The following is a 72089-nucleotide window of genomic DNA, read 5'->3' as shown; positions in this document are numbered from 1 at the left end:
AATTTTTTGCACAATCACCACTTTAAAAGTGCTCTACAGTCATGTACAGAAGTTAAGTCATGACTGTAGAGTGCTTTCAGTGGTGTGATTGTATGAAAAATGTCACTAGTGAACAACAATGGGATCAAATTCCATTGACATCAATGGGACCTTCATCTGTGACTTTGTAGGATCTGGCTTCTGATTTTAGTGCTGTAAAGACCTGGAGTAAAATGCTGACCCCACTGAGGTAACTGAAAAAACTTCCATTAATTTGAATGGGGTCAGGATTTCACCCCTGGTCTATACAAATATTACTCATGAAATAATAATTGGAATTAAAACTTCAGACTTCTCAGTGAAGGTCAGAAAACAAACAAGGGGAATTTGAACTTATACACTGTCATGTAAAAAAGAAATGCACAACTAAATACATCTCAAAAACACTGAAGATGATGATTTTTAGCAAAATTAGGGTGTAGAATAAACTAAAATGTGTTTCATCTGCTTGGACAGAAACGCAGAGAATTCTGGAAGAAGACATTTGTATAACTCTGTGATTAGTTGCATCAGGAGTATTGCAGTCTTTTTTTTACTATGGAGAAGTTTCTCCTTTCTAAAAACAAAAGCCAGGCATCCTTAATTCTATTTTTCCTAACTTTTTGAGTGGTTTCCTTGGCACACTTAAAAATGTTATACTAATGTAGTTATTTTGTGTGTAATTTCCTGGGGTTTTCAAAAAGCAAACTGAAAAGAAATGTAATTCCATCATATAGTATCATATTGATACCTGCATGGGTCACTAGAAAGATCAGAACCCATAGATCCAACAGAGAACCTGGATGCTTGAGGAAATTGAATAACTCTATGAGGACAAGTGCAGGAGAGGGATGTTGCATGCACTTTCCCAGTAAAGAATGGGGCACATACATGTTAGGTCCCATTCCAGGTTCTAAAGGAATACTTTAGGAATTCTGAAGGAATACGTTCTAATGATTGCAGGACACTGCAATGGTCACGCAAATGATTTTATGCCCTCCAAAGGGGAATATTTGCCCTGTCCTTTCCAAGCTGTTCCAGCTCCAGTCCTGCCCCTTCCTCTTTGTCCCATTCCTATTTATCTTTTAAACTTCACCCTGTTACCAGGCTCTCTGTTCTGATGCCTAGACCTACCCAGGCATATTATGGCTAGAAGCAATAAATATAGTGCAATTTAGCAATGTCTACATAGCACTCATTTGGGAACTTTGCAGTCAAACTATGCAGATGATGCATGCATCTTCCTGTCATATGGAGCTTTGAGGAAATGGAACAGGTGTTGCTTTGAGAGGATGTTGCATTCACAGTTTGGACAACATGAGGCTCTGTGAAGATCTTGAGCATGCTCAGTGAAAATGGAATCTTTGGAGACTGGCCTGCTAAAATAGAAGCCATCTCTGCAAAGTATGCATACACTTTGATTTTTCAGAGTTATATAACTTGGCCAAATTTGGGTTGGTTTCTGTGGGGATGGTAAAAGGCATGTTACTGACACAAAGACAATCACTTCGCCACATTTAAAGTTCCCAGCCTGGTTGCCAGGCCTTTTAAAAAAAAAGCATGAACAAACTTTTTTAAAATGGCAAAATAATGTATTTCCCCCTATCCTCCTTATCAGAAATACCTGAATAATTTTGGCTGTTTGAATCCAGAAATTAAAAACAAAAATAAACAAAAAAGTCAGCCTGAGGCAGACTCCCAGAATAGAAAATTTCAGCCCAAATGTTTAAAAGTTAAGTAAAGTTATAAGCAAGTAATAAGAAGGCAATATCATGGGAAGTGATGCAAAGCCTTAATAACAGAGCAACCAATCTTATCTATAGTACCAAATACCAGTAATATTTTTACCTACTACAGGCTGTGTTCATCCCACACAATTTGATGAAATAGCTACTACTTAGATACTGCACATATTACTCTCCTTGACTATCTGTAGGTGTTTCCTGACATTAGTATACTTTAGTTGTCACTTTTCATGCTTCTGTTATTGAGGAACCCACACATATAAAAGTAGTGGAGTTATAGCCTCCACCCACCTTCTACTTAATATCAGCTCTTTACCTTTATTTTTCCTTATGCACTTCCTCAGAGCCTTTCTTTTGCTTTGGAGTATATCAAAGCAATAGAACTATATGAAATGTTTAACTTACACCATGAAGAAGTAGTAAAGAGTCTTAATTTAACTTCATATTAGAGACATACCCCAATTACACGTTCATTGGTGACACTTAGGGGGTCACTGAGATCAGCCATGCACCCCATGGAAGCAACAGCCACGAAACCAGAAGTGCTGGAAGTGCCAGCGGAAGTGCACTTCCGGTTTCACTGGTTTTGCCGTTGGCTCGGCAATCGGCCGCTGGGGGACCCCCCCTCCCCCCCATCAGTGAGCTGGTGCCCCCCCAGACTCGGGAGGCACCAGTTGTCCAAGTACACATTTATATCCAAATCTGGTCTTTCCTAAAATGTAGCTCTGTTTGAATCCAGAAAACAACATTTATTTTTAATAACATTTTTACTTTATCTAGATATCCATGAAGGTCATGAGGCTGTAGCTAAGTGGAGAGTTTTAAAGTGTGGTCATATGCAAATGGGGGAAAAATCACATCAGGGAAGTAACAAGCATTTTTCAAAGTGGCTACAATCCCACTGCTGGTGACCAACAAATCTCACATGACTAATGCAAATATACATGGAGATACAAGCTAATATCAAAACCAAATCTTGCCAGTGGGCTTACAACATGATCCAGTTATAGGAAATGTATACTTGTTAAAGCCAAAATTTCAGACAAGAAAACTAACACAAATGCTTCAGTTCTCTCCACAAAAAAAAATCAGGAACCTGCTTTGAACAAGACTTCAAAGGGTTCATTCAACTCTATACTGAAATTATATTCAACCACCACATTATACTACCTTTTTCTATATTACTCAATGACATCATGATATTTGTTAGAAAAAATAAGATGGTGAGGCTGATAGTTTAGTACCTGTGTATTTTTCTGGGAAATGTAAATGCAAATATAAATTACCATAAAATTAGAATTAGAATTTGGCTTATTGTAACAATTGTTAAGTGTAGAAGGCAACAGTAGAAGGGAGATATTATTCATGAATCCAAGTTGGCAGATATTTTTTGTAGATGAAATATAGCCTGTTATGTTTTAAAGCTGCAGTAGATGATAATGAAGTAAATTGTATTGTGCCAGACATGCTTAGCAGTTGTATCACTATAAGGGACTGTTTCAACTACATAAAATGAATCCTGAGCCTACTTTAATATAGAAAAAATACAACCAAAGAATATTAGACACTAGACTGTCAGCAAAAAAGGGAAGCCCAATAAAGATAGGATTATTACTTTACTCTTAAAAAAATCAACCTAACTTCCCCTTCTTCCACTTTCTTGCAAATTTAGCATTCTAAAAAAGTCATTTTAATAATATTGCTTAGTATGCTTATAGCCTCTCCCAGCCGATAGTCTCAACTTATATAACTAACATTAGTAAAATAAGCGGCACAATAACCCTTAGAGACAAGTTAGTTTTATTCCAATGTTATCTCAGTCTCACATCTGTTTCTAAAGTGTCTGTAGTATCTAACTGTCCACTGCATCTAAGTTTTGTTAGCAAACTAGGATTCTAATACACAGGAAGTTTAAGTTACTTGAATAAGATCACACAGGAAGACTGTGGCAGAGAATAGAACCCAGATCTCCTGATTCTATCTTGTGTTTTAATCATAAAAGGATCCTGACTCTCCATTTATGAAAGTCACTAATAGTGGTGTGGAAGAGCACATAAAGGGGGCCTGACAGAAATATGGAGTCTTTCATCTTTACATCATTGGTTCCATCCTAATATGAAGTAACTGGGTGTCTCTGTACTGTTGATGTTTGTGGTGAGAGACAGAACTGCCATCAAAATAGTGCCTGTGGTACCTGCCCGGCACTGCATAAATGCAACTACACTACCAGCCACTTGAGCAGCAGTCCATGTGGAGCCAAGTGGCATGGCTGAGATACCACTTACTGGTATAGTATGTCTGCAGTAGGGATGTATCATTTGAAAGCTATATAGCTGCATATACGAAATGAACAGTTTCAGTTCATTCCTTTCCTGGGGGGAAAAAGTCCTGCAAAAAGCAGCCCCACTTGCTGGCAGCCTCATCAGGTGGCTCAGGCATATAGTTACACTGTTGACAGACTCAAGATGTGAGTGGGTCTTCAAAAATATATACCACGGTACTCTCTTCAAGTTTTATCCACTTCACTTGTTTATAGCATACCTCCCCTCCATTTCAATGACTTCATTGTGTCAGATTTTTACTTGACAAAAATACATGAGCAGCTGGTGTTTTAAGTGAAAACTCAAAGCATTAAGGACACCTGGTGGCTTGCTTGCAATGAGATGCCTCCAGGACCTTTTACTACTTCCTTCTTCTAAGCTTCCAAAATCCAGTAAGTTCTGCAGGACAGCACTGGGAGGTCCCAGGGTTCTCCAGAAGAGCCTGGCCCACTAACTAATTTGCAGCTATTCTAATGCCTGTTGGCCTTTTTATTATAGTTTTGACTATGTCTAGGTCTCAAGTAGACCTCCACTTGATAGTTCAAGCCCACTGGTCCGCGTTAGGCTATATGGTTCAGTACAACTTAAATTTGTAGAGGGGATTGAAGAAACAGACAGGTGAACTGCTTTCTCCTGTCTAAGGTTGACTTTTCACAGTCACAAAGAAGGCACAGTATTTTTTGAGTGGTATGAAGTAACTTGACATGCTGTATGTGTAGTATGACTACTTGTTTCTTGGACTGTCTGTCTCTCTTCATAAGCAACAACATTGTCACTTGACACAAGCATAGAATAAAAGAAAGACCAGTAAATTTCATATAAGAAAGATGTGAATCCTCATATATAGATCTTTACATACTGGCTAGACAATGCCCCGGTAGCTTCAATCAGACAATCCTCAGACATGGAGACTAGAGGGTTCAAAAATCCTTTCCCGAGGCTAGTTAAAATGCTAGCTAACCAGAGAAAATCTTTTGGGGCAGTTTCCCTTTCTTCCTCTTTCTAGTTCCACTGGTGTGTAGAAATACGCTATTCTGATTGAGGGACTTGATTTAAAAAAAAAAAGCAGAATACATTGTGCTTTGAAAAGGAAGTCAATGAGTTCCCACGGTCAAAAGTTCGTCTGTTCATCTTTTTGCACTGAGAAACTCTGAAAACTCCAAATGGATTTAGTACATTTATTTTTCTTTACATCGCTCCATGTGTGTGATAGAGCAGTGGGGCAGATTGTGTCTGCTGCTAAGAGTGACATAAAGTGGCCTTACTGGAAAAAGAAATATCTGCCCTAGAGAATTTCCTCAGCTGTGGATAGTGCAAGGGCAACAATTCCCACACTTTGGCATCTCCCGGTATAGGACAATGGCAGGGGAGTAGATAAAGATGGGTGGAGGCATTTTGGAATGGGAGAAAAAATGGTTGGAACACACTGTACCCTGGCTTTTCTAGACTGTTAAGCAGTATATTGATAGCCATGGAGAAGCTGCTGTATATTAGAGCAGACCTAGAGGAGCAGCCATTATCGAGTACACATCCATCCTTCATGCAGCACAGAATCCAGGTGGTGCAGGGTTAAACGTCTATCTTTTCTGAGTTGCTTATTCTTGGCTATGTTCTTGAGAGTCACAACGCAGAATCTGGCCCTGTGAGCACAAAGGCTTCCAACATCTTTATATTTTATTATTTGGCAGGAAAGTGTTTTGCCTGGATAATAGTGATAACCTGTAGGGAGTTCTTGCTGAAGGAGTAATTCGGGTTATTGAAGAATAAACCTAATCTCTGCCTTCTGATTTCTACCAGAGATGATTTGTCCCTTGGGCTAATAAAATATTTCTGAAACTCTTCTCCCCCTTTAACCTTTTCCATATTTTTTCTCATTTTTCTTTATACATGTGTTATGCTTTATCTTGGAATACATCAGATCACACTGTATAACAGATATTTTTCAAAAAAGCCTTCCGAACAAAGACGAACCTAGCATATCAGCCACCTACACAAGTATATGTACCACATAAACATGCTCCCCCTTGATAATTTCATATTGCACAAACTGACTACCCAGCTGCTAATATTTCTAGTAAAGCAATCTAAGCAATCTTAATGTGTTTGCCAAATGGATTGCCAACTTCTTTAGGTTTCAAGAATGCTTTCTACTTAAGTGGAAAGAACCCTACAAGTATATTTCTTCTCTCTGTGGACACATATCCCCTTGGTTATCATTATGGGGTTTACTCTGGGCAAAGAGGAAATATTTTGAAGGATCCCCTTATTAAAATATTGTCAGTCCAAAAGCAACAGAGTATTCTCAAATCATTTTCTCAGTTCTGTAATCTTTTCTTTGTAGCCCTTAAAAACCAGACACTCCTGAGAGTTGTAGGGGTTTTAATTTAATCATTTGGAACTGCTGCATGATGTAATTCTTTTGAGCTGAGTAATAATTCCTTATTTTCTTGCAACAATAAGAAAGGTACCCTTTACTTTGGAGGAGAACTGGGCTTCCTCATTCCTGTGGGATTTCCTTATTGTCAAACAAGGATTGCAGTAAATCCTCCATGTCACTGTAACAAGGCCAGCTGTACCCCAGAGACCCTGATCCTAGCATTTCTGCATGTGATCCCACAGGTGTTAGATCTCATGCTTCAATTTATCTCAGAGTAGAATCCCATAATTCCTCCAGTTTTATACCAGGTCCTGGACTGCAGTACTCTGGATATCCGTTACAGATCTGACTTTAGTCCAGATAGCTGTGATTCTTCCCTTTGGAAGAAGTTGATCATTCAATTGCAATGAGTAGAAATAGTATCTCTAAAACAAGAGTATATTGGGAGTTTTTAACCATAAGAACAAATCATAGCAGCAGAAAAGGATCTTTAATAAAAGTTTACACATATCTGTGTTACACGGAGTCTCACTTGAGCCCCTTAATCTTTGGTGGTCTGGATCTCAATCTGGTCCTCTTAAGTATTTCCTACTGCATTAGTAAGGTCCTGCCTTCCAATCCAGCCAGAGTTCTTTGTTCTCAGTGTCTTAGTCTGGACCCTGCCCTAAAACAATTTTATAAGCTCTTCAGGGCAATGAGCTAACACTTCAAAGCAAAAAGCTGATCCTATCTTGCAAGTATTTTGTAACAACTTCCTAAGTGTTGAGGTATGTCTTAGGTCTTCGTGCTATTTTCGAAACAGACTTTTTGATTAGGTCCAAAAGAGTCACATACCAAATAACCAGGACAAGATTCAAACAACAGTCTTTTGGAATGAATCTATATCCATGTCATGTGATATCTATGTTTCTGTGTCTAAGAGAAAAAAATTATAATCACTCGTACAGGTTCTTTTTGCTCAGTCAAAGAAGCAATGTCTTGTTTCATTGGAAAACTCTAGCATTTCAGTGACCTTTAGATTCACTGTTAGTATAAAAGGAGCTAATGTTATCCATCTGGCCATTTTATAGTGAGCTTATATTTTCCTGGGACTATTAATATCTAACAAGATCCTACAGATATACTACCTAAATCAGTAAAGTAGGAGTTCTTTCCTTTGAGAAGATTGCAATAACACTAAGTTTTTTAAGGGTACTAAGTTTAGAATATATTGGATCTCTGCCTTAGCCTCTAGGGTCTATAGTTCTATTGTCCAGAGGCTATAAAGCTTTCAGATCAACAAGATCCATCTTTTCCATGTGTGTTGATTCACAAAGATTCTTGTGCCTTTTCTACACACAAAGTAATACAACTGGATACTTGGCACTAGGTATTCCCCCTAATGTGGATGCTGTTATGCTGATATAAATGGTCCTGTTGTAACTATTCCTATATAGGAAAGGGAAGAAAATATAGTAGAACAGGGCATCTTTATACTGGTATAACTAAATCCACAATAAAAATTGTACTGACACAAGTATTTTGGGGGAAAATACAACTCTAATTGAAATAGTTATAGTTCCAACTGAAATAGTTACACCGCATGTGGATCTGGCCTTAGTATCATCTAGAATAATGATTCTCAACCAGGACACCTCAAGATTTTTTGAAGGGTGCTGCAAAGTATGAGGAGACAAGAGGATATGAAGAGAGAAATACAGGCTCTAGCTCATTCCTGCCTGGCCACTGCCCTGCCTCTATTTCCCAGCCCCTCTGCAAGGAGGTTAGCAATGAATAAATACATTAGTTTTTGAAAGGGGGTGCTGCTCAGTCACAGAAGTTATGGAAGTGTGCCTTGAGTCAAGAGGTGCATGGAGTCAAAGGAGAGGTGCCTCAGGTCCAGAAAGATTGAGAAGCACGTGGTCTAGAAGAACGTTGTTCAAATTTTTATTGTTCAAAGCTTCCAAGTACTGTTCCCAGTAGATAGGAACTTTAACTGTATTGGCTTAAGGAAGTTGTGAACTTTCCCCAAAAATGTAGTTAATTATGGGAATGTTGATGTCACATTGCCATAATGTGATGTCACCTACATTTAAAAAATACCCTCATAGGTTCACTTGAAAATACTTTACATTCTCTTTAATCAAATCAAATGGCATAATCAGGAAGGAAATTTCCAGGAGGAGACAAAACTAGACAACCTGAGACTGAGTAATAGGCTTGCCGGAGCTGAAAGATGAATCTGAAGGACAAAATTTCCATGAAGATTTTGAACTACTTAGTTTTGGGGGCTCCCTGGATACAAAGGTATAGCTTGGCCTTCTTGCAATTCTTATTTTTGGTTCATTCTGAAAGAATGAAAGATTTAGGGCACAGACAGAAGTGACAATTCTGTCATTGGTCTGGACCCAGAAAGCAAACTACAGCTGTGACCAAACAGAAGTTCACAGCTGTAGACTGCTTTAAAAGGACCAACCCTGATGGGGGGAGGGGGCTCCAATCCACCCACACACCGTCCAGCATCAGGTGGGGAACCCCATGAATGAGCTGCCTCTGCTCCCTTTCCCCCCCCTCATTCTGAAAATAGCATCTAGGCTGGGAGGAGGGAATGGCATTGCTATGGAGACCAGGCTGCACGCTCTCAGCAAGCAGCTGGAATCCCTAACACCCAGACCCAACAGCGAACTTCTGTTTGGTCCAGGGGCTTGTTTCAACTCAGAGCACTTCCTACAACGCTATGAGTTGCAACAGGGAGCTGTTCTTCTGTCTGTGCCCTTAGTTTATAGCTGCTGACCTCTGACCTGAATCCTTTGAACTATGGCTACCAGAAAGCCCTTGACTGCAGACAGGAGTAATGTTGATAAATAATGCTTGCTTTGAACTCTTAAATGATGACTCATAAACTGTCAAGATTTTCTTTTTTTCTTGCTAGAAACACATGGTTCCAGCGTGGTACAATGTGCTGAGATCAGGAAGGAAGCACATTGACTAGAAGCTAACAAATCTTGGCAAGGAACAGCTGGCCAAATTTTACCCTTTTTAAGGGCTTCTGCAGAAGCTACAGTGGATTTTTTAGATGTACAGATGAGAAGATAATTTGATCAGGCATTTATTACAAGGACAAGGTAACAGAATAGGTCATTGTAGAATTGAAGGTTATACCCAGCCTTGTACAGTATTTCCAGTTGTCCTTAGTTATGGAAATAATGTCAAGAAAATTACACTGCATCTTAGCATTGAGAACCAAGCACTGAGGTGTCATGGTGGATTCTGTAAATTTCATGGGGAAAATCATGGAGAAAAATAATATTGTTTTAGATAAAGTTGAAGTGTCCTATGGAACATACAAGAAATAAATGTTTATTGTTATCTACTGTGCGAATTGAAGGAATACTGTTAACTGAAATGTCCCCCATAGCTAGAGTTTTTACAAAGGGAGGAGGGGTTAAATTGTACAAAACCCAAGACATTTTAAACAATGCAATGGAAACAAGAGTTTTAAATAATTTATACTTCCTTGCTATACCTGCAATTCTTATGTTATAGGACAAGAATGTGAAAAGGAGCAATAAGCAAGAATGAACCTGGCTTCACTGACTTCCATCATGCAAATGTATAGAAATGCAAAAAAAAGAAATCGGGAGCTGTGGTTGTATAAAAATAAAAATAAAATTAAGGTAACATATTTGAATTAAAGATGTTTATTGCTTTGTGATATAAAAGCTCACTTCTCCAGTGATGAAGTAGGGTTATAAACTAGATGGTTAAAATAGATTTAAAACAGTTTTGAACCACAGGGTGATACAAGGTAGCCAGGGAGTATTAATGAGTGTGACACATACTATCTTGTAATTTTGAGTAGTTCTATGACTTAGGCCAGGGGTGGGCAAAACATGGCCCATGGGCCGGATCCGGCCCACAAGGCTATTCTATCCGGCCCATGGGGCCCCTAAAAAAAATGTAGAAAATTAACATTTCTCTGCCCTTGGTTCCTGTCAAAAATGACAGGAACCAAGGGCAGTAGGACCCAGGGGAAGCCTGGTGGGCTCCCACAACAACGGGGCCTGCCTGGCCCCGCCCAGCAGCTGGAAGCGCCAGCTGCAGTTCTGGGCTGGGAGCACGTGGCTGCCCTGGAGCAGGAAGCTTATGTAAGTGGGGGTGGGGGGGAAGCGGCCCCTCCCCACCCCACGCCCAGTGCCCCGCACTGCAGATGCTTGCAGCCCACATGGGGCTGCCTGTGCCCACTCCAGACAGCCCCACACCGGCTGTGAGCAGCTGCAGCGTGGGGTACCCAGCATGGGGCGGGGGAGGGGCTGCTCCCCCCCTTGCTCAGCTTTTCCCTGGGCTCCTTCCCTGCATGGAGAAAAGCAGCCCCTCACCTACCCCATGACCAGGGCATGGGGCTGTCCGGAGCAGGCACAGGCAGCCCCAGGCCAGCTGCGAGTGGCTGCAGCGTGGGGTGCCGGCCATGGGCTGGGAGGGGCTGCTTTCTCCTCCTGCCCCCACACTCAGCACCAGCTTGTAACCCGGCCCCACTGACAGCCTGGCAGTAGGGAGGGTCACAAGCTGGTGCTGAGTGTGGGGGCAGGAGGAGAAAGCAGCCCCTCCCAGCCCATGGCCGGCACCCCACGCTGCAGCCAATCGCAGCTGGCCTGGGGCTGCCTGTGCCTGCTCCACACAGCCCTGTGTGGGCTGCGAGCGCCTGCAGCAGGGAGCACCAGTCATGGTGCAGGTGAGGGGCCACTTTTCTCCACACACAGCACCAGCTTTCCTGCTGGCGAGCAGGGGGTCAGGGCTGAGTGCTGCCCCCTGCCTGTACTGTCTGGGGGGCACTGAGTGTGAGTGGGCGGGGAGCCAGCGGGAGCATGGGGCCCACACCAGTGTCCCAGGGCCAGTGCTGATTGACTGTGAGAACTGTCTGTCATACAGCCCTGCTCCCTCCAATGGCAGTGAGGGGTGGGGCCATATGACAGGCAACGCTTGCAGCCAGTCAGTGGTGTGGGGTGGAAGCAGCAGCCATCTTGCCTTGCCAGCAGCCCCCCTCTCCTCTTGCCCCCTGGTGGACTATGCAGCTGGGCTGCAGCTGCCATGAGGCTTGCTGGCTCCCCAGAAAGATCCAGGATTTTATTTTTTGTAAGTTTTCTTTTTTTCAGGGAGCCGCCAAAAGAGCAGAGCCCATACTTTTTTTTGTGGTGCCTACCTGAAATCATGGTTTCCACAAAAATCACACAGTTGTGAATTTGGTAAGTCCCTAATCATAACGTGTCCTGGGAGAGTTTAAGAGAAGTTGGTCTTATGCTTATGGATGGAACATATTATACACGCTGGTGAAAATAATGTAGCATGAGAAGAATATAACCACTAATTATTCATCTACCGACAGACCAAAGGTGGAATCCAATAAGACAGAGAACAAAGAGCTTAAAATAAAATTTTTTAAACATAAACTCTGTACGTTATGTTATTTCATATGTACTTGCCAGCAAAATCTTGCCAGAAAGGTGAAATGTTTAACATGAGGTGTCTGCGTCTCTCCCAAAGACCTGAGAAAGGGTACTGTGATACCTAAAAACTTTTTGTATAGATTAATTGCAGCCCACTTCATTCAGCTAAGACATATATCTACCTTGATTAGTCTATGAGGTCCAAGTCAACTCTACCTTCTACCTGAAAGCTTTCCTATGCTATCCCAACCAGGCAGTTGGTTCAATTAAAAAAATATCACCTACAAGAATTCTTGCCTTCCATATAAAATTAAAACAGTCATTTTGAACACATGAACAAAGTCTTTGAGCTTAAGCAGCAGAAAAGAAATCAGTAATGAAAAATGGAACGGTACAGCATAGATCTTTGGAAATGGAAACTGCCAAAAAGTGAGACATGGATTACAAACATAATTACTGATAGCACCAAAGTCACATACAAATAAATACTTCTAGGGAAACAAATGCCTTATCTGTGGGTATCATCAGTGGCCTGACTGTTTGGGGATAGGAACAGTAACTTCCTGTTCAGGGTCCTTGTGGGCACATGTTGACTGCTTCCGCTCTGCATAAAAAGATTATGTGGCCTGACATTTGGTTTGAGATGTCAAAATAAGTGCAAGGTAACAGGGATAAGAGAGAGCACAGGTAGCAACCTATTTAGGTGCTGATGATAAATCATGCAGATGTTTTAAAATGATGGAACAGGTACCACTTGTACATCAAGCTGAGTCAAAACAAGGTTTGAAACTATAATTTATGAATACTTATTTAAACAGGGCCTTTCTGTATGGATGTCTCAGAAGTTGGGAGCTCAACTGTAAGCTCATATGGGTGTGTACAGAAGTGCTCAGTGCACATTTTACGGCACTGTAATTTAGAGCACTGTTTATAACACTATAAAGTTACAGCACTCTTGAATATGACAGAAGTGCAGTGTTTGGTGTGGGGGGCCTCTGAGACCCCCTGCATTTTCCAGGCTAGGAGGCAGGGGCTGCTCCGCAGCCTTCTGGGGCTGCAGAAAACTCTGGACAGCAGCAGACCCATGGAGAAGGAGGAGCTGGGATGAGAGGCTGTCACTCAGCTTCTCATCCTACCCCCACCTCTCTGCATGCTGGGACCAGACACTGCTTCTGCCACAGGTTGGGCAGCAGGTCTCACCCAAGCTGACAGCCTGGCTCCAAGCATCTGGTCCCCAACCATGCAGGACCTGAGGTGTGTGTCACCTGTGGCATGTCCCCCTGTCACTAGGGATGCTCTCACCCAGCCCTGCTCTAAGCCTCTGGTCCCCAGCCACACAGGGTCTCGGTGGTGTGCAGGGGGGAAAGGGTGTGTGCGTGGGAAGGGGGAGGAGGTGCATGCATGAGGGTGTCTGTGAGTATGTGCATTTGTGTGTTTGTGTGTCTCACCCAGGGCATGTCCAAGCATCTGGTCCCCCCTAGCCATGCAGGGTCTCAGGGGGTGTGTGCATATGTGTGCATATGTGTGCATGCACATGTCACACCTCCGGCATGTTCCTTTCACCCCCTTCTCCCACCCCTCTTCACTGAGAACAGCTACCGTATCTGTCATAAGGCTGGGCAGCAGCTCCTGCCTGGGCTGGAGGTGCCAAGGAGCACTAACTAAGCTTCGAAAAGCCATGGGATACCTGTGGAATCACCAGAAATTTAACCAGTGTACAGATGTTATTTAAAGCACTGTAGGTTGCTAAAGTGCTGTAAAATACAGCACTTCAGATATAATACCTCATTTAACAAGGTTTAATTTAAAGTACTGTATCCATTTTAAAGTGCTGTTAAGCCATGCACTTCTTGTAAGTCATTTCAATAAGTGCTAAATTCAGCTTCTGTACACACCCATAAACCCTTAAATTTAGGTAACTAAAAATAGAAGCACTCAAAAGGTAGAAGCCAGTCCAGAAAATTTGACCAATTGATGCCTATGGAACAAAAGGACATTATTATCTAAAATCAGAGACATCTCTGATTACACTTACAAAGCAATTTAATTCACATTGAGGAAGACAATCAAAGTGTACCAGAACAACAGTTTAAATAAGACGTGTGTGAGTGCTAAAAGTCAAGTTTTTTATGATGGCTCCTGGATTTTCCTGTGGAAAGGGCCTTCATAGATTCTTACTGTCTCTGACAGGCACAGTGCACTGAGAAAGCCGGTCAATTCCTGGTTGTGTTTTCAATACCAAAGGAGCACACCTGTACCTTCAGACTTGAGAACTTTCATTTTCAACTAAAAATGACCCAAGAAAAGAAAATAATTGTTTGTCACAGAGCTGTGTATATGAAAATCTGTGATCCTGAACATAAGTTATGAGGTCCACTTTATTTTTTAATATGGAGAAGAGACCCCACTACTGTATAGCTGTCATAGCCAACTTTTTCCAGGAAGAGTACATATAGGTTACGTCCAGATGAGTACGGCTGTGGAGTATGTGGTGCCACAAACACGACTGCAGTGCCACATACCGCAGTCAGGTGTTCTCTGCACTGCAAGGGCATGCTGCCCATGTGTGCACTGCTCCGTTTTTTTCTGTGGGTTTTTTGATCCCTGGATATCAAAAAGGGGTCAGCCTCCCCTCCAGTCCCTGGGGTAACTTGCCTTGTGCCAAAGTGCATGTGACACAGGCATTCCCCAGGTACAAGTAGCTGCAGCCCAAGTGGCGCCACCGCTACTTGTCCCCATGGAACCAAACGTCTGTGCTCATCTGGACACAGTCATAACGTGCTTAGGGTAGAACGGTGGAGGGGGATATGGAAAGGTAAGAAGAAAGTGTGCGGGCCGGGAGCGCCCTGAGTCCCTTTTCGCGCTGCACGCGGGCTGTGGCCAGCAGCCTGGGCACGTGGGGGCGGAGAGGGAAGGCCTTTGCTCTGGAATTAGGCACGGACGCGTAGCAATAGTTTAAAAGACTGTTTACTTACACCGAGATGGCAATGGTATAGGCTGGAAAGCTTGATTAAGTTGCAGTTACAGACAGACACAACACAGACGGTCTCGTGGAGGTTGCTAGGCTCCACGGTGCAGAGCTCCGGATGCTCTGGGTGAACAGGCCACCAATGTAGAAATTGTAAATACGTCTTATATTAGTCGCGCTCAAAGATGGGAAGAGGTGGGCGGTGGATCAGGCCGCCAAGCTCCTCTGGATCTCACACAGGGTTTCTATTACCCTGCCGTGTACCCAGAGTCCCCATGAGATGGATGTGGAGTCCTCTTCGGCTTGGGAGGAAACTGCTCAAGCCTCTTATACGGCTAACAGGCCAATCGCTAGCCGCCACGTGTGAATAATTTAGCACTAGCCAATCACAGAGAACGAATTTGCATACCGGTGGCGGGAACTCTTTTGCACCGTGCATTCCTCTTGCAACTCGAGCAATGCACTCTGCAAAAGAAGCTGCAGAAAAGGCGGGAAACTGGTCCCTGCACCGGGGTTTCCTCTTGCTACAGGAAACTCCTGTGCAATGCTCTGCAACTCAACGTGGATAATTCTGATGCCGAAGCACACACACACAATCATGCCTTTTGGGTCATGACAGAAAGCAGAGAGAAAAGAAATATTAGGTAAGGGAAAAAATGAGTACATGGGGTGAAAAAAATAAAAGGATAAGCATAAAAATGAGTATGAGGGAATTATGGTGAGGGAGGGAGAAAACAGAAAAGTACAGAGAAGTAATGATTTACAGAAAAATATTTACAATGCAAAAGGGACAAAAAAACATGAGGTCAGGCATTTTAGAAAAGCACAGAACTCAAAGTGTGCCAGAAAAGAAAATGGGGGAAAGAGAGAAAAGCAGTCATGGAAAGTTCCCTGGTTCCTCCTCAAAGTATTTTCATGAAAGTAACAAATCACATAACCCCGTCTCACAGACACTGACAACATGGTATCACATTTTTTATGCTTTTCCCACATTTTGTCACTCGTTGCTTGAGTGGTTGTTAAGAGGGTGCTTCCTCTAGAATGAGGGACACAGATGGGAACTATCTGGAGACAAACAGATGTAACATTTGTTAAGGGAGATGAACTGCTGCAGGCTTAATAAAAGGCATTGGCATTTTGAAACAAGAAGAGGAAAGGATGTGTTTTCTTCCACTTCCTGATTTTGTTCCTGTGTGTGCCAAATAGCACATCCTCTTTGGTTTCTGCTTCTCATTACATCAGTCTGTGAATTCTGACATTTTGAGGGACTACAACTATTTCAATCATGGTATCAATCCAGGCTGTGCTCACATGAAAGAAGGTAAAGGGAAAAATCCAGGCTTGTCTCTTGCACAGCTGCACTTAAGCATTGCAGTTAAGCACCTGTGCTCATCGTAGTGTCAGTTGCTTCTGAAGGGTGATTCAGAGAACCTGGAAATGCCTAGAGTTAGCCAGAAGAAACACTAAGCACAAAGCTGTGTCTGAGCTACCCACCCTCTCTGGAGTTTACATGCCTGACTCAAGGATGCATATTTGACATCTCTGTCTAATGCCCAGCCTTTTTCTGAGTATAGAAACCAACAGAGGAGAATGTGCTGCCCACCGCTTTCATAATAACCTATTGATTAGAGGCCTCACCAGGAGGAAGAGGGGAGCCTGGGTTCTAGTATCAGAGGATACAAGCTCACAATTCACTTCTCCCAGGGTCCTGACCACCAACTATAGAATGGACTTGGTTTATAGGGGCGCTGTCTTTCCTGCTGCTGGCTGCTTACAGTGAATCCTTGCTGAGCATGTCCAGAAAATCTAGTGTAGGCATGTGGGGGAAAGTGCGGTTGAAAATCAAGGCACCAAATGAAATTAAGGACTTAATAAGTTTCATGGGTACTAGAACAGAACTGTTCTCGACCACTTTTCAGAACTTAGGTGCCTGAATTCCATCTTGGTTCTATGTAGACATCAGCTAACCTATCTCGAATTAACCCAAAGAGCAGAGTGGAAGAGACAGTTTTGGATCAAGATTGCATAGGTTATACAAAGCACAGTTCTTTTCATGTATCCCTTTAAATCAAACGAAATCAATTGCTTGTGGACAGATGGACCTGACATAACGTGTCAAGAGCCAAATTCTGTTTCTAGTTACACAGCTTTAAAACGTGGAGGACCTCAGGTGAGCTTGGTGCATTTACAACAGCAGAGATGTACAGCTCAGAGAAGTTCTAACACTCCGAACAGAGAGGTCAATATGCATCAGAGTAGGAAAATATTTCTAAACTACTGTTCCGAATGTAGTATAAGTTGGGAATGACCGCAAATACCTGTAGTAAATAGTACAGTTTTGCAGACAAGCACATTGCAGACACCAGAAGCTCTTTGCATCCCTGTGCTGCACCCCAAAAGTTCCTAGAGTGCCATCATCCCAGGCCCTCCATTTCAGGAACTCCCTGCAATTATTTATACTCCTTCCTGCAAAGAACACTGAGGGCGCAGACAGATGTGCCGCCTCCTGCTCCCCGCCCCTCTCCCAGCCTGTCCCTGTTTTCAGAATGGGGAGGGGAAGGGAGCAGAGGGACCTTGTTCTAGGCATCCCCAGCCAGCGCTGGAGGGTGGGGTGGGTGGATTGAAGCCCCTCCCCCTCCCCAGCACCTCAGGAGGGCTCCAATTCACCCACCCCACCCTTCAGCAGGGGCTGAAAACCCCCAAGACCAAACTGCTTCCACTCCCTTTCCCCGCTCCCATTCTGAGAACAGTGACAAGCTGGCCAGCAGGCAGATAGAAGTTATACAAGACACACTGTTTTGAAAGGTTTTCATTTAACCCTTCATGCAATGAGGGTTCACATTTTCACCTGACTGGCCATTTTTGAAGTGGTCTGTAGTCGTGCACTTGTGTTTGGTCATTGTAAAGGAACAAGATGCAGACAGTCTTACATAATGGTTAGGCCACCAAGGGAAAGCAGGGCCTGGGCCTGGGTCAAAATGCAGGTGTGGCTGCTGATGTACTTGGCTCAGGCTGGCCTGCCTCCTCAGAGTCCCTGACAGTACTTGGCCCAAGCTGGTCAGCCTGATCAGCAGTTCCAGCAGCTCTGTTTGCACCTTCCCCCCTCTTTCCTCCACATCCATTCCTCCAGTGGTAGGGACTCTGCATATACCCTCTCCATATTCCTCTTCCCAGTTCCCCTTTGCTTTCAAACTATGTTCTCCCACTCATCTTTGTCAGGCATTTGTGTACTCTTGTTCTCCCTCCCACTACTGTAGGGTCTCTATTTCTGAACCCCCAGGGGTTTTCTTCTTTCTTCCACCCTGTACCACAATCCAGTATTCCTTGGTATCATGCCAGGGGCTCAATCTTCACCAACATTCCTCATTTTAATTTCCCTCTTTTCTTCCTGGCAATGGCTCAGTGTCTCGTTCAGGGTGTCAACATTTTGAACTACTGATAGAGACAGTAGAGATAGGGGAGGTATTGTAATGTTGGAAACCATTAATGGGTGCCATCATCCATTTGTTGGTTCTATGGACAACAGCATAGATACTTGAATCCGTGGTTAAATTAAACGACTGGTAGTGGCTCAGTTCTGCTGATGGATGCTTAGAACATTCCCAGAAATTCTGGAACGGATCAGAAATGGCTTTCCTCTGTTTGCATTAGAGGCAAACAGAAATGCCATCAAGCTGAGTATGTGGCCTAATAAGCTGAGCCAACAATCTGGCAGTTGCTTGGTAACATATGTGCAGAGTAAGAAGGCAGTTTTGGTTTTGTTTTTAGATGTTGATGAGTGTCTATATTGCAGAAATCACCAAACCAGCAGGGGCAAAGTGGTGAGTTTGCTGCCATTCTCAGCAGAAACTTGGAGAGTGGATGTTCAAGAACCCCACTCACCTCTATCTTCCCCCTATTTAGAGGGCATAGGCGAAAGAAGAAAAAATTATTTGGGCTGGTTGAGCAGGTGCACATGTCCACATGTGCATCCGCCAACCCCACCCAGCAGGAAAGTTTGTGGGGGAAGGGTCTGTGGGGGAAGGGCCATGGAGGGCAGATTGAGGTTCCCACAGTGAGGGAGGTAGTGGGGCAGAGGCAAGGGCAGGGGCTGGGATAAATGGGGCTCTGGACCAGAGCGGGTCATGGAAGGGTCATGGAAGCCCAGGTGATTAGTCCAGGGCATAGGGGGGCTCCTGCCGCTGTGTGCACCCTGGGGAAAGCCCAGGGGGTACATGCCCCCCACAATCTGTGTGTGGAGTGGAGGTGGGCTGCCGCTGTGCCCTGGGCTCTGCGCCTCGCTGCCTGTGCAGCCATGCAACACCATGTGCATCCCACAGCTGGGTGGACAGGGGATACAGCACAGCCCAGCAGCAGCAAGCACATGGCATTGCATGGCTCTGGAGGCAGCAGCAGTGGGGTAAAAAGCCCAGCATGCAACAGCAGCCTACAGATCGGGGGCACACATGCTCCCTGGGCCTCCTCTGGGGTGAGCACAATGGTGAGAGCCCCGCAGTGCCCCTGGATGAGTCACCCGGGCTCCAGTTGTCCCATCACCTGGCCCAGCCAGGGTCCCATTCACCCCAGCCCCTGCCCCTGCCCCTGCCCCTGCCCTACTCCCTCCCTCAATGTGGAGTCTTTGATCTGCCTCCCTCCAACTCCTTCCCCTTCACAAAGTAGACTGATACTTCCCTACCAGTGCTGGGCAGTGATCCACACACCAGGCTGTGATCCTGGCTGCGTGCATGCCCCTCCCCACCCCTGCTGCAGCTGCCCAGAGCCAGGCTGCCCTGCAGCCCTACCTACTGTCCCATGTTTGGTGGGGCTAAGCCCCGGCCTTCTGCCGCCTATATTAGAGGGTGATCAGAAGAACAACAGAGAGGAAGCTAACAGTGGCTGCCTGGACTCTCTACTTAGCTCCCAAAACAGCATATATCAGGAGCACTGCTCTTTAGACTTTAGAACAAATAATTTCTGCAATGTGACTTAATTGAGCTGCCTCTCAGTGTCCTGACCATAAAAACTAATGCCCTGTTTTCCTGCTTGGCTAAGTCCTTGCTTGTTAGCTGAGGCTCATATATGTTTGATTACAAATCCAAAGATATCATTCATTTGAACCTGTGTATGGATGATAAGGGTGACTAAAAAGCCAAATGCCAGGTGTTTCTGGGAAGCCATCTCAAATCTAGTTTATAACAAACTTCACAGAGTGTTGGAACACAGAAAAATGACAGTCTTTTAAATCTCGTAATGTCTCCTGCAATGTTTTGAAAAATCTGTATAGAAACAGTTCTGTATATTTCTATTACAATCTCAATTTTTCCCCCCCCATTCTTTGGACCAAATTCTTCATGTTTTAGCTAAGGAAAAATTACCTTTGGGAGTTTGCTTGATTGACAATTTAAAAATCACACCCTATAGTATTGAGAACATGTTCAGTGTAACAAGCACTCTTTTAGTTCCGGTGTAACTTAATTTGCTCTAAAACAAGTATTATATCACAGAGGACAGAATGGAGAGCAGAGAACAGATGCAGGAGACCTGTTGCAAGAACTAACCTCCACTTCCTTAATTATTTTGGAAAACAAGAAGAAATCTGTAAAATTCTGCCTGCGATACAGAAGCATGATATATGTATTTTTCATAAGGACCCAGTAAGCATTTAACTATGTAGGGCTCCATCTCCTGTATGCTCCTGAGGATAGAACTTTGCAGTTTAATTAACTGTTCTCTCCCTACCCCAGAATGAGACAGGCCTAAAAAGAGACTCACTAAATAGTTTCTTACCATTTTACCTGATTCCAATCTCATTTACACTGGGTTAATTTCTAGTTGATGCTAGTTTAAATGAGAATATGAGAAGGCGCATCAGAAAATCATCACTGAAACAAAATTTTTACCAAAGAAAAAAAAGGGGGGGGGGGAACCCATTAAGCATTCACAAAAATTCCTTTCTGGTTTCTATCCATGTCTGTCCAGTCATATTTTAAACAGCCATCACTCCTGTTAGTACTCAAGAGTTTTGTTCTTGGTAACCAGACTTCACGATCTGTTCCATGATAATGACAAGTACCCTGATAATCTACATGTTTCCTGATTTCAGACAGCTGCTTGCCACAATATCTGTCTGGTGGTCTCCTATTGACCTGTTAGAGGTGAATGAAAGTTGTAATACTGAAAGGAAGGACAACATGGCAACAACTTTTATTCCCTAAAATAAAAAATAAAAGCTACTGTTAGAATGCGTGAGGAGTGAATGGAGCAATCTGTGTTCTCTTTGCGCTTGCAGTCTCAAGAGGCTTCGTATTTCAGGAAAGCACTTTATGGAAGTTCCTTTGTGCAGGGCCTCCATTCAGCTTTGACAACTGATTTGGTTGTTTCTCTGTTGAGTGGCAATTCTTCCCCATACTGGGATGAACTGACACCTTGCAATCTTGGGTGAGCAACAGTGTGCAGATGCACTGTCTCAGCAGTGTCTGCTTCCCCTTTGCTCCAGGGGAAGAGTAATTGCACTACCTCCTTTCCAGGCTAACTTCTTACTTCCACTTGTTTAGCCAACACTTTTTAAGAGAGAGAGGCGAAGGTGCTCTGCCTACTCTGGGCCCCTCCTTATCTCCATAGATAAGTGTATGGGATCTTCTGGTGGCTGTTCTTCTCTATGTGTTGTGACCTCTAGTGTAGACAGCACAATCATAGGAATAGTGGAAATCAGCTTATACATCTCCACAGCACCGTGTGAGGAGATGTAGGCTGGCCCGTGACAAAGCCCGTTATGAGCTATAACAATACAAATAAACATATCTTTGCCTCCTTTCAATCTTTTCACCTTCCTGTCAAAAATTCAATGCTTACATCAGAGGTTCTGCCCTTTCAGCTCCTTGTTGAATTTTCTTCCCTCATGCTTTGACTCTCTCAAGCAAATACTTTTTAGACCCTGAGCAGAATAATAATAATAATGTAGCAGCATTAAAAATGGACCCACTTGAAGGAATAGGAAGGGCTGCCCTGCAGAGGGGCAGAGTGTGAAGAGACAGAGTTTGTCCCATTAGGTCTCTGTTTGCCTTGAGGGCGAGTGAAGCTGCTTTGGAAGCAGCCCTCTTGGAAGTGGGAGGGGTGATGTAACCCCAGCAGGGTTTGAATGAGACCTTAGCAAAAGCCTGTGAAGAGCCCTGGCCTGGGATTGGCTGAGAGGCTTGGATAAAAGAGGGGAGCAGTTTTCCCTGGGGCAGAACAGAGGAAAGAGGGGGTGGTGAAAGACCAGGGAAAGGATCTCTCCACGGCCACCCCTCCGAGAGCCCCTGGCAGCACCATGCAGAAGTAGCAGCCAGAGGCTGCACGGAGAGTGCTGCAGTGTGTCAGTTCTCCCACCTTTCCCCTTGGAGCCCTTCCAGGGCAGGAGGAGCTGCCTGTGAGGAGACTCCAAGCCTGGGAAGACCCTCCTGCAAACCCCATGTGGCTGGGTGGGCACAGCAGGGCAGGGGGATGCAGGGCCAGGGGAGGAGGCTGGAGACTCCCCTGGTTTTTTCCCCTGTGAGTCCGAAGGCACTGGGGAGGGGATGCATTTGCCAGGTGCTGTGAGGCTGTGCTGTTACAACCTGCAGCCCAGACACTGCTCCCTGCTGAGCCAGGACGGGGGTCTGGGCAGGAATCAGCTCTCTTGCAGGCACTGCAAGGGTGGACACACCGCCTGGTGCTCTGAAACCCCTGGAGCTCATGGGAGGGACGCCAGCACCAGGGACCACCCATAGATCCTGTGCAGGGGCACAGACAGTCCTGCTCCCTGAGACACCCCGCCAGGGGCAGTGCACACAGGGTCCTCGGTACACAGTGTACGAGTTATAGACTGTGTAAATAAGTCCTTGATGGTTGGGTATCAATGTATTTATGTACTGGTTCCTTATTTATCATGGGTAATTTGTACACCTTCCCCTAGTGTAAAATGTATCCAAGAATCATTAGCCCTTGAAGCCACCATCACCAGGTCATGCAGTATAACATTTGTTTTATTGCATTGGTTATAGGTTACCTTGTAAATAATTAAATCCTGTAAATAGTTTTATAACGGTCTGCAAGGTTGCTTGATTGTAAAGGGAGGCTCTCTGCTCGGGGACCCTACAGCAGCTACCCAGGGAGCTGGGTGGGGCCACTGGCTACCGGGTACCCCAGGATCCCACTATCCAGGTGAGGGCACGGGTAGTGTCATGCCCAGGGTTACAATAATAATAACTGCTAATATGTCTATTTAATCATTTTTCCAACCCAGTCTGGGACCAAGTCTTGGCAGTGTTACTCTGATGTGTCCTGTATCATGAGGTAAGCATACAACCACAGTTCTTAGCAGATGGCAACATCCTTCTGGCCATTTTCCCTCCAAATGTTTCAGTTCCAGTTATCATTTTCAGTTCTTTTTCAGATTTCAAGAATAATAATAAATCTGGGGAGATCAATTTCTCATATTTTTGGATGCATTTATTCTTGGCCTTTTTTAATTTACTCCATCATGCTAATACATGTTGCCTTATTATCAACTAATATTATTCTGTACAGTCTTGCAAACTATGACTGGTTGAATGTGAAACCTTCAGCAAACGCTGAAAGCCCTGCAAGTTCTCAGTATGCCCTTAAGAGTTTTGTTGTTGTTTTTTTGGAGCGGGGGTGGGGAGAAGTCATTATTTTTCCTCATTATAAGTTTGAACGTGCTTCTCACTAGTTCATGAAATAACTTCTTAACTCTTTAAAAATTGGTCACATTAATGGTTCAGGTTAACCACTTTTCTGTTTCATTTAATGGCCTTCAAAGAATTCCTATTTTTATGATCATCTCCTTTACACTGCCACAGTCCCTTAAGTTGAAGATCTTTTGCATAAAAAGAATGATGCATTTTCTTAGTTAGAAAAGAAGGAATGTTTTTACCTTTTAATTTCCCAAGAAAATCTCAGGCACTGCCTCTGGTTTAAAGTCCATTTTCAAATTTTTTACCACCTGGAGGATGAGAAAGTGCAGCAACATACATAAAGTCACATAGCAAGTACACCATGCCTCTGTTATTGCATTACCCCAGTGACTGGACCTCTGATTCAGCTTTTATGTTATCCAAGCAATGCTTTTGTATGATTAGTACTGTAGTATAACTAGTGATCCCTTTCATGATTGTGTAGGTCAGGATTTAGGAAGGCCTGCATGTAGACTATCATAACTACCTGTTATTTTTCTGTCACGGTGCACATGTCAAAATGCATCAGTGAATTTCAGTATTCCAAAGTGGTTTTCTTAAAACAATGCAAAGTATATCAGCAGCATCCTGAAGATTACTGAAGTGCAGAAAAATAGTGGTCACTAATCATATAGCTAAGAGAAAGAACAAATAATATTAATCCAGTCCTTTGTAAACTAGTATTCTAAACCAAGTTTTTCTAGGGTTTCCGACCCTAGAAACTATTAAACTATTTAACAGTGCCAGGATTTGCCATTTTCAAGGGGCCCAGGTCATGCTACAGAAGTGCTGTTAAACAGAAGGCCCCAGAGCCTGTTTCTCCATGACTGTAGAATGAATCTTTGCAGACATGACAACTAGCTTGGTCAATAAAGTAAAGGAAGTAATCAACATGTTCAGCTAAACTAGTAATGAGATCCAGTTAACACAGCACAAGGCCTAAAAGAAGACATTCTAAAACAAGACATTAAGTAATCCAAATATACTATATTATAGCTGTATCTCAAAATGTTAGTAGTAGTGATTGATGTAACCAAATAGATTAGATGCTGGTTTGCTGGTTAAGTTTCTTAGATAAGTTGTAAAAACAAAGCAGGCTTATCAGTAAAGATCATAATGAAAGTGAAGAGAAAGCAGGACAATGTCAAACAACATTCCCGATGGTAAAGGGAAGGACATAAGAAATCCTCCCCTACAGCAGAAGCATAACTTCCACTAGGATATCAATCCCAATTGACACCTTCCAAGTCTACAACAGATCTGGTTGAGTCCAGTCACAAAGTTTTGGTGAAACAAAGACATTGAAATAAAACCAATTAGAGAACATTTATTAGAACAAACCATCTATAAATACAAAGTACAGGCTGGAGGGAAATTTAAAGAACTCAGAACATTCAAGAAGATGTAGGCCATGCTTGCCACCCTCCTCTCCCCTCTTAAGCCTCCCCAGCTTGTATAGGAAAGGATCTTTGCTCTGTTGTCACAGGTAGCCAGAGAGACTTTAGGATAAGTGTTTGTTTTTATGTTTCAAGATGAAATCAATAAAAGGTTGGGCAGTAGACGTGTCTCTTGCCTTTTTACCAGTAGCCAACCTGCAAGGTTATTTATGATCCAGTTAACAAAGTTCTCTATGCTTTTGCAGTACTCCTTACATCCTCCCTAGAGTTATCCTGAGGCAAAGTTCTTAAAGGCCTAATGATACTATATGATAGACCTAATATAATGCTTAGTTGACCTGCCAGTAATTCGTATTAGTTGACCTGCCAGTAATTCATGATAAACTAAAGGGCCTGAATCTAGTCAGCCTCCACAAGAGAAGACTGAGAGGGGATCTGGTGGCTGTCTATAAACTCACCAGGGGGGACCAGCGGAAAATAGGTGAGGCTCTGTTCGCCCGGGCACCCTCTGGGATAACAAGGAATAATGGCCACAAATTGATTGAGAGTAGGTTCAGGCTTGATATCAGGAGGCATTACTTTACGGTTAGGGCTGCCAGGCTCTGGAATGGGCCCCCAAGGGAGGTGGTGCTCTCCCCTACCTTGGTGCTCTTCCCAACCTCCTCCTTCAAGAGGAGGTTGGATAGCTATCTGGCTGGGGTGTTATGATCCCAGCACTCATTCCTGCCCAGGGCAGGGGGTCAGACTTGATGATCTGTTCAGGTCCCTTCCGACCCTAGAAACTATGAAACTATATTAACAGTCAATAGTTGCGTTTTTCTCCAACTGCACTCTGAGGAACCTTATATGCCCAATCAATCCCATTCCACTCTGAAGCCTACATAGCCATGGTGTAGGATGAACTGACTATGCAAGTGGAATTACAATCTGTTTACGTGCTCATAATTGCACTCAGCCAGCTATGTAAGTGTTAGTCCAGCATGTAAAGGTGAAATAGGATTGTGGCTTTTAGTGTGTGGCATAATAAACAGTAAAGCTCAATTTGTCTTACCTAATCACATACCACTTTAATTAACAGCTTTTGGAGAGCACACATTGTACTGGCAAGACTGGAAAAGGGAGGTATTATTAATAGATCTTAAGGCCACATGGGATAATTAAATCATATAGTTTGTGCTCTGGTAGAACATAGTTAATAGGATTTCATCCACTTACTCGTGTATTGAGCCCAGCCCAGTGTTTAAATGAAAATATGCCACTTTTTTGGCTTTAGGTCCTGACTTGATCGGCCTTTGGTTGTGAACATTAGTAACCTTTCTGAAGGTGACTGGTGTGTACTCATAACCACCAAGCCATATCAGGAAAAATATCAAAACTGCTATGCAGGTATTATTACTAAAGCCTCTTCTTGCAAAGTAGTTTGTGGATACTTTATGTTGACTAAAATGTAAAGATCTCTGGGTTCAGGGTTTTTCCAAGGTTTGAGTCCAAGATACCTACTGTCTTTGGGGTGGGGGAGAGTAGTGGCTAACCACAAGAATAATTGTTTTATTATAGTTGTATATTTCTGTACTAACTAATTGGTAAAATATAATGTTCTCATTTGTTTTTCTGTTGTTAAAATGCTGATGATCGCTAAAAATGTGTGTTTCACAAAGCATTACATGAAAAGACCAAAAACTACCAGCCAATACATATAATGAGTTCTATGGAAGCTAGAACTAGAAGAGATCCACACATGTAATCAGTTCTACAAGAGCTAGAGATGAAAGAGAGGTACCAGGCCTTGTGTAATCTGGGAATTTTACTCTGACCTGTAGCTGTGAATATAACTTCACTGATGCCAATACTTATGATAGGCAAGCAAACCTGCTATTCTTACCCATGGAATTTACTCCTGCTTGAACCCTAGCTAAGCTCCACCACTGTTAACATCAGTTTTGCCTCTCTACACCACAGGGCTGCACAAGAACTGAGGAAACTTGAGGGTCATTTCTTTGTACTGAGCACTGTGGTTCATGAGAGCTTTGGAGGTTTTTCCAGTCAAAGGAATCAAAGGATTTCTCGGTGCTCAGTAGAAAGGAATCAAAAATTGCAGGTAGCCTGGGGGAATATGCCAAATTCAACACCATGTGAGCAAGTATAGCATAGACTCTTCTACGGTATCAGGCAGCTCTGCTGGTGGATTGAAGCAAGGACAGAGACAGGGATCCACTCTTCCACTTGCAGCCCTTTCCTGCTACTGGGGAGCTAGGAAAGACTCTATCCCAACCCTAGGCTCCACTCCCTTGTAGAGGCTGCTCACAATCTGACCCTTGGTTCCAATATACACCTCTGGCAGTCCCCGCATAAAGCTACAAAGTGACTTTGTAATGATTAATAATTATGATGTTTATGATAGAGAAGTTTGATATGGTTATATTAGAGAAGAGAAACTTGATATGGACCAATAGCTTGGACGTTACACATGGGGTAAAAATCTAAAGCTTGTGTAAACTGTGCATGAATGAGCTAATGATCATTGTGCCAGCGAAGAGACGAAAGGAATGAATATGGAATGAACTGAGACAGACGACATGCAAGGACATTTCAGCAGCCCATTAGCTGAGTTACACTTCTTCTGTGTGTAGGTGGTATAAAACCTTTCTTTATTAGCTGTGAGCAAAAGCATAGATCTTAGAACTGCACGGGAAAGTAATGGAGAAATAAGGAAAAGTGAAATAGACAAGATGCAGACCCAGTGAAGAAACCATTCAAATGTAACATCATCCCATTATTATTATTATAGCTGACATGCTGGTAACGCATTACTGTGCTAAATATAGCATAAACAAGATGCCTTCTTCAGGAGTTCTAATTAAGAAACAATGGCTAGAAATGTGGCTGCTTTGAATTAAATATGAACTAATACAGTTTGCACCAGCTGTGTAGAAGCTTGTGCAAGCAGCAGCTGGGAACCAGAAAGACAAATAAAAAACACTGAAAAGCATCTTTCATGTTTCTTTCTTCTTCATACTTAGTTACTTGCTGTAAAATTTCCTTGCTGCAGAGAATTCGTGTTAGCAGGAAAGGAAATTGTGAGCACACTGTTTCGTTCTCCCTATCTAATCACAATGGCCTTTTCACTCAATTAGCTGATTGTGATCACTTTCTTCCCCACATTTGGAATAAAAATCAGCAAAAAGAAGTATTGTAAATACTTGATAAAAACAAAGTTCCCAATATATTGTTCTACCTACCATCTTCTTGGTTTCCCTCTCCAGGTAATAATCCTACCCAGTAATGGAAAACTGTTGTAGCATTTTGTCAAGAAAAGCTCAAAACCAATTAAAGAACTAGAAAGCAATGAGCAAGACACATAAAGTATATTTCTAGATGACAAATAACTGCAAAATGGCATCCTGAGGTTCCATGATTATTGCTGCTTATTAAGAAGTAAAGAGGCCTAGGTTTTTAATATTATTAAAACATTATTTCCATCTTCCTCTTTTTAGTTTAGAGCTTTACGTTCCTTTTTAATACTTGATCGAAGTTAAACATATAGGTCCTGCTGCGTATCAGCTACATCTGTAGGTGTGCATTTGGCTCACTATTGAACTCAATGTTCAAGAGATAGTAGGAAGCTCCGTGTTCCCTACTGTACAAGAGATCAGACCAAATTATCTAAATGGGTCTTTCGGCCTGTTGTACATCTAGTTCTACTGATGTATGGAGGTAAGCAATTCACTATCTGTCACTGTCTCATTGGACAAGAAATCCCTTTCATGTCTTTATACTCTGAGAAGCACAGATGAAAACATGATATTCGTAATTTTTCCCAGTACCATGTGAACACTTCTCAATCCTGGATGGGTCAGCATATCATACCTAAGACTTATAAACATACATCTAAATTATCAGTTATTCTGGATCAGTCCCATCAAATCCAAAGTATATTTTACTCGCCAAACAATGCATGACATACAGTTGCATGGTTGTAACTGAGGGGAGAATTTGGTTTGTGTGGTATAATCTAATTTTATACCTGCTCCTGTTAAAGTTACATACAAAACTCCTGTTGCTTCCAATGGGTGTGGGATCCAGCCTTTATTATTTAACTCTTTTAAAGTGAAATCTTTCATGTTCCAGCAACTATCTCCAGAACAATGTTTCCTGAAAAATATTCAACCCTCACAAAAAAGAACTGGATAATTTCTTGCTCACCTTGGACTTAACTCGTGTCAGGGAAAAAAGGAACAAACAAACGAAAATTCCAGAATTTCTAATCTGGATAAGTTTGCTAGAAGTGTCCTCATGCCTTATATAAACAGCAGGATTTTTGTATTCTCTTTTTTTTCACTATTCCAAAAATGAATTAAGCAACAGGATTGATGTAGGAAAGGATAGTTTAGCAAACAGTTTCTGAATCATGCAGTATTAAAGAATTATAAACAAAGCTACTACTACACGAAGCTGTCCCACTACACTATTTTTATCTTCCCAGTCTTATAGTTATCACAGGTTTTTTGCCATTCATTATCAAAGCCTCAAAACCTGAATTCATATAATTAGATGTGGCTCTGAGTTTACATTTTTAAGATATTTGAGGCCTGTCTCACAAGTCCTGGTCTGTTAGGGTTCACTAGACTGTAATCCTGCTGATTACAGAAAGCCTTTAAAAAAGCAAACATTGAAAGCAAATCGGTAAGATCATATCACAAAACAAACACCAAATTCATTTCAGAACTCTTCCTTGTATAGTATCATCTGGGGAATATTTTTAAAGTTAGTGTGGCTTGCCAAATGAGCTTTGCATCACCTCACTGCAATGTCCTCTAGGTATTATATTTTTATTGCACAATAAAAAATGCATTAAATATTTTTCAGGTAGTTGGAATTTTCTGAATAGTTGTAGATGATGCAACATGATACCTAAACTGTAACCTCTTCAAGGCAGGGACTATGTCTTACCAATATGTTTGCATAATGAGGCTCTTTGATCAGTTTGGGCATCTAGGCACTATTGTAATAAATATTACGGCTGTGCGAAGTTTCGGTCCTTCATTTGATTTGGCAGAGATTCGGCCCGATTTGGTGGCTGAATCTCAAAATCCAAATCGAATCAGAGGACCCTTTAATCTCTCTGAATCGATTCGGACAGATTCAGCGTTTCGGACGCACATACAGCTTTAAATATTTTTTCTATGTACCTCTAGTTAGCAGGGGCTCTGAACACCCTGGTGCTGGGGCAGATGCAGCATCCCACGGAAGCACAGGGGGGCTCCCCAGTGCACTTGGCAGCAGACCTGGAAGTGAACCAGAAGCACCTCCCGGTCCACTGGCGAGCGTGCTGGAGGGCCTCCCCACACCCTCCCAGCTCAGTGACTGGTGCCTCCTGGGTCTGGGGGAGCACCTGGGGTCCCCCTGAAGTCAATTGCCAAGCCAGGGGGGCAAAAGGCCCCCCAACATGCTCCCTGGCAGAACTGGAAGGGGACCAGAAGCACTTCTGGTCCACTTCCAGGTTTGTTACCAAGCACACTGGAGAGTCCCCTGTGCTCCTGTGGGATGCTTCATCTGCCCCATCATTGCAGCGATCATGAGCCGCGAGCCCCAAGGTATATAGAAAAAAACTTTTAAAGCTGTGCCTGTGGCCGAATCAGCATCAAATCTTCAGATTCGGATTCAGCTGAATCTAATTAGGGACAGTGATCTGAAGCAATGGATTGAATCACTGTCCCTGATTTGGGCTGAATCTGAATTGAATAGGGCCCATTTCACACAGCCCTATATGATACCAATCAAAATGGTAAATTGCAACATTTCACACCTTTTTTTCACCTTTTACCCCAGTTTTCTTAGATTTCTGACTTGATTTCAAAATATCAATAAAAACTTAAAGCAGAAATGAATTTCTTAATCATCCTGTTCTTCATTGTCTACCATGCTTTAGTCTAGGGGTTGCCAACCTCTAGCATGCATGCCATAAGTAGCATGGGCAGCCATTGTGTGTGGTACACAGCAAATCAGAAAGGGGACAGGTAGCATAGTGGCAGATAGGGCAGGGAACAGAAACAGAGCAAGAGATCAAGTGGGGAGAATGAGGCAGAAAGCAAAGCAGAACATTGGGCAAGGAGCACAGAGCAAGGAAAAGAAAGAGCAGCAGATCAGGCAGAGGAAGGGGAACAAAGTGGCACTTGGGAGGGCACAGGGCTTAATTTGTGGCACACCTGCCAAAAAATGTAGCCCCCCACTGTATCCCTATATAGACACTATTTTATTGTATATAAGATCTTATTTACATTTTACTCAGAAGTGTAGAGTCTGGGCACCTTCTAGTAGAGCCTCAAGCAGTGTCAGTATGTATGTGACATATTTTATTTGTTCTCTTGACCTCTCCCTGGAGAGTCTGCTTGGTAGAGCTTTGGGCAAGGCATTTTCTGCTTGTTGTTATTTTAAGTACTGTGTCACAGTGGACGTGTCTACACGTGCATTAACACACTTTAGTTAATGTGCATTAAATCTAGTGCCTCCGGGCATTTATACAGGTGCTCCAGTGCTGGGCGGGGGAGGGGGGGAGGGAGGGAGCGCTTTAATTACAGTGGCTCTCAGACCCACTCTAATTAAAGAGCCTGAAGCGCCACTTGTATCAGCGTCCTCGCACTGAAAAGTGGCGGTAGGGGCACTTTAACTAAAGCTTGTCAGATGAGCTTTAGTTAAAGCACCCCCATTGCTATTTGTCAGCACAGGGACACTGATACACATGATGCTGCAGTCTGCTGGAGCACGGTAATTACCACTTGATTAATCAAGTCTGCTCCAATGTGCTCTAATTACGGCATGTTGGAGCAGCCTCGCTGCATGCGTATGGATGCCCTCCATTGTGAGGTACTAGGAAAATGCTCATTAGTCTGTCTTAATACACATTAACTAAAGAGCATGGTTTTTAAGTGATGCTTAATGCACATTAGCCTATTTTAATGCACATTAACTAATATTGCATAGGGTTTTTAGTGTCACTTGAATGCACTTAAAATAAGCTAATGTGTAGATCCACCCTGTGGGGGGAGGGGTTGTGGGGGAGATGCAAAAGCATCCTGGGATGCTGGGGGACTGTAACTGTGACTTGAATCTGGAGGGGATCTGGAATAGAAGTTCAATAAACTGATTTAACCTAATCAGTTGCGTCTGATACTACATCCATCCAAGTTCATCTTAAACTGGTTTCAGCCATTTTGAAAGTGGTTTATGTGCACTGAATTTCTGTTGAGTTACAGGTTTGAAACAGTTTCCGATCACTTATACCAGTTTTTGTGTAATTTCTGTCCTTAGCCTCAGTGAACTACCAGTAGAAATCTGTTTTGTTCTCTTCAAGGCTGACCTGCATTTCCCCACTTTACCAACTGCTACCACAGACACCTTCTTTCTGTCCAAGCTGAGCTAAAAGGCATTCTTTCAAATATGGATTCTACACTGGCCAAAGAATCGCTGGAGAGCAGTGCGCACATATCAAAGGGCTTGGGAGCATGTATAAATCATTTCATTTGCTTCAATTAGTCTATCTGTTAACTGTCCAAACTGAAATGACTTATCTATAACTTCAAGGTCAGTGGTCTCATGTGGCAGCTGGTTTCTCGCAATGAAAATGTGGACACTTTTGCAAAGTTCCAAGTTTTGGAATGACCTCTGTACATCAGTTTGCACGTCATTTTGTGTTTATACCACAGATTCCACTTGCAGCAGTGTGATAGGTTGTATTGTCTTTCACTTACTTCACTTGCACCCAAGAAAATCTGGAAAAGCCACAACCATTTCTTATGAACCCCAGTCACATGAAAGGATCCAGGATTACGAAAAGGATGTAACACCCACTGATTCTCAAGGACACTGTTAAATACATCATCTCTTATATCAGCTGAAATTCCTATGATTTACAGAAAACTGACAAGTATTACATAAAGCTCCTTGGACATGCAGTTAGCTGTTGAACCAGATCACCAAACAATTTGTTCCTGAATGCTGCTAACTTCTTAAAAGAATTATACATTACCATGGACATAAAAATCAGCTAGCTGTCAGATGTTCCTTTCCTTTAAAACGTTGTCAGAGAAACAGGAAGTTGCTGCTTTACTTTATTATTAATTAATAAGATCACTCCTGCATTTTTCTCTGTACTTTCAGTATGATCTTCCTCCAAATCTTTAAACAACCCTAACTATTGTTTTTAAATGATTGTCGTGCATTTCAACAGTGGATGAAATTCCAACAGAAAGCACCCCTATTGAAGGTCTCAGAGATAGGGACCAAACTGAATAAACAGAGCATGGTATCATTGTATCGTATCATCATAGCATTACAGCATCATTCATTAAATGATGATCTAAAACAATATTAGCAACACAACTAATTTGAAAAGTATTTTACTTGGTTCAAGCGATTAACCCATGATTAGATGCAGGGGAAACATATTATTGATAAAGAATCTTCATGTTTCTTTCCAGCAAGTCTGGTGTCACTACAGCTCCACACTTACTATCAGGACATCTGGGCACAGTTCCTATCTCTCTCACATATTTCATGTGTGACCTTGGACAGTTCACCCAGAATAAAATTTTCAAAAGCATTGTAGTGACTTAAAAACTTAAAGCCCTTTGATTTTAATGAAGTTTAGGCACCTAAGTGCCTACGTCACTTTAGAACAGTGGTTTTCAACCTTTTTTTAATTCAAAGCATCCCTCGTTTGGCTCACAGCACCCCTCAGAAAATGCCAGCTCTGGGTTTTCACTCATTTTTTTACTATGGAAAAATAATACAGCATTTTTTCTATTGCAGAGAACTCATAAAGAGCAAAACAGGTCAGAAATCCTTTAACACTATGAATTCTTATTTGAAATCATTGGGTTAACTTGTGAATCATGTTTGCACACTTATACCCTGCAGCACCCATAAAAGGATCTCAGAGACTCCAGGATGCTGCCGCACTCTGGTGGAAAATTATTGCTTTAGAAGGTATTGGTTTCTGTAGACATGTCTGTAGTGCCTTCAGTTGAGCTACTGAATACTTCCATGAAAGCACCTCTTGTCTAGTCTTGCTCAGTACATACCTAACGGCATGTAATGCAATGTCACTACTGTTGGCGTACACTCAGCACTGATGACAATAAGTACATCTGAAACTGAGAGCTGGAGAGCAGCTGTTGTCATGTGCCTATTAGTGGTCACACAACATTTTTTTGGTAGCTGGCATACACAGAGGGGGAGGGAATGGGTGGAACATGTGTTCACAGTGGCACTCCCTAATGCAATTGAAGGCAATACAAACATGTCCATGGAAGCCATAAACTATCTTCTAAAATGACATAGGCTCTTGGGCATGTTTAGAGGCAGTATAGACATTCCCTACAAAAGTGCTTTTGAAAACGTTAACCCCTTTCCCTTAAAAATGTCCTCTTTCCTAATTTCCTCTTTCCTTTCTCTCTTTCTTTAGAATAGGGCTCTCATCTTTTTCAGACCCAAGGCACCTCTCATTAGACTCAAGACACCCTTTAGATAATGCCAGCTCTCAGCTTTGACTCTTTTTTTGACTACAGAAACATAACAAAGCAATTCTGTTGCAAAGAACTCAGAAAGAGCACAACAGGTCAGAATACTCTTACCACTATGGATTCCTATTTGAAATCTTTGGGTTTATCTTGCATATCATGGATAGGTATTTGCACATGTAATATTGCATGGCACCCCTTAAACGGGGGGGGGGAATTATTTCAGGTGGAGGGCTGCTTACCGAGTTTTGGCAAGCTGCCCAGAGCTGCATGGGTAGCCCCGCCTCTTGATAGGAGCCCTGCCCCATGGTTGCCATCTTCGGACCAGAAGTCCCACCCCTAGCCTCTGACATTTGCCACCAGAAGTCCTTCCCCTTGCCCCTGGAAGTACTCCTTTGGGGAAGAGGGTTTGCCATCTTGGAATGAGAAATATATATATATATATATTAAAAATCAAACACCCATAATAATATATTTGAACTTAAATGTAAAAAATATTTTTGTCCTGATTTGTGTGTGTTCATGCTATATATGTACAAGTTATTGCATAATATTTCAAAATGCAGTCTTACTCCTGTATAGTGTGTGGGGTGTGCAGGGGTGTCAGGTGGCAGGGGAGGGTAGGTGTGGGGTTTGTGGGGAGCTGTGGGTGGGTGGGTATGGGGAGTTTGTGGGGACATGAGGATGTATGTGTGTGTGGGTACAGTTTTTGTGGGGTGTGTGATTGTGTGTGGTAGAGGGTCTGGCTGTGGGGTTTGCAGGAAGGGCAGCAGGAGCATGGGGTCTCAGCCAACAGGGGCTCTATGGACCTGGGCTAGCTCCCCTCTCTTCCTGCTGGTGTAGCCCAGCCCAGCTCAGCTCTATCAACCCCTGGCAGTAGGAGCGTGGGAAGCGAGCCCTATTCAATTCCGATTCAGATTGGGCCCAAATCAGGGACAGTGATTCAATTAGTTGATGCAGATCACTGGCCCTGATTCGATTTGGCCGAATCCAAATCTGAAAATTTGATGCTGATTCAGAACAGCTTTAAACGTTTTTTCTGCATGCCTTGACGTAGCAGACGTGGCTCATGAACACTGCGATGCTGTGGCTCATGGAGAGTCCCACAGGAGTGCTCAGTGGTGAACCTGGAACCTGGAAAGTACTTCCAGTGCACTTCCAGATTTGTTGGGGAGCATGCAGGGGGGCCCCCCCATGCCACCCTGGCTCAGCAATCAGCCACAGAGGGACCCTGGGTGCCCCCCAAGACCTAGGAGGCACCAGTTGTTGAGCTGGGGGAGCATGGGGGTGCCCCTGGTGTGCTCCCTGGTGGACCTGGAAGTGCCGGGTCCACTTCCAGGTCTGCTGCTGAGTGTGCTGGAAGTGCTGGGTCCACTTCTGGTCCACTTCCGGGTCTGTTGCTAAGCATGCTGGGGATCCCACCGTGCATCTGTGGGACACTCCATGCGCCCCAGCATCGCAGCACACACAAGCCCCTGCTACCTAGAGGTATGCAGATAAAACATTTAATGCTGTTTCTATGTCTGAATCTCTGAATCTTTCCAAATCTCTCTGAATTGATTCAGAGGGTTCCCATTTAATTCAGCAAGATTAAAGGGTCCTCTGATTCAATTTGGAGCATGTGGGTATGAGGGAGAGTAGTGGGGAACTCCTCCACACACCTACCCATGGAGCACAGCCCTGGCAGCAGCAGCAGTGATAGTGCTTGGGGCGCTGGTGCCTGCCTCGGGCCAGCGCTGCATGTCGCAGCAAGGGATGCAGCCTCCACCAAGCCGTCTGTATTGCTGGCACTCCCCACACTCACACAGCATGGGAGGGAAGCCCCATGCACTGAAACCAGCTGCCTTCCCTGCCCCAGCCAGCTCCAGCACCTGGGGCTTCCCTCCCATGCCTTGCCAGCGCAGGGAGCGCCAGCAATAGACTGCCTGGTGGGGGCTGCGTCCCTTGCTGTGATGTGCAGTGCTGGCCAGAGCCAGGCACCAGCGAATCGCTTGCAGCTGCTGTGCCATGGGGAGGAGTGTGGGGAGGAGTGAAATTTCAAATCACTCTCTGTATGTGTTTGAGATAAGTATGGTGACAATATATAGTCCCTTGCTAGTCATCTAAGCATCCATTTTGGTTGTCTGCATAACATTTTTGTTATCTAAGTGCCAAAAATGCTACTTATGTATGCATAGATTGTTTTTTGGGGTGTAGATGGCTATGTTTCTGGAGGTGTAATCATCCGGACTGGACACATGTAGTACTGGCTGGGAAACATATGTATGCCCCATGTGAATAGCCAAAACTCATGACTACCAGACTTAGACTCAGGAGCAGAGAATGCATTGTTTGTGCGTCTCCCCTTCCCCATAGCTCTGTGTCTGGGGAGGTCACATGGGAAGCTGAAAGGTCTGGGTTTTAGGCCCTCTTGCCCACAGATGCTTTGAACCTGGGTGTCTCCAACTTCTCAGCACAAGACTTTAATCACCATACAAGTCAGCCATTGTCTATCCTTTTCTCTAGCGCTCCTTTTGAAGTTGGTCTCCCTCACTTTGCTGTCAGGGCATAGACTCAGTTTGGGTATATATGCACATAGTTGTTCATGTGGGCAGGACTACATGGCCAGGAACAGAATTCCAACCTACGCGACTGGCATTTTTGGGACTGAGACAACCATAGAGATGACCAAAACTAGATACTGAGACAACCAGGAAAGAATAGAATGTCAAACATACCATGTGTGTCTGGTTTTCCTATTATGGAATAATGATACCTAGGCTGTTTTATACAGTACAAATGTGAAATGCTTTGTTACCAATGACCACTTTTTTTAGTTACTGTCAAGCAATGACTGCTAGATTGAATGACAAGAATGCTTTTAACAATTATGATCTCTTTGAAGAACTGGTTAAAGTTGTCTGCTGAGCAGTCAAACTTCACAGACAGGGAAATCGTATGTGTAAAAGAAAGCCTTTAAAGCAGTCCACTTATGGAAATGAGGGAAACGTTCTTAAAGAGAGCACATTTCTAACGAGAACCTACATTTCTCCATTCCCATTTTGTGGTGCTGTGGTCTCTGTTATATTTAATCAACTTATTAGTATTATACAAATCTTTTTTTTTTCTTTTTGGAATATAGTAAAATATTTGTTTCACCCTAAACATTAGAGTGAAATCAAAATTCTTCAAACCTCCAAAGTAAAAGAAACTGTTTTTCAGCCCACCACCCATTATTTTCAATAGAAATATTGGAATTACTATATTTTTGTAGGGCTTTTGTGCCAAATTGAATGTTTTACTGGAAAGCAAAACAGACTCACTTAGAGCTTCTACCATTCTCTCTTTCACTGTCATAGGGAAGTGGGATAAAATAATTGGAGAGTCGTCTGTCTTCTAAATTTCCCCTTAAGAATATATGAGATCATAATGGAAAACCAGATTGTCATCAAGAGCCATTTTCACAATAGCTGTGTTTTCATATTTGAAAATTCCACTCTGATGGATCATAGCAAACTATCCAGCATGGAAGTTCCATGCAGATCTATCTGTACTTCACAATTGTATCCAGGATTCTTGATGTAAAACTCAATTGCCATATGACACAGTTTGTTCTGTAATGTGTATGTATGTAGGGCATGCATGTGCCCGATGTACTTATGTATGTACAGAATATACATTCTGTACATAGGCTTTCATTACTATTAACAATTATCATTCCAAATTTAATTTTTGAACTGCCATTCAAAATTACAGTCAGACTAGATTTGATTATGCTAAGAGCTTTACATATATATCAGGGCTCCAAAGAATTTACAATCTAAATGACAAAGTATAATGGCTAGTGCAAGAAAGAAGGCTGAGACATGGTGGGGTAGAAAAAGTTATATATAATAGAGTGTGGATATCTTAAACTGATCACAGCTCTCTATTTGTTCAGTTCTTAGCATGTTGCATATATCATATCAGTTGTACTTATTAGGACAATGGTGAGTGGTAAGGAGAGGACCAGCTCTGGCGCTCATTGGAGAAGTGAAGAATCAGATGATGAAGGCTGTCAACACCAGCAGAGTAAAGTCTGGAATCAATAATGTGGTAACATAGATCCGATGGGTGTGCATAAAGTGTCAGCCATGTGAAAGCCACTGAATTATCCACCCATAAATTACCTCTACCATGATTCCCACAAAATATATGACAAGTAAACTGTACATATAACAATGGACTGCCTGCTGTTTTTTAATGTCAATAATAAGAATGACAGTAATACTAATAAGCATATTCTTCTTCCAGCTTAAGAGCTTGCACATGCAAAGCTGGTAAAGTCTGTAAAGTCAACATACACAGCATGGCATTGCCTCCTAATATACAGACCAACACTAGGTCTAGGAGCAGCAGTACTAGGAATAGTAATAGTAGCAGTGGCTGTTTCTAGATACCTGATAGATACCTGAAGATATTTTGGTTCTCTTCTCAAAAGAATCCACTTTGCTCAAATATTTTGACTTGGAATGAGCAAAACATTTCATTCAGCCCCATGTAAATTGGTTTAGCTCTTTTTTTTAACCTTGTACACTTGTATCAAACTTATATACATTTTTTAATGAAACCTCATTTTAAAGGGAAAAAAATGAAATGTTTCATTTTAAAATTTCAAAATGAATAGGTTTCACTGTTTCAAATTTTGTTCCCAATTTTTTTTCCACCTAAAGTGTTTGCTGAGTTTGGCAGGGATTCACACAAAATTTTGCTGGATTGTATACTCAAAAAACCAAATATCCCAAATCACAATCCCTTGCCATTACTGAGCTGTAGAGTTTAATAAACTTTGGTAGTTAGGATTTATTTAATATTTTCGTCGTGTCTTTAATACTTTTCTCTTTCTTTTTTCAGACTATGAAAGATTATCAAACAGGTGGAAGTTTATTTAACTGTGCGTTTTCCTCACTGGAATAAACAGACAGTGTAATAAGGAGAGACAGAGAATGAGAACAGGAAAAGAAATACCTCTGACATGGCATAAAGGTCATTAACATTCTCTCATTTCCTCATCAAATTTACCTGGGACTCCCAAATGTTTTCTTATTTTCTTACTTTAACTCTATCACTATGTGGAAAAGGAACTTCAGCCACGTGATGCAATTCTGTGGTTTGCGGTGAAAGAAAAGTATCTCTTTACTTTCAGAGTTAACAAGTATAAAGGCGACCAATACCTAGCTCTCTTCAGATCCACAGGACTACACTCCTAGCCACTTCAGCTCTGAAGCTCTGTTTGAAATGGTAAGAAATCCTTCTTATTTCTCTGTATTTGAATGCTTCTGTGTTGGATCATCAAAAAATGTTAATAGATTACTTCAAAGGGTACTAGTCATGCCCCAAAAAATCCAAAGATCTCTCTACTTACTCTCCAGTTAAAGTAAAATATCTAAGAAAGTCTATTTAAGTCTATTCAAATAAAGATAGTTATTATCAGATTCTTCTTAAAAAGGGTAGTTTATATACTTATGTAAAATGGGGTATGTACATATAGTATATCTTTAAAAATATAGTTTGAACTGAATTGAAAGATACATTATATATTACATGTTCATATTTATACTGTTCACAGAGATGAATTAAATGTATATGGTCAGATTCGTAACTGATATAAATTAGTGTAGCTCTATTGATGGCAATACAGCCATGCTGATTTACTTCAGATAATATTCTGGCCCATGGCCCATGGTCCAGAATACACACTCACATTCATGGCCCATGGCATACACATGCTGGTCCATGGCCTACACAAATCACAGGGAAGGCTCAGATACTGCGTGTTTGGGGTAGATCAGAATAGAATTTCTTTCTGATGAGAATTCTGACAAAAATGAAAAAATAATAGCTTTCAACAGAAAGTTGTTTTCCATAAACACTTCAAACCTGAAAACGTCTCCCCTGAAAACTAGGACAAGCTATTCAGTTTTAAAGCTTTTCATATTTTTGATGAAACCTCAATATTTTCCATGTGAAGCAGACTCTTGAAAATAAACATTACTGAGTCAAAATTCTGGGTTTGCATAGCAAAGTAGTTTTCATGAAAGAATATTGACCATCCCTAAATGTGATGAGCAACGATATAAGGACCTAGACATGGAGAGAAATAGATATATTTATAGCTATGTTATATTAAGAATATATACTTACAGACATAATACGGATTGTATTTTATCTGTTCATGGATACATGGGCACGCAGAAAAGTACCCACCAAAAAATAACTGTTCTAAAGCACATTGGAGACTGAGATCTCAGAAGCAGCCATAGAGGGCTTTCCCAGAGCACCCTCACTGGCTTATTTCTGTGCTTGGAATGAGCAAGATGAGCTGGGCAGGATGTTGTTAGTTAGCATCCCCACTGGGACGTACTGCCACTGAAGTGTAAGCAAACCTACAGTAAGAAACGCTGAATAAGATCCTGATGCAGCAAAGTACTTAGGCAAGCTTTGCTTTGAGAATATGACTGGTTGCCTTTGCTCACCATTCACATGTGAAGAAGCCCACTAAACTTAGCCAAATATCTCTTATGACTAAGGACTTAGAATAGATCAATTGGTTGCAAGCATGCATTGCATCTTCCTAGTATACTGCACAATGCTGTGTATATTGAGAGCATTCAATCAAGAATATTAATGGATATAATTTTTCCAAAACAGGCTTAGTGTAACCTTTTGTTTCTCCCACAGATGTCTCGTCTAGTATTTGCCTTGCTTTCCTTATTTGCCTTTACAATCCCTCTGGAAGCAAAATGGAAACTGAGGGAAAATGGTAAGCATTTTCATTTACTGAACACTGCAGCTGGTTGAATAGTTAAAAACAAACATGCTCATGAAGGAAAATTCAGAGTTTGGCTAGCTACAATTGGTAGACTCATGTGCTTATTTTTTTGTGAGAAATTGGATGACAGTTGAGTATTCATGAAAAAAATTAGGAGATCAAAAATGTTGTGACTTTTAGCAACATGATTATTCATCTAATAATTTGCATTAGAAACTGCCTTATTCCCTATTCACTCTTCTCCTGTTTGAAAAGTTTCAGTCTTGCAATCAGGAAGCAGAAATGATATCTTATGACTTAGGTAACTACCCACAAGTAAGCCAGGAACAGCAAATAGTCAAAAAGAACACTTATTTTTAAAAGAAAGAAAAACAGACAGACAGGCAGATCAAAGTTTGAAACATATTCATCCAAACTATTTGGCAAATAACTGAACAAAATACACTAGGAATACATTAGGACTCTTCCTACTAGTGGACTCTTTCAAGATTATTTCATAAAAAGGAGTTTCTCCCAATATGCAACAGCCAGAGGGCCTCCGAGTGTTACACAAGGCATGTCTATCTTTTGGAAGCCATGTACTGTTGCTGTGACTCTGGGATTCTCTTCCTCCCAGACCCTGTTGACTGGGACCATGCTGCCAGGGCTTCCAGAAGTCTTCTCCTGAAAATTAATGCAATGTCATGTTTGAGTTATGGGAAAGGGCAATACATACCACTGCAGCCTTGCTCCTTGATTACTTTCTTTCTTTTTGTCCCCTAACCCTTCTCAAACATAGATTTTGACATAGCACAGGGATCTCCATTAAGTCCAGGATGGAGCACAGTGCTGTAGAGATGTTTCACTCCCCGTTTTATGAGTAAAGACAGATCCACACGCAGGCAGGGATGAATAGGTCCTATGGTCCTTGGTGTCCATCTGTGTAAAACATTGATGCTTTCCCACTTCACAGAACTATGCCTCTTTACAAAACTGTCTTAGATCCCTGAATCAATATTGTTTCTTAAGTGAAAATATCATTCTCCTTGATCCCAGTGATTTGGATGCATTTTATACTTATGGTTAAACCTTACTTAAGATTTCCCAGTAACAATGGGAATTTGTCATGTTATTGAAACCAGCGTGAATTTTATTATCCATTTCAAGGAAAGCAGGGCTGGGCCTGTACTTTAATTTCACCAGTTCTTTGAGCTTGAGTAAGATCTAACATGTATTTCCTGGCAATGTTCAGTTTATGTCATAGAGTCCGAATGGAGTGATGAGGCACCAGCCAAACATGTGGAGCTTACATGCAATGTATCTGATAACCAAGCCACCTCTGTCTACTGGATGAAGGACATGGAAATAAGAGGACATGGCAAGACATTGATCACTGAAGTCCAGGAGCTCCCAGATGCTGGCAACTATACCTGTCAGAGTACTGATACACATGAGGTCCTCAGCTACAGTTTTCTTCTAATTACTAAAAAAGATTCAAATGGTGAAATGATCAAGTCAATTCTGAAAAGTTTTAAAGGTAAGGGGATATAGCAGTGGGATGTTATTTCTGTGTTCGTTGTGTGCTGTTGCAGAGTCCTACATTGCAAAGTAAGAGAACTCACTGGAAGGTAGTGCTGTGCATGATCTGCACAAAAAGATTAATTATGACAGTCCTTATCACTGCACATCTGCCATCACAGGCTCCTTGTACATGGGTTGCTGCTGCCATAGCACACATTTTTGCTGCCACAGTGCAAGCTCCCCATGTGCCACCATCTGGGAAGCCCTTCTAAATTATCATCCAGTGTTAGTGCCCTGTGCACTCACACCATGTTATACCACTGAGGGGGGTAATTCTGCTCTGTCAGTGCTCAGCTATGTCACTGAGGCTCAACTATATCACTGAAGATTTGCCTCTAATTCCTCTTCATGAAGCAGAGCTATTGTGATTTGACTTGAATCTGTGATTGAGATAGGATTAAAACGGTCATTTAGGCTCATGCTTAACTCACTGGACAATGCTATATTTCACAGAGCAGAGTATAATTTCTTTTTCTTGACTAAACATTGCCTGAAATATAGAACCCCTTTGTTCTCAGATAGAGTTCTGTCCTGAGAATGACAAGTCTATCTTTGAAATGCATCACAAGTAGCAATGTAAACTAGTAGTGGAACAGGGGTGGGCGACCATGGCACCAACCTGGGGCACCCACTTAAAGGGGGCACACAAATGGCAGCCACTGGCTGAACCACCAGGGAAGCTGCAGCTAGCCCAGCCCCTGCTGCTGCTTCCACCTGGCCTTGCAGACATTGGTAGCTATGCCTCCAATTTAAAACATTTGATAGATAATCAAAGACATGAGAGAATCCCACTTCTTGGAAAGTGGTAATTTTTTGAATGGGAAATATGATGGAAAGCAAGACCCTATAAACAAGCAAACAAGTTCTGGGAAAAACCCGACAACAGTGTATCCTCAAGGTTTACTTCCAGACACTCAATACTTTCCTATCAGCTGAAGAGTTATATGCTACACACTGTTGTTCCTAAGAAAGGAGGCAATATCTTTCAGTAGACTTGCATTACTGTTGTTTCATAATATTCAGACTTCTTTTAAGAAAAAAACTATATCATCTTCTCTTTTTCAATCTAGAGCCAAACAGGACCTATCTAAAATGTGAGGCAAAGAATTACTCAGGGATTTTCATATGCTGGTGGATGACAGAAAAGGAGAGTCCAGATGTGAGCTTCACAATCAAGAATCTAAAAGGGTACAAGCTTGTACTTTCCTTAACCACCTCATTTGGGTAATAAGGTCAAAACACCTCTCTGTATCAGCTTGTGGAGAAGATACTGAAAAGATAACCTGCCCACAAAGCACATGAGCGGCAGTAGGAATAAATACCACTTCCATCGTCTCACCTGTAACCTCCCTGACAGTGAGATGCTGTCTCTTGTAGACCTATTAGATTACTTCATGAAAGTCTTATTAGAAGTTAATATGACTTGGAAGTATAAGAACAAGAGCTGCTGCCATGCAGCTGGAGAGTGACTCTGGCAGTAGCAGGATGGTTCTTGCACACAACAAGGAGAGGAAGGTCAGGCCAGACATAAAAGAGGCCATCTCACTGGGTCCCTTTTCTGCAGATCTTCTGGCTCTGTGACCCTGGAAGGCTGTGCCCACTCCAGATGCCACATGTGCATATTTCTCCCGGTGGAGGGAATGCTCTGTAGGGACTGATGAGGGAAATACTGTGAGGGGAACCTCCTGGGGATTTCCTACCTCCCACCACTTCCTTGTGGGTTTCTCTAAGACATGGAGTACTGTGGCCCTAGTTATATATGTTTCTTAAACAAAAAATAACTATAGGCCCTATTTTTTCTGGATGTAAAGATCAATTAAAACAAGTATTTTTATTACCTTATTTTTTATAGAAACAATTAACACTTCACTCATTTCTTCCAGCTAGATTTGGGAAAGGGGCTGAAGAGTGGTATTAGCTATTAGGACCGCCAAATGTATCCCTAAGCAGTGTCAATAAGGAAGACCAGGTCACATGCTATTCTCAAACTACGCCCAGAATCCCTAGTGACACGATTGTCTCATTTCAGATAGATGTGGAGGCGCACAGATGTAGAGGCATAGAGATATGCCAACTAAGTATTATCTCATCCACTGAGATGGGGGTCATTGCAGCATTCTGATACATCGCTACACCTGTAACTCAGTTGCATAACTACACCCATAACTCAGTTGCATTTCCATTATTTTCCTCTGTTCCTAATTCAGATCTGAAGGAGATGTAACCTGTGGCAACCCTGAGATTCATCAGAATGGATTAGTGACAGTATATTCATCCCAGTGCCAGAAAGAAAACCACTGCCCCTTTGCTGAGGAACACCAGCCCATTGAAATGTTCCTGGAGGTTATTGATGATATAGAATATGAAAACTGTTCTACCAGCTTCTTCATTAGAGATATCAGTGAGTGAATTGCAAGGCAGTTTTTTAATTTTTAATTCACTGTATATATGCTTATTGAATTCAATAATTGTTACAGATGATGGATCAATGGCTCTGAAGCCTGAAGCTTTCAATTTATTCACAGTACAGTCTTGGTATCAACAGCAGGCCATGAAGGTTCTCCAAATCATCCCCATAGTGCCAGAGTGTGCCATATGCCTGGAGGAATCTTCCTGTGAAGCTCAAAGGGATTCATTACTAGTACACTGTAGCTGTATTCTAGGTTTTTTGCAGTCCCCCATTTACAGGAATAGAGGAAAGTAAAACCAGGAAGAAGGGGAGGAAGTGGAGAAGCAAGTTTCCCACTCCCAGGTTTCTCAGAATTCCCTCTCGTCCTTTACATACTGTGGGAGGGACTCCACTGAAAAGGACATGAATGGGCAGGCATACAGCAGAGACAGAAAGACATTGGCTGAAAAGTTCAGCTCTCCAAGTAATATTACGTGGCAGTAATATTCCTGCCTCAGCCCTCACAGTCCTCAACACTTGAAGGACTCTTACCAAAGTAATGTAGTGAGAGCGATCCCACTTCCATGGGAGAGTAAAATACCTCATTACCTTAAACCTCAAGCATATGCTTAACCTAATCTAATATGCTCCCAAAGCTGTTTAATGGCATCTTCTGCAATAGCAATACTAAAACTGTACGTTCACACAATGCTAATGGTGTCTTTATTTTCTCTTTCAGTAAGACCTGATCCTCCTCAGTGTCAGTATCTAGCCAAAGACAACAAAGTGACTTGGAAATACCCCAAAACATGGAGTACACCAGAGTCTTACTTCCCTTTGACGTTTAGAGTCAAAACTGAATCTGCAAAAAAACACACAAATAAAGTGGAGGTGAGACCAGGAGCTCTTGTTTCTCTTAATTATAGTCTATTTTTTATTATCTGTACTTCTGTAGCACCTATAAGCCCACTCACAGACCAGGCCCCTACATTGTGTTAGGTTCTGTACAGGAAAAGAATAAAAAATTGCTCCCTGCACCAAAATGTTGTCAGATGCTGCCTTTTCAGAACTGACTCAGTTCCCAGTTCATCTAGACAGGGGCATCCAAGCAAAATGGATGAAGTACTGGAGACAGATCAGCCTCAGTATTTCATTGGTGGGATCTGTAATTCTTAGAGGTATCTCTGATATAAACCCACTGTCCTATTCAGGTCAATTTCCTAATAATTTAAGGAGTTTTGCCTGAATAGGATAGGAGAATTTGAAGTTCAGAAGGCATCTTGAGAACTGCTGCTGTGATTTAATGTAGAATACTTTAATGAAGACAGTGATTTAATGAAGAATACTATTAGTATTTAGTGATGTAATCCCTTTCTACCCCCCGCCCCCCAAAAAAGAAGACCATAAGAATTAATTATAGATCTCAGGTATGTTTTTATAGCTTAGAAGACGTTAAATTCTATACTATCACATGATCTCTGCTATATCTTCCTATTTTACCCTATCAACCCCATTCAGTTTCCATTGTTTGACTCAGTTGTGAGGTTGTAAACTCTTTCTGAGGCATGGTGTCTCATTTACTGTATGTCTTTGTAGTGTCCAACCTAGTTGAGGCCTCTAGATGTTGTTACTCTGATCTTCATTTGACCAGTTTCACTGAGAACAGAAATTACCTCACCCAATGGATCATATGAAAGATAAAATGTTTGTTATATTGTTCTTATTTTTTCAAACTTCAGGGTAAACTTTAGGGATATCTCTGAGAGACGAAGTTATACTGTGAGTGCTCTACTTTAAGGTTGTGCCAGGCTGATCTTATTTTCTCTCCATCACAGGAGAAGAGCGGATCTTGGTAATGAGTGATGTGTAAAAGGCAATCAGGCATAGGCTGGGGCTGGGGAAATCCACAACATTTCAACAGCAAGGGAACAAGAAGCCTAAATAACTTTTCTTTGAATTGCTTGAGTTAGTTGCACAAGGATAGCTCAATTTTCTATACAGGTGCTTCGGCAAATCAAAAACAATGATTCATGTCCCCCAGCCATAGAGGCTGGAGGCTACTTTACCTTTTGTCAGCTACTTCCCAATATCCAGCAGCACATTATTAATTAACATTAATTTAAAATCACAGAATAGATTTGTTTCCGTTTCTGCATCTGTGTGAGTTTAAGAACAACGTTCCCACAGTGACGCAGGAAGTCAGTAGAAGAACTAGAAAAATAATATTTGGATCGACTTGCTCTCCATCCTGGGCATTAACTAAGGAAGTTCATACCAGCAGATGGCGATATCTCATTAGTGCTGGCTCTTTGAAAGGAGTAAAGTTCTTACTGAAGATCCACATGTCCATGCCACCCTTCGCAATGCCTCTTGTAGTCACCACACCCACCACAGGAAACTCAGATTATAAAGCAGAGCATTTTTAAGACCATTTTTTAATTTTACCTCTAATATTTCACACACTGAAAGATGCAGTTTTTGCTTTGATCACACTGATATAAGCACATTTTCACTTTTAATCTTTTCAGGAAAAAAGATTACTAGAGGCTTTGAGCACCCCTAAATTACAAGGAGTTTGTTGAACTGGTAGCTCTTCAGTGTCATTGTAAAAACAGACATGGTTATATGCGCTTTGTGCTCATTAGAACTACATAAAATGTTATATTTGAACATGTTCTGCCTGTCAGTCTAATAGGATGTGTTTTTTTCACAGTTTTATGATACTGATGAATATTTTATGAATCTCCCGGAGACTAGCACCCCGGACAAGATCTTCGTTCAGGCCAGGGATCGGTATTACAACTCATCTTGGAGTGATTGGTCTTTACCATGCAGGTATAGCTTAAGGCAGCATTTATTACACTGGCATAGGAGACTGTGGGTGCATCTACATGTGCAATTAATTTGAAGCAATAAACTCTGGAGCAGTGCACCCGGGACAGCAGCAATTTGAGCTGGGCGGAGCTGTTGACTCCAGGGCTGCTCCTGCCTTGCTCTGCCCCAGGTTCTGGGTGGCAGCATTGGGGATGGCTGGGGCACAAGGATGCTGAGCTGTGTGGGTAGGCAGCAGGCAGGAGTCTGCCCCCCCTGCTGGCTGGGCTGACCAGGCACAATTTATGCCCATGGTCAGCACCTACTGTCCCCGATGGTACTATCTTATTACAGTGTTAATTAGTTTACTGCAGCCTAATACTGTCATACATGTAGATGATGACCCTTTACTCTGCAGTTAATTAATCTACTTCACAGTAAAGTGCATGTGTAGACACAGCCTGTTTGATTAAGTGGGAAGAGACAGCTATATACAATTATATTCTCTAGCATAATCTAGACTTCTCATAGAAAAAATAATTAAGATCCATTTAGAATAGGCCGGAAATACTATTCTTGAGTTTACAGTTAATGAGCACACACCAACTACTGAAGCTTTCTTAGCCTGATGAAGGGTTTTTGAACCCGAAAGCTTGCTTAATAACTATTCTCCAACCATTTGGGTTGGTCTAATAAAAGATATCAAATTCACCCAAGGAACCTTGTCTGCAGTTAATGAATCAGCTTTCTACCTAGCTACTTACTTATACTGAAGTACTTGAATAGTTGGCTATTGCGAATATAACCCACATTAGCAGTGTTTATCTTTGTCTTTTTCTAGTGAGTAGTCTATATAAGAGGCTTATGAGTCACTTTGGGTTCTGAGTTCAAACTCTGATGATGTCTAAACAGGATCAGATTATATTAGCAGAATAAATTAGTATGAGAAAATGGAGACTATATTAAAAATGGAAATAATCTTTTTCCAATCAACACTACTGTATTTTGAAAACAGGATCAAGATATAGTAGTGGTGGTTCTGACATGAATAAAGGCTGCTGAATAATTTTAAAAAGAGCATAAATTTTTAAACGTTTGAACCTGCTTGAGCTGAACAAGACCCAAATCCCTTTGAACACAGAATTATTTTTGTAAAGCTTGCAAGTACCTCTACAGTTCTGATCATATGAGTAACTCTATTGTAATTACACACAGAAAGTTCTACTGGTTATGTTGGTTAAAATTTCCAAGATATTTGGGCACCTATGGATGCAGATAGCCCCTTTTTAAATTTTCAAGAGCCATAGCAGACACCTATCACCCAATCAAATAAGCTAAACCCTATAGGAATTTGTATCAATAGATGCTTATCTTGGACAGTTGGGATGTATGTAATTCACACCTGAACCAGATTGGCATTAACTGAAGGCAAAGTGGACTGAAAGCTAAGGACTGCCTGAGAAATGCAGAGAATATTTGTTTCAGTTTTCTTTGTCTTATTTTCTAGTTATCAATAAGAGATTTCAGAGAAGTGGCAGAAAAACAAAAGAGGAGGAAAAGAATAAAGAATACAACAGCTTAAACGCAACTGAGCAAACAACCTGCCTCAGAAATTCCTAAGAAGCCCTGATACGTATTTTTGTAATTAATTAATATGACAATGATTATGACAGTTTGCTCATATTCTATATTTGAGTGGTGCTGCTGGAATATACTATGTCTACTTAACATTTTTAATAGGTTTGATACATTGAAACACCACCAATTATTTTGTTGGATTCTGTATGTTATAATATTCCATCTATCTATTTATTTATTTATTTATTTATTTATTATGTGTTTGGTACACGTTACAATGTCACATGCCAGTATTTTTTTACTGAAATGCTTTGTGTGTTAATTTAGAGAGAAGGTAACTTATTATGAGAAGACATAATTTATCTATTTATTATTTATAATGCCTATTTATGTATTTAAAATTTTAAAAATGCGTCAGCATGGAAATCTTTGGCTGCGTGAAGCAGCTGTGTGTTGTATTTCAAGGCCATACCCATCATCCAAACTGATGGCAATTAAAGAGGGAAATAGAAGCTTGAGGAGCTAATTTTTACCTGCTGCATTTTGTCAGCTGCATTATGTATTTGCTTACATCATGTTGATGCCTATGTGGAGAAAACAATAAATAGCGGTTGCATTCTGCAGCTGCTACCATTGAAATACCAACCAAATTCCAATGGGAGCTGGATCAGCTCCCATTGGAAGCAGTGACAGTTTGGGCACTGGCTCAGGTCCTAAATGATCTGTGGTTTTTTACAGAGATATAGCTAAACAGATTTCAAAGGCAGACATTAAATGTCTGATCTATATTTAGAGATTTTTAGAAGATTAATTTTTGCAATTTATTTATATATTTCCCCCAGGGTGTGTTTGACTCTTTTACAGAACCCCAGGGAACATCTGGTCCAACACCAAATTGCTTACAGAGTAAGACTCTAATTTAGAAAAAAACCCAGAAGTATGTGTTCAAGGTCACCCTTGTAGGCTCAAAGTTATGTAGGTATCTAACTTCCTATTGACTTCTAAATACCTTTGGGATTCTGGGCCTTAAGGCTTGTTCCAAAGTCTGTTGGAGTCAAAAAATGGTTCTCATTGTTCACATACTGAATTTGTTTACTACATTAGAAATGGGAAGTGATTTAAGCTATTTAAACCTTAAAACAGGATGTATCTGGTATTTCAGAAACTTACTGCTAATATGTACAACTGAATAGTTATTGAGGTTGAGATTATGTATCTATTTTGCTTTTGTTTTCAATATAAGATCTGCTTTTAAATTGTTCTACAAATGAACTAATAAACTGTATTCGGAAAGAAAAAGGAAAAGTGTTTGTTTATGGTCTTTTAGCCTGGATAACTCATACCACATATGTACTAGCATAACACAATATCTTTCATTATTATTGCTTTCAAGGCAGCTTTAGTTTTTCTACTGGGTCAAAGGCCTATTTGTACTTAAAAACCATGTGAAGCTACACTGCCCAGTAACTTCTGATAGTCAGCATCCTTCATCTAAGACTTGTGCCAAACCCTAAGAAATTATTAGTGAATTTTTCTTGTTCTCATTCTGCACTGAAATGCACTGACCTCTGTGGTCAGAAGATTTGTAACTGAAACTGGGCTAATACAGATCTTGAGGTATTTGAGGTTTCTTGTCTTTCAAATTAGTACAACTGCTTCACTGCTGATTGGACCATCCTGTTCTTCAGATATCTAGAGGTAAACTCTGGCTCCACTGAAGCCAATTGCAAAATTCCCACTGAATTTTATTGGGCCAGATTTCATCCCTGGAGATCATGAACTGGAATTTGCAGGTTCCAGACAGATGCAATACCATTAAACTACTGATAGGACTTCACACACGCACTGTTATGATCCAATACTGGGAATTAAACAGTGGGTTAAGCACTATGAGATACTTGCAAGCAGCATGAGACACTGAATAGCTGGTTGTGGGGAATATCATTATTTTAGACCCTTCAGAAAAGGTTCTTTCATTGACTGTTCATATAACAAGGCACTTCAGCACAACTTGACCATGCCACCACCTCCATATGTTAATAAGAACCCTAAAAATGCTGTTCATATGATGAACCTGATTCTCAGAATTTCTCAGTACCTGGAGGTCCTTGTGTATTGTTCACGCCCAGCACCTCTGAAGATCGGTTCTATAATTTGTATTAGTGTCTTCAATGTCTCATGGATGCTCTTTTCAGTCTGAGAAGAGAGCTGCGAGCAAAAATGCTAAAGAATAGAATTTAACACCTGTAACATGTACCTTTCATTATTCTTACCCTTGTTGATCAGCTCAACAGCCATAATAATGCTAATTTAGACACTCACCTAAATGGGCAGGTAGTCTATATTTCCATTTATCCTCATCATGGAACATGCACTATGCTGTAGTTACCACACCTTCCAAACCCTGCACTAAAAACAAGATTATTAATTTCCTTCTGGGCTTTCTATGGTACGCAGCACCACCCTATCTGAAAGCTTCCCAAACAGCTAGTATGTTTAATAAGACACTAATTGGGAACATTATTAGTCTGTTATCTCCTATGTGCATCAGACACTAACTCTGAAGAAGATTTTATCAGTATCTTTCACTCCAGTGTGCTAAAAGGCAATGGAATATATAGATGGGGAATGCTGGGTTCAGTTCCAGGTTGCGTATGGAAATTTGTGTTAGTGGTTACAGACTACGCATAAAGATGGAGAAAATAATGTATTTACTAGTATCGTCAAAGAAATAGTCAAAATTGTACAGAAGCTTGAATATTATGAGTAATGCAAGAGGCAAGGATTTCTTAGGGTGATATATTTTATTGGACCATCTATGTAACTGGGATAAATTAGACAATCTTTCAAATGCAAGACATTCTTCATCAGGTCCTGTTTTTGAAGAGTCTTGCATTTGAAAGTTTGTCTAACTTTATCCCAACTACATAGTTGGTCCAATTAAAGATATCACTCTAAGAAATCCTTGCCTCTTGCATAATTTCTGGACCATCACGGCTACATCATCATTCTTACACTATTATAACTAAGTAAATTTAAAGGAGAACCTTGGTAGCAGCACAACATAAAGTATTTTCAGCATAGCATTTCATTTTAAGAAAATCAAAAAATACAAAAAATTACAAGGTCAACACTTGTCTTTGCAGCTTATCTTGCTGCAACTGTGGAGCCAACTAAATCTGTAGAACAACGAAACTTGATGGAGTTGCAGGCACTGTGGGGAATAGGGTTAGGATTTAGAATGACCTTGATAAGATATAGTACAAAATCAATTGAATGATATTAAACAAGGACAAGCTCCAAGTTCTGTAGTCAGGATAAAACAGTAGCATCCACAAATACAGACTGGGGAATGACTGGCTAGGCTGCAGTCCAGCAGAAAATGGCTTACAATGGACTATAAGCTGAATATGAACTAACAGTGTGCTCTTGTTGCAAAGCAGGCCAGTAGCATACTGGGCTACATTAACAGGAGCATCACTTGGAAATCAAGAGAAGTGATTCTTCGGCTCCCTTCCACACTGGTAAAGCTTCATTTGGATACTATGTTCAGTTTTAGGCTTTAAGGAGTGTACAGGATTCGGATCGACTGGATAATTAGCATTTCTGTAGAAAAGGACCTGGGTGTTACAGTGGAAAATAAACCAAATATGAGCCATGGGAGTCCGGGGTGGGGAGGGGGTCCCTGTGCGCTCAACGGCAGACCCAGAAGTGGATCAGATGTACTTCCAGTCTACTTCCGGGTCCACTGCCAAGTGCACGGGGGATCCCCCCACTCCACATCCCCCTGGCTCAGCGATCAGCCACAGGGGGAACCCCTGGGTATCCCCCCAGACCCAGGAGGTACCAGTCGCTGAGCCATAGGATGCTCCATCCACCCCGCTATCAGCATTCACGAGCCGCGCCTGGTACCTTGAAGTACATAGAAAAAACATATAAAGCTGTATCTATGCCCGAATCGTCAAATCTCTCCAAATTGATTCGGAGGCTACCGATTCAATTCAAAGAGATTAACTGGTCTCCTGATCTGATTCAGATTTGGAGATTCAGCTGCCAAATAGGGCCGAATCGCCTCTGAATCGAATCAGCAACTGAAGCTTCACACAGCCCTACTGTGTAGACAAAACCTTGGCTGGGATGATTTAGTTGGGAATGTTCCTGCTTTGAGCAGGGGATTGGACTAGATGGCTTCCTGAGGTCCCTTCCAACCCAGATTTTCTATGATTCTGTCATTCTAAATATGTTAACAAATCAGAGTCCAGCAAACATCACCAAAAATGATTAAAGGCCTGTGAAACATGATGTAGGAGGACAGGCTGATGGAACTAGGAATTTAGTTTGGAGAAATGAAAATTGAGGTGGGATTTGATAACTGTCTTCAAGGCTAGTTATAAAGAGGATGGAAACAAACTATTCTCTGTGGCCACAAAGGACAGCACAAGGAACCATCGTCTTATATTGCAACAAGGGAAATTTAGATTAGATAGTAAGACAAAGTTTCTTAGTATGAGGGTAGTTAAGCATAGAGAGATGTTGTGGAATCTCTATTCTTGGAAGTTTTTAAGAGCAGGTTAGATAGATACTCAACTGGGATGGCTTAATCAAGACTGATCCTTCCTTGAGCTTCTGGTTGAACTAGATGACCTCCTCAGATCTCTTTCAGCCCTACTTTTCTATTATTTCTATTACATCAATAGAATCGTCTCTTGCTTTGTCCTTAGGCTTGATCTCTCCAATCACAAGGAAGAGCACCTTTCATCCTCCTCCCAAGGGTGTGAAAGCCAGCAGAACTCGTCTTCCTTTAGGCAAGTGATTTGGCATAGACATGTTCCTTAGGAAATATGTAATTGGGATTTGCAGGCCATTCCTTTTATTGAGCAAGGTTTTGCTATTTGACACTATGCTCCATTAATTGTATGTGGGTGGACACAGCATCTACCCATATGCAACAAATTGCAGCAGCCTGGACGTTGGCTCTATATACAAACACTTACCTAAATAACTAAATGGTTTTCATTCATACCTTCTTTCATGTTTTTGTACAGCTTTGTAGATAACTCATGTATTGCTGTCTGGGTGCACGCAGAACCACATTGAAATAAAATGACTGACTTTCTATTGCAGTGCAAGTCTGTGTGTGACGAAGGCGTAAGTTTTTGTTTGAGGATGCATAGCACCCCTTTACATTACTAGCTATCCTCATTTAAAAGTATGCAGTCACACAGGCAGGAAACATTCCTGCCTGTGGATTCTTTCTGGAATGCAGGAAGGTAGCATCCTCCCTTGTGAAACAAAACTAATTTTGATAAATTAAGATTTAGCAATTATTGGACAGATTTGAGTTGCAGTGAGTGAGGACCAATATGCCCAGCCATGAAGGGCCCTCTGCCACTTCCATGAAAGCATACATTATATAGACATGACAAATTCAGAGAAGAAAATTTCAGTCGCTGAGAGATTGTTTGTATATATACACATGTATCTCAGCTGGTCTTTGCAAGGTCTTTCAGAAAAGCTCCCATTAACTTTTACATGAATAATTTGAATATTTGCTGGCTGTTTATGCTGGCATTTACTTCAGTGGGACTTCTCATTTGCTTGAAATTATAAATCAATCTGAAGGGATAAGAAGGTAGGGAAGGTCCTCTAGTGAAGTATATAGCTCTGTCATAGATGTGTATATTCAAAACTGTTCTTAGAAAGAAATGCTTGCCTCGGTCAAGTCAGTTGCAAATCTCTGTTTATTTCAATCAAGCTGGAATTTGAATCTAAAGCAAATAGAATAGGTCAGCTATAGGAATGATAATGATACATATTCATATTCTCCTTAGAAGTCATATTAAATATTATTAACTATATCTGAACATTCATTTATTTGCAAAAGATATTGTTCTAAGTGACTAAGGACCTCAGAGAATTATGCCACTGTAAGACCTCTCATAGCTTTCTATTTTTTTAATTGGAATATTTTAGCTAGTTACTATTTACACAGCTAGAAATGTTTAATCTAAATGACTATCATCTATGAGATCAGCTATATATGAAGCATGTTACAGAAAATGCCAAAGTCTGTGCAAGGTCTTGAAGAAAAGCTCAGAAGAAGCCTTGTTTGCATGCTTTGAATATTAGTATTGACATAAGCAAGCATTCTCTTTCACTTAAAATTATACAGACATGGCATTTAAGTATCTTACTGAATCTGGCTGTAGTGAATGCTCTTTAGTGGTCACTGGTAAAGGCTGAGATTTTGTATCTGTATGTCATCTCATTTTGGAAAGTGAAACCTCTCCAGTCTCTCATATTGTTTATGATGGCTTTTTCTCTTGCAGTTTTAACATTTATATTTCAAAATGCTGGAAATGTCAGAACTTCAGATGACCCTGTGGATTCAGTTAAGCAGTAAACCTAAATTTCCCATCAGTGTTGTATCCTTCTTTCTGAATGATAACTACTCATAAAGGCTAACGTTAAGAAAATGAACATTAATTTAATTCTGATGCATTAGCTAATAGCAGTAGCTTTAGTAAGTTAGCCTTCACAGTAATCCTTAGTGAGCCTTAGCAGTAAGAGATTGTCACTAAAGGGGATCCAATGCAATGTGACAGACCTCAGGAATTCTTAATAGACAAACCCTTAAAACATTGTTTAGATAAAACCACTAGATAAAACTGCAGGTTCAGTTCTTCTGACATCTTCTCTCCCTGTAAAAACCTCACATCATCCCAATTCAAGAGTGAGCAAATCAGAGTATCTGTATTCTTCTGTGAGGACAGCTGGATGGAGATTTTGGTTGCATCAGGCAGTACACTCCAGGACACAGCAGGCACAACAATTAGGCAACAAGACATAAGCAAATTAAGAGGTTTCCTCATACCAAAGTGTCAAGGAAACTCTGTATTCTGTCAGGCTGCAATTTTAACATCTTGGGATGGTGTCATGAATCTTAGGCTTAACTGAATACTGTTTAGAAACAAATAGCTCAATTTTCTCTCAAGTTTTGCTAACATTGCCTAATGGTGAGATATGTCAGCAGCAGAGAAGGATCATAGCAAGCAATACTTACCCCTGTAAACTGGGATTCAAAGAAAGACACGCCCCTGTTGAGGCTTTTCCAGAACAAAACCTGATTGATGTGCAGAAAGAAAAACTGGACCAGTTTCTATTGTTTCATAGTTTCATAGTTGATAGGGTCGGAAGGGACCTGAGCAGATCATCAAGTCTGACTCTCACCTTTTGTGCGGGATGTTGTAACATCCCACCTTTTGTGAATTGCTTTTTATGGGGATGTGCACTGACCACAAACTATGAGTATTTTAGAAAAAGTTGGGCTTTAAAATTCATGAAATTCAGAACATATAAATTAAGATATACCTAAAGGCACCAGAAACAGAGCAAAAATTTCCTCCATCTTTATCTACTTGTTCTTCACTGTTGAGTCTGTATGGAGTTGCCTGTTGGAGGGTCAAACATAGACATGACTAGCACAGGTGCTGTTGTACCACCCTGCCCGCCTTCAGTGCCTTGACCAAAAGGGAGAGGGAGCATCCAAACATGGCCAGAATGGCAGCCAACAAACGTGGTCCAAAAACCCTGGCTGCTTTTATCACTGCATGGGGTCCCCAGAGGCTGTCATTCTGGTTCCCCCAATATATCAACACTCAGAGCTGGTGCCCTGCCCTAATTAAGCTACCTGGGTAAAATGAGCAGCCATGATAAACGCAGATATAAAATAGTGAATACTCTGGTGTTGCACATAAATGCCAAATGAATCTTCCATCACTCTTATTAACAGTCACCAAATGAAATTAAATCCACTTAGGAAATTTAAGGATACTGAAAAATTTAATCGTTAACCTCTTTTCCTGGCATGTGTGGTGTTGACCCCTAAAGTCAATTTGGGGATAGAGGCTTTCTTTCGACAGCCCCTGTTCTTATGCAAAACTAGTCCTTCAATAGAGTGAATGCAGAAGCAATCTTTATTAACATTCTCCAATTTTGAACAGTTCTAGCACATAAAGAAAAACATAATACACATCTATATATTGTTTTATGATCCAGACAGAAATAAGCGGTCTTACAACTTAGAATATCTAGATCTTAAAATCCTATGTATTTCTCACACAAGGCCAGCCTATTAGGGAGACTTTACCCAAATCCAAGACTAAGTTCTAAAGAGGCGTTGGATCTTTATTAAGTCTACAGATGAAAACCTCAGCAAAGGATACCAGAGGAATGTATCTCAGAGCATTGGGCCCCTTCTTATTCCCTACCTCAAACATTACAACATTACTTGATAGAAACTTTGACAAATATGGTCATCCTGCTGATCAGGCTAGAATACACCAACCTGAGACCTTAATCAAGATTTGATGCCCTAAGACTGGTTAATCTTTTCAAGAAGTTTCTCTCACATATGTCTCAGTTCCTTTTACACTACTTCCCTTAGTCTCATCTATGCTAGCATGGTGTAATTTAAAGTTAACACAGCTTAAAACTTACTAAAGCTACTGTAATGCAAGCTAAAAGGAATCTAGCTCAACACAAAAGTCTACAGTAGAACATGACCAATGGGAATCAGTTTGTTCCACTGTAAATCCATTTGGAGGAGTCATGTACAGCTGAGTCACTGAAGCAGTAACAGGTGGGCCATGATTACCCAAGCTATTGAGTCACTGTTTATAAAAATGCAGGACAATGCAAATGCAGTGATAATCTTTGACATGAAGATAGTCCAATATCCAATGCAATTCCCTTATCATTAAGTTCAGACTGACTCCTGTGTTTGCTCTGCACTTACAGAGAAGTAGCTAAAGGCAAACAGAAAGCCAGGCAGCGTGTCAGGCACCACCCTGCCCTGCCTTCTGCCTGTACTTAGCAAGATCACGTTTTAAAAATGTTACATACAGGCTGGCACTACTCAGTGGGTTACACCCTGTCTCTGCTCTTTGTCAATTCCCATGAATGATTTCATAACCAAGAAGACATATATATGTAATCTCTTTGTAGAAGGACAGAGCACTGACAGCTGTGAAACAGGCCAGATTGTCACCAGCACCATGAAGATAACAGGGGTTCTCTTGCTCCTCACTCTGGCAGCTTTCTGCTTATCAAGTACGTAACTTTTGTTGCTCCCTGGCAAGCTGTAGAAACGGCAGGTGCCACAATGTGTGGTGCTTTATACAATTTTGTTCATCCAGACAAGATTCTAGGCAGAGAGAAAAGAGACCTTTTGATCTAGGGAGTTCCTCTCTCTGGGCTAATGCAGGGGCTTGATCTTTTTCTATTCAAATGGAAAAAATGATGAAGCCTGGCTAAGTGTTAGCATTTAAATGCTTCAGGGGAGCTGCATTGATTAGCAGGATGGTAATTACTGGTGGCTGGGCTAAAAGAAAAGCAAAGCAAGTGAACTCTTCCTTGGTCACACCAGACAGCAAGCAGTATCTAACCATGTTTAATGGGTTTGAGTAGTAGGAGCCTATTCTTTGTGGTGATGTAGATTTGGATGAGTCCAGTAATCTGTTTAAGAGGTAGTTAAGGCAGCATGACTTGATGGTGGTATCTTTTACATGATGTTAGTTTCCCTGGTTAGTGATAGATTCAGTATGGGAGAGGGAGAAGAGAAGCATGGGGGAGCACAAGCTGTAATGTGGTGCAATACGGAGCTAGTCAGGAAATGGATAGTACATCCTGCAGGAGTTCCTTTGGGGTGAGATTTTGATATGCTCTGAGTTGGGCCAACAATGACATTACTACGGGTGTGAGAAATGGGCCGTATTCGATTCGGATTTGGCCCAAATCGGGGACAGTGATTCGATTCATTGATTCGGATCACTGTCCCCAATTCGGCTTGGCCGAATCTAAATCTGAAGATTCAATGCTAATTCAGAGAATCAGAGATTTGGCCATAGACACAGTTTTAAATGTTTTTTCTACATACCTTCAGGTACCAGGTGTGGCTTGTGAATGCTGCAATGCTGGGGCAGATGGAGCATCCCACAGGAGCTTGGGGGGCGGGGGGGAGGGGGCATGCTCAGCAGCAAACCCAGAAGTGGACTGGAACTACTTCCAGTCCACTTCCGGGTCCACTGCCAAGCGCACCACAGCCGCCCCCCCTCCCCGGTGCCCCCTGGCTCAGCAATCACCACAAGGGGACCCTGGGTGCTTCCCCAGACCCAGGAGGCACCAGTCACCGAGGTGGGGGCATGCAGGGGGAGCCCCCGCACATTCCCCAGTGGTCCTGGAAATGCTTCCAGTCCACTTACGGGTCTGCTGCCAAGTGCGCTGGGGATCCCCCACGCTCCTGTAGGATGCTCCATCTGCCCCAGCATCTCAGCATTCACGAGCCTCCTGCTACCTCGAGGTACGTAGAAAAAACATTTAAAGCTGTGTCTATATCCGAATCACCAAATCTTTCCAAATCTCTCTGAATTGATTCGGAGAGATTAAAGGGTCTCCTGATTTGATTCAGATTTGAAGATTTGGCCACCGAATCAAGCCAAATCTTCACCAAATCGAATCAGGGACCAAAGCTTTGCACAGCCCTAGAACTTACTACCGCTGTTTTGCAGAATAAACATTTAAAACAAAAATCAATTTGGAAACAGTGAAGCAACCTTCTCTTGTCCTTTCGTTTCAAGATTATAGTATGTTACATTGCAAAAGCTAAATATAATGACAATGTCAAAACAAAACAAGACATTCAAGACAAAATTACCCCATTTCTGTTCTGAATAGTTCTGAAATTTCCCTATTGAACAGTTTATTGAAATCAGCATGTCCACATTAAATATTTCAGGTTCAGTGAATCAGAATTTTTGGATAGAGAACTGTTTCAGGAAAAAAGTTTGATCTGCTCTGGTGTCTCTGTTTTTCGCAGTTTATCTTGAACCTATATGCCTTTCAATTAGATTGCAAGATCTTTGGGGCAGGCAGGTACAAGAACACATTTGGCAACAGCCAGTTCAGATCAGGAATGCATGTATCTACATTTTATTAGAAGTGGTGGAACCTGATCCAGTTCCAGAATGATGCAAACATCAATGTAGTTTTGGTGAACTTGGTGATATATAAGAGAATGAAACATCTGACACAAGGCCTGTGCATTATTTATGCTACTCACTTCCCTTTTTTGATTTTAACTGATCACTGGCTGTGTTAATAAAGAAAATTTCAGTAGAAACTGTTGTTGTTTGTGCATTTTGGGACATACTCCACTCAACCAGGAACATTATAATTTGTGGATATTGCGTACAGAGCACTTTGGCGTCTCTTACTCTTTGAAAGTCAAGGCTATTACAGAAGAGATCATACAGCAAACAGAACTCTAAAAAAAAAAAAAAAAAATTAGTATGTCACCAAAATGTGGAAGTGCCTTATACAAATAGTAGCTGATTTCCTTCTGTGAAGTGTAATTACTGCTGCTATCTATTATTTATACTGAAAAATTCTGCCATCATTTACTTAAAAGTTTGTGAGGAGGATTATAGATGATCCTTGTGCACCAAGCTGCCCAGTATGTCGAACTACTCCTGGCTGTGTTTGATCATTGTGTCTATGATTTTGTTTCAGGTGCTACCTGTGAAACTAGGAAAGAGGTGAGTCATTGTTCTTCAGTTCTATTAGGGGAAGGCAGGAATGAGCCCCAGAAATAAATGTATCCCTCAGCAACAAAACACTGCTTACATATGAATAGAGACAGATCCTTCGGTAACATGAGGGATGAGTCAAAGTGCAGGATCACAGGGAGTCACATGTGTGCTGCCTCCAACAATCATATGATTGTACCCAATCTCTAATACCTCAACATGCAGGTTAATGCACCACAAACTAGTAAGAGTCCAGACAGCTCCAGCACAGTCTCTTAGTCCCAAACTGGCCACCTTCCCTCTTACAGCAGTGCTGATCCTGCAGTCTTGGAATGCTGCCCTGGCTCTGCCTCCATAATCCCTTTGTTGATGGAGAGCCCCCTACCAAGCTACATTGCTTTCTTAGCTGAAGTGCAATAGTTTCTCAGGTCATGCTGCATTTGTTTGGCTACTTCCACTAGCAGCAGCATCCATCAGTACTTTACAATGGTTTTTAGGTACAGAGATACACCTCTCTACCACCCTAGTGCCAGCCAAATGGGCCAGAATCAATTAGATGTCCTATAACCAGTCCCTTGTCCAAACTCTGGACATTCCTCTTCTCTCTTTAACCAGGAATGAGCCAGCAGGAGAAATCTCAGGCTACAATTTCTTCCCAGGCCCTAATTAATTACAGCTCAGGAAGATCGTTTAAAAAGGACATGGTGAGGGGGGATGAAGATGGACACACAAACACATCATCATAGGGTTGGAAGGAACCCAAGCATCATATTGTCCACATTCCCACCCTGAATGAATGTAAAATATGTTATTCCTATACTAACCCAAGCATGGGCAGATCTAGGTTTTTTTAAAAGAGGGGTACAGATGCTAAGGTGCATCACCATATATAAAACAACACACATTTTTCTCTAGTTAAAAATAAACCAGGAGCTTTACAATATGCAAGGGGCCTAGGACTAAATTAGTCAATGTAAGACCGAAGCAAAAACAAATATATCTTTATTGGAATGAGGTAAAAATAGCCTGCAATGTGGTGAAATAGGAGCTGTGTTACTAGGAGCAGCTAACAGACCATAGAATTGCAGAAGAAAGGGTAGCTTGAGAGAGGGTCATTAACACCTGTGGAATGAAAAGTTTAGGAGGAATCAGGTAGATGATAATGAGCCATGAATTCAATTGACTCCCTAAGTGCTGCCTGAATAGAAATATTGCTTCCACTGCCAGGCAGTCCCCTTTGGGTGGACCAGAAAAGCAGGGGTACTGGTCCCCGTCCCCTACCTCTCCCTTCAGATCTGCCACCGATCCCAGGCAAAGCCATATCTGGATCTAGTTCTAGTTCTAGATCCAGGTTTAGATCCAGATCCATTTTGAGTGAAATCCTGGCAGGACTGCAGTCAATGGCAAACCTCCTACTGACTTCCCTGGACTCAGGATTTCACCTTTTACCTTACTTGCTAAATAGGATCTTTCATCATCACAGGGGAGTCCTTGATAAACAGAACATAGGGCCCTGATCAGTAAGGTAATTAATCACATGGCTGGTAGTTCAGGTCAGAGAAAGGTAGGTGGTTTAATATCTGTTGTGCTATCCACAGTTTGGTATAGGATTCCACAGTTAACATCGTACTCAGGTAGATTTGAACTGAGATGTTTCATTCAAGAATCTTTATCATTAATAGCTAAAAGCTGTACAATAACTGAAAGATGCCTACCAGCATATTTAACCACAGAATTTGTCCTCTCTCAATTCCAAGTTGGGAGGTTCTGCTGTCAGAGATAAGAGGAGGTAATTTATAGGCACGCTGGAAACCAAAGTCTCCCAGAATGCCTTACAATAAAGAAGAACTCACAATGACACCTGATAGTATAGTTTTTCATACAAACCTTTGTGAAATATTTTCCATTTTCTTTGCCCTTGAAATCCTTTCAAGCATGCCTCAGGTAACCACACAATGTTAGCCCTATTAGCATTGACAATATTAACCCAGAGATTTCGAACAGAAATCCAGTGTTAAAAACATTTTGACCTGTTATGGTCTTTTTGTGTTCTTTGCAACAGAAGAATCATTCTATTATTTTTCTGTACTCAAGAAACAAGAGAAAACTAAGAATTGGCATTTTCTGAGGGGTGCTTTGAGTTGAACAGCAGGTGCCTTGAGTCTAACAAGAAGTGTCTTGATTCTAAAAAGGTTGAGAACCACTGCCTTAGCAGAGCTACTGCCCTCTCTGTGGCCATCCTTTCCATACAAGCTAGCTCAGAGAGCTGGCAGAGTCCATAGAGATGTCATATATCTGGCTCTGTTGATCTCAGATATTCCTTGTCAGTGGAAAAGAATGGTGTTTTAATTGTTCCTGGTTCGATAGGTAGCAGTCAAACAGTCAGCTGATATAAAAAGTTTAACTCCACTGATTTTCTGACTTACATCTGTTGAATATCTGGTCCAGAAAGCTGACAAGTCCATTGCCATCGTACTCATAAAGGAGAGGAATGAAGGGGTTTAAAATGAAATGATGTAACTGTGTTTGCAGGTTGACTGCAGTGAGTATCAGCCTCTTGGGAGAAGCAAACCTGTCTACTGCGTAAGGGTCTATGACCCCTGTTGTGGCTCTGATGGCAAAACCTATAGCAACAAGTGTTCCTTCTGTAAAGCAGTCTTGTAAGTACAGAAAGTAGTAACTATGTTCTATGTGGACAAACTTTCCACCCCTGAGCTCTATTGCCCAGGGGACAGTTCTGGCACAAAGGCAACTCCCCCCCCACCACCACCCAAGGGTGTGACCTTCCCAACCCCAGAGGGTGTGACCTTCCTATCCCCAGGGGTGCAAACCTGGGCAAACAGCCTGCTGAGCACATAGACAAGTTGCAGGGTATGGATGGGCCCAGGAGTGGGGTCAGGGGGAGGTGGGGGAGGAAACAAGGTAGGGGGCTGGATCAGGTCCCCATGAGCTGGGGCTTCCTTCCCAGGGAAGTGGCAGTTGCTCTCCCAAAAGTGTCTTCCCTCACTGCTCCCACCCCCCAGCCACCCCAGGAAGTATGACCAGCACACCCCACAACCCAATCCCAAATCCCAATTTAGTAAAACATGAGACCTTCTTTAGCCTTTATTCCTTTTTAATTTTTTTTTTTATTTCTCTTTATGTTATCCTTCAGTGCAGACGTGGCTGGTGAACTCATACTGGTGGGGTGGGTGGAGTAGCACACAGGAACCAGGGGGAAGAGGAGTTTTGCAGCCAGCCAGGAGCAGCATGGGGTTTGCAGCTGGCAAGGAGCAGGGGGGTTTGCCGCCTCCTCACTCCCAGCTTGAGCGCTCAGCCCCCTCCACCGCCCTGCTCCCAGCCAGCTAGAAACCCCACCCCGCTCCCAGTCAGCTGCAAGCCTCCCCCCTCCCATGTGCCTCTCCACCAATCTGAGTTCACCAGCCATGCTTGCTTCAGTGGATGACTTCTTCCATTTCACCACCCTTTCCCCACCCCATTTCTTTTCCACCTCCCAGGTACCACTTGTTCTCTTAGGGGAAATGCCCCATTTCCCTTCCCACGGCCAGGATCAGATTCCCTGTGATGTTTTCCCTTAACCCCGGAGTCTGCTCTTAACTGTACTCTCCACCCACCTCCTGGGGTTATATCAGGAGAAATCGGGGAATCTGGAGATTGCCAAACAAGAGGGGGAAGAGCCTCCGGCTCCGGACAGTCCAGGACAGGATTTACAGTTGGTTCAATGAAAGCCATCTCACTTCCCCGAACCCCCTCCCCCAATCCACATTCCTCCAAAACCTTTCTATTTCTACAAAGAGACATAAACGCTTGCGCATACATCAATTCCTCCCATTTACCATTCTGCCGGCAGAACAAAATCAATTGTAAGATAGTATTATAATTAACACTTCCCTCCGGAGGCCAATGTTCTTGATCATCTAGCTGATAGCGTGGCCACGCAGTTTCACAGAAGAATTTAGCTTTCTTCCTAGTCATAGGATCTCCACCAAACTCTGCCCAATGTCCCAATGCACAAGAGAGGGGGGTACATTTCCTAACCTTACTGTTAATAGTACCCATCTCAGGGCTGCCTTCCCGGTCCTGACCGTCCGACTTACCTGGGATCCAGGGATCTGTTCTTAGTCCTCGTCCTCACAGGGGAAAAATCACTGGTCTTGGACTCGGGCCAGACAGAATACTTACAGAGATAATCCCAGGCAGGCGTGCTGACGGTAGGCCTTATGCCCTTTCTACCCTCTCACCCAGGTGCCTGTTACTGATACTTTCACTCTATGACTTTGCACCGTTAGGCTACTGCCGCCTCAGCAATCCAGCTCCCCCTGAAACAAAAGTCTCACCGGGAAAAGAGATCCCGGGGCGCGCCTGACATTTGATAAGGAAGAGCTGTGTCTGGTCATCAGCTAGTCCGGGCAAAGTTATCTAAGACAGTCCTATCTGGGGTGCCAAAAACTGTTGAGCCCCAGCTCAAGTCTGGGATCGTGCCCGGTATGCAAAAGCCAATAAAGATACCAGGGGTGAAAGTATAAAGATTTATTGCTAGCAATACAAGGTGCAAGCGGAATAATTTCACGTAACAAGCACACAGAGTCTTAATTATGAGCATCTTTTATACAGGAGTATTGGACCTTCATAAGCATTCTTGTTTGCTAATTGGTTATAAGGGAGTGATGCAAGGAGTTCTTTACTGCGCATGTCTCTATACCTGTGTTTTAGCTATGTATCTCATTTCCATACATGTATGTTTCATTAGCATACTTTCTCCCCACCTAGGGGTGTGAATCTTAATATTTAAATCAGCTCTTTGCCCTACTCCACTAATTTTATTTTTGTTTTCAAGTCTCCTTTATTTAAGACTGTCTTCTCCTTATCATTGCAATTGAGCATTAGTTACAGAACAGAGACTTTTGCTTGGGCTATGTGTAGTGGTTTCTAGGTCAAACCTAACAATTTCATTACCCAACTCCATCCTATTAACTCTCACCCTCCCAGCTTTATGTTCCTGCCCCCACCTCTCACATACCCCCACCTTAGCAGCCCTGTTGTGGCAATTCAAAGCTGTGGCTCCTAGTCAGGCCCCTGCTCACCAGGCCTCTAATGGCAAATCACAGCTGTTCAGATGGAGGACAGTCAGAGAAGGTTTTTAGCCTTAAGATGTGACTGCTCCAAACTTGAGCTAGCACTAACACCTGTCATTCGAGCAGCAAAAAGTGTAACATGTAACAAGGCCCTAGGTGTGAGGCAAGTAGATTGGGTAGCCCATGCAGTAACCGAATCTATGCTCAGAACTGTAACCACAGTTTCCATATTTAGTTAAAATACAGTTTGTTACTTTAATTTTCCTGTAATTGAATGTTCTGAATTCATGTAGAATCTTTGGAGCAAAATGCTGCAAAAAGAAGGCTGTATTTCAACATTTCTGGCACATCACAGAAAGAGAACCTTTTCTTGTAAAATTTCCCATCCAGTTTTTCAGACCCTAGAAGTTTTGATAGTCAGCATAAACATCCTTATTACAATCTTTGAAGGGAAAAGTAGTAGCTCTGAATGTTGATTTGATAGAAAATTGCAAATTCGCATAGCATTTCCTATCAGCAAGTGGTGTTAGTCTGGGATTTAAGTTAGGATTACCATCCATTTGGGTTTTCCCAGACATGTCCTCTTTTTCAGCCTCCTGTCCTCATGTCTGGGCAGGTTTTTAAAATGCGAGCAAATGTCTGGGTTTTTGCTTTGCCTTTGCTTTCCTGGGAACTAGAAGCTTGGCTGCTTCGGGCTGGGAGCAGCGGGCAAGGTGATTGGCTGTCAGGGGTCATGTGCTCTGTGCACTGGCCCAGGCAGGTAGGAGACAGTGTGTGTGTGTGTGTGTGTGTGTGTGTGTGTGTGTGTGTGTGTGTGTGTGTAAGCATGCATGCAGGATCTCCACGGGCATCAGGGCTGGGGGTCGGGAGTGAGGGGGACCAGCAGGGCAGGGGGTTTAGGAGTGAGGGGCAGAGGCAAGGCACAGGTATATCACTGCCCCCGCCTCTGGCCCTCTCCCCCACAGGTGTCCTCTTTTTTGATACTGGAAATATGGTAACCTTATTCAGTGAAATTATAATCTGGAACATGAAGTCACTGTCTCTAATTATTCCTCTGACCTTCCCTTTTCTTGCAGGCAAAGTGAAGGAAAGCTTCGTCTGAAACAAGCTGGTGCTTGTTGAATGAATCTGCAATACCACCGAGTGCTGAACTCCCCATTATGCTATTACACTGGATAAGATCACTGGATCACATCATAGCATTTTTGCTATTATTTTCATCTGTCCTTTGTCAGCATTAGTGCAAAAGGTGGAAACTAGTTGAAGACCCTCCTCTCTTTGTCATTAGCTGCTTCTTCCAGCTGTTCTGTTGTTTTAAGATCAACTGCTCTGGCCTCTGTACTAAAGAACCTTCTTAAGGTTTCTCACGGGACCTTTGTTTCCTCACACTTGTTGTTTCCCAGTTGATGGCTTTATAAGGAAGTCTGTGGGTTGGCTTCTGGAGTACAAATCTCTTCAGCACTTCCTTTGGTTTGTGGTAGAGCCAGGCTGCCAATTGGTGATTTCTTACATTTCCTTGTGATTAAGTCTTTCCGTCTAATACCCAGAGTCTCTGGGAGGCACATGGCTTGAAAGCAGCTAATTTCCTGCCTAATATTTTGGTTGCTCTTCAGCTCTCACAGCTCTCACAGCTACATACTAACTCCAAGACGGAGAATTCTACAGAACAAAAGGTCTAATATCAATAACACGTACTAACTGATCCTGTTTATTATAAACTATAATGCCCTCTACCAACATTACGTATTCCATACATTTTTGCTAAGAGAAAATGATGCAAACAAAAAACAATGGACAAAACATGGGCATGGAGGCTGCTGTCTGTACATGAGCATGCTCTGATGTGCTGGAATTCCAGCTTGTTGGATTTTTTTTTTAAATCCAAATTCTTTGATTAAAAACTACCAAAATCCACGTTTTTCTGCAATTAAAATGAACTGCCACTATGTACTAGTATCAGTTGAGCACAATGTGCTATTGAAATATTTACATTTTTAAAACAAATTGGAAGTCTACCAGTGCCTCAATCACTGTAATAAAATAAATTCTAAATACCTACAAATTTTGGCATTTGATTTTGGGATTTTTTATCATGGAAAATCAGAGCATCCCTGTCCCCTTTGCTCACCAGGATGTGGGGCCAGGTGTGGCTGTCCCCCCACTGCTTTGTGGCACTGAGCAGCCCTGATATGCTGGCACTCTCCCCATGTCATTGCCCCTTACTCCCCATCCACAGCCCCCCAGCAGTTCTGGTGCTCCTCATTCCCCACCCACAGCCTCCTGGGCCTGCGGGTGCCTCTCATTTCCCATCCACAGCCCCCCCACTCCGCCCCCCCCAGTTCTGGCAGTGCCCCTCACTCCTGACCCATAACCTTCTGGCCCTGCTGGTGCCCCTCATACCCTCCCACCCCACCCATGCCCCCCAAGCCCTGCCACAAGGGGCCCCCAGCTGCTAGGCCTATGGAGCCAAGGACCAAGGTCCACCGCCGCCCCCCCCGAAGCACTGGCGGCACTTCCGGTTTTTCCAGTGGCACTCCTGGGCTCAGCAATCGGCCACTCGGCCCCCCCTGTGGGCAATCAGCCACTGGTGTCCCCCACAAAGCCAAGAAGCACCAGTCACCCATGTCTCAGATAATCCACCAGCAGCTCTGTCCCAATCCCTACCCAAGCCCTGAGGCTGTGCTTTCTTACCCCAGCCCTAAGCTCCATGCACCCTCCTGGCTGGGCAGTACCTCCAAACTCCCTGCCAAAGTCCCTCCCTCCCACCCCCACTATGGGAGTGCCTCAACTCCCTCCGCCCCCACTCTCAACTTACCTGCAGAGAGCTGCTCTTCATGCTGCCTGGCTACCACATGCACATTTGCACACACACCTGCATATGATGCCCCCTACCTGATCGCCTTCCTCCCACTCCCCTCAGCCCCTTGCAGGCTGGAACTCTTTCTCCTTAGAAAGAGAGAATCCACTTTTTTCTCCTTAAAATGAGAAAAATCATGTTTTGCAGCATTTTTCCACAGGGAATGGAAAACCTGGATCCCTGGTGATTGGAAACTGATTTATGTCTGTAATAGAACAGAAGTTTAGCACACAAAACCAGTTTATATCCATAGCAGAACAGAAGTTCTGCACATATAGACTTGTTTAAAAATGGCAGAACTTGGTCTGAGAATTGCCCCCCTCCCACCACCACAGAAGGGCAAATGTGTGTTTTGTTCACCACTGATCTAAACTATGCCACTTACAGAAAACCATGTAATTTAGATCAATTTTGCCTTTGGCTTTTTGAATGTCTGTACCTAGCCAAAATGATTATTCACCTATGGAAAATGTTAGCTTTTTATCAAAAATTTGACAACTGGAAATTTTCACGTTCTCAGGAGGCTGTTTTGTAATAAAACCCACTCTGACCAATTAAATTGATTTTTTTAAAATTTTTTTTGCATATGAAGATTACTGTTTGATAGAAGGACCATTCTTCATCCAAAAAAGTTGAGCAGAAAACTTATAAGCAGTTCTCAAGACCAATTATCAAAACAAACTGTGTAATGCCAATAACATGTAGTAATTGTCCCCCTTTACTGGAGAGTGCTGTACTATCTCATAACCTCTGTTTCACAGAATATTACAATACCCAAACAAAAAAAACCCCAAAACTATAACAATGACTAACTTCAACAGCAGCACTGCAGGAAATCCTTATGAAAGGTCTAAACATCAGAGAGCACTTTGCCCTGGATGTTGTCCAGAGCTGTCTGACTTAGTGGATTAAGCAGGGCATATATTCAAAATCTTAGGAGATCTCCATGGAAGGGGTTCTCTGTGGGAAACTCTAAAGGAGATGAAAGCCTCAATTCTTCTGGCAAGTTTGCTGCAGACAACAGGGTAGATAAATGCCTTATCTTATGTTTCTGCACTCATCCCGTTCTTAAATGAAGCATTCTCATTAGAGTGGCCAGCTGCCACTCTCCCTCATCAATACCAGCATGAACACAGTACTTAAAATGTGCTGACTTTACATAGCTACCTTTCTATGAAGTGGGCTCTCTAGTTACACTAAGCCCTTACTTTATGGTGGATCTGAAGGTCTTTGTCTCTTGTTGCCTGGCGTAAAGTCAGTTTGGTCAGATAGATTCCATTACAAATAAGGAACATTTGGGCCACTCCTGTCTTTCTTTATAGAGATCCTGAAGACATTTAACTGTTCCCTGAGAAATTTCCAAACCCCTAATACTTGAGACTGCATCAAACTACTGAAGCTTTTCAAACCTGGAACTTACCAGTCTGCACAAAACCCAGTAGCCACTGGCATAACCAAGTGGGGGAGACAGGGGCAACTGCCCTAGGCACTAACTTGAGGGGGCTGGGAGGGCAAAAAAGGAATAACTGCTGCCATCACCAGGGCATTTGCATTTGCAATTGCTGTGGCAACTAGAAGTCACCACTTCTGCTTTGCACCAGATGCCCAACCATGGCCCTACATTGCTGTATGCAACTCATAAAACCAAAAAAAACTGTTGCCAGAAAACTGTATGACAGGGGTCAGCAATCTGGCACTAGTAGCAGGACAAATTAAAACAGCTCAACCCCAAGGTATGGTTGGGGGCTGGACAAAACATCAACCCCTCACTGAAGTGAATGTGCTGACCTGATGCTGGAGCAAGACTTCCAATTATACAACAGGCTGACCTGCTACTCCTGCTTTCCCCAACACTGTCCCTGCAGAGCCCTCCCTGCTTTCTCAGCACTCTGCTTGACCCTCCAGCACCTAGATAGGCCCAGCTTGCCTCCCGCCAGCCCCCTGCCACTCCTGGCCACCTACCTGATCTCCATGGGCCTAATCCAGACTAACTGCCACCCCTCCATAGCTCCTGCTGAGTCAGTCTGGCCCTCAGCAGCCCATGCTGCATGGGGCTGGCACCAGGTATATCAGCCCTGAAGCAGACTCCTCCTCCCTCCATGACTTCAGCTTCTGCTTAGTGGGCTGGATAAAATCTCTTCATTATCCAGATCTGGTTTATAGGTTGCTGACCCCTGGCATATGATAAGGCAAAGAATCGCAGGACTCATGATGTGACCAAGATGGCAGGGCTGTCAGAAAACCCTGCTGGGTTCCACATAAATGGGTAATGAGTACGCCGAGATCTTCTTTGGTGATACATGGTCTCTTGACTGCTCTAACTGAGGTTAATGCCAACACCTGAACTCTTTAATCCCTGCATCAAGAAGATTTTGGCACAGAAAAGAATCTGTCCTTATATAGGTAAACAAGAAGCACTGAGGTGACATGGTTATCAAACTAGCGTGATGGCACGGAGCATGCACCCCTCAATAGGCTTTTTTTAAAACAATTCCTCAACTATCCTCTGGAATCCTTTCTGTTTATGAAATGGCTTCTCCCTTCAGCAGAGCCAATAAAACATATACTGAATTTCCAAGTGGTGCAATTTGGAGATTTATGAGCCAAACGGAAGTTAGGAACATGGTCCAAAATAATTTTTAAAATTCTAGGTTCATTTTTAAAATTCCATGTCTTTGGCTTTTTTTTTAATGTAAGCTAAATTACTGGAAAACCTCAAGCACAGGAAAAATACTATATCCAAAATTTCAAGAAGGTTTGGTTTCTTCTTATGAAAAGAATAGTCAAATGTCAAGCTGAAATGGGAACCTAGCTTCAACCTAATGCTGCTGCATTAAAAAAAAAAACCCAGAGAGTCTCATTGCAGGACATATTTTCCCCATATAATGCAACCTAGAGGAAAAGTCTTGAAGTTTCCATTAAACTTCTGCAAATAAATGCCCGTTATTCACACCAAAAGAATCAGATCCTCCCCTCAAGCACAC

The 72089-nt window shown here is 42.2% G+C and overlaps 2 protein-coding genes across 2 annotated transcripts; both read left to right on the top strand.

Annotated features, from left to right (window-relative positions):
- The first annotated feature begins 41159 nt into the window (after positions 1-41159).
- On the top strand, positions 41160-49527 carry IL12B (interleukin 12B). Its single transcript, XM_025200885.1, has 7 exons — positions 41160-41241; positions 42482-42766; positions 43881-43998; positions 45018-45211; positions 45939-46090; positions 47913-48034; positions 49518-49527. The coding sequence occupies exons 1-7, from the start codon at positions 41160-41162 to the stop codon at positions 49525-49527; spliced, it is 963 nt and encodes a 320-aa protein (XP_025056670.1).
- A 9075-nt stretch (positions 49528-58602) lies between these two features.
- On the top strand, positions 58603-68291 carry LOC102379592 (serine protease inhibitor Kazal-type 6-like). The gene is made up of 4 exons (XM_006021103.3): positions 58603-58699; positions 61157-61182; positions 63706-63833; positions 67325-68291. The coding sequence occupies exons 1-4, from the start codon at positions 58645-58647 to the stop codon at positions 67368-67370; spliced, it is 255 nt and encodes an 84-aa protein (XP_006021165.2). The 5' UTR covers positions 58603-58644; the 3' UTR covers positions 67371-68291.
- Positions 68292-72089: the final 3798 nt, after the last annotated feature.

This window comes from Alligator sinensis, unplaced genomic scaffold (genome assembly GCF_000455745.1).
Source record: "Alligator sinensis unplaced genomic scaffold, ASM45574v1 scaffold360_3, whole genome shotgun sequence".
Classification (NCBI taxonomy): Eukaryota; Metazoa; Chordata; order Crocodylia; family Alligatoridae; genus Alligator; species Alligator sinensis.
The sequence above is the reverse complement of the archived record's forward strand: the minus strand, read 5'-3'. Positions and strand labels throughout refer to the sequence as shown.

Excerpts from the sequence above, each read along its gene's own strand:
- IL12B (XM_025200885.1), top strand. The coding sequence starts at position 41,160 with ATGTCTCGTCTAGTATTTGCCTTGCTTTCCTTATTTGCCTTTACAATC. Across the intron at positions 41,242-42,481 it reads ATGGAAACTGAGGGAAAATG|TTTATGTCATAGAGTCCGAA; the intron begins GTAAGCATTTTC and ends GGCAATGTTCAG. Across the intron at positions 46,091-47,912 it reads AACACACAAATAAAGTGGAG|TTTTATGATACTGATGAATA; the intron begins GTGAGACCAGGA and ends TTTTTTTCACAG.
- LOC102379592 (XM_006021103.3), top strand. The coding sequence starts at position 58,645 with ATGAAGATAACAGGGGTTCTCTTGCTCCTCACTCTGGCAGCTTTCTGC. Across the intron at positions 61,183-63,705 it reads CCTGTGAAACTAGGAAAGAG|GTTGACTGCAGTGAGTATCA; the intron begins GTGAGTCATTGT and ends CTGTGTTTGCAG. Across the intron at positions 63,834-67,324 it reads TCCTTCTGTAAAGCAGTCTT|GCAAAGTGAAGGAAAGCTTC; the intron begins GTAAGTACAGAA and ends CTTTTCTTGCAG.